Source organism: Ovis canadensis, chromosome 3, assembly GCF_042477335.2.
Source record: "Ovis canadensis isolate MfBH-ARS-UI-01 breed Bighorn chromosome 3, ARS-UI_OviCan_v2, whole genome shotgun sequence".
NCBI classification, from domain to species: Eukaryota; Metazoa; Chordata; class Mammalia; order Artiodactyla; family Bovidae; genus Ovis; species Ovis canadensis.
The window spans coordinates 211206786-211257778 of NC_091247.1; the positions used below are offsets into that span (position 1 = coordinate 211206786).

Below are 50993 nucleotides of genomic sequence, written 5' to 3' on the forward strand. Positions count from 1 at the left end.
ATCTTGTTTAGTCTCTAAGTTGTGCCTGACCCTTTGCAGCCCTATGGACAGTAGCTGCTCTGTCCATGGGAATTCCCAAGCAAGCTTACTGAATTGGGTTGCCATTTCCTCTGCCAGGAGGTCTTCCCAATCCAGGAATCAAATTTGCGTCTCCTACTTGGCAGGCAGATATTTTTTTTACCGCTGAGTGACCTGGAAATCGGCAGAACCCACTTATAAAATAAAATACATTGCATTTGTATTTATGTAGGGAAAGTTTCTTATGATATGATTAGACTAGGATGCATATCTTTATATGCGAGAAGAGATTTGATCCTTTGAAAATGTAGGAAGTCAACTACTATTCAAGTTTTCGGTCAGTTAGAATAGTGAATGAGTTCTTCTCAGGTAGCAGGCTTTGTTCTTATTCAGTTGCTCAGTTGTGTCTGACTCTTTGAGACCCCATGGTTTGAAGCACATCAGGCTTCCCTATCTTTCACTACCTCCTGGAGTTTGCTCAAACTCATGTCCATTGAATCAATGATGCCGTCCAACCAGCTCATCCTCTGTCACCTCCTTTTTCACTTGCCCTCAATCTTTCCCAGCATCAGGATCTTTTCCAATGAGTTGGGTCTTTGCATCAGGTGGTCAAAGTATTGGAGTTTCAGCTTCAGCATCAGTCCTTCCAATGAATATTCAGGGTTTATTTCCTTTAAGATTGACTGGTTTTATGTCCTTGCTGTCCAACGACTCTCAAGAGCCTTCTCCAACATCACAGTTCTAAAGCATTAATTCTTCAGCACTCAGCCTTCTTTATGGTCCAACTCTCACATCCATACATGACTACTGAAAAAACCACAGCTTTGACTATACTTGAGAATGTACATTTAGAAGGATGGTGAAAACATCTATTGCTCCAGAGTGAATTCAGGCCAGTGAAAATTCTGGTCTTCAGGGTAAGAGTTTTTGGGCTTTCCCTTTATATCAAGGTTTACATATCAGAACATGGTTTTCATATATACACTTACATATATATGTGCATGTGCAAATATTGTCTTTTTCAACAATACATGAAATATTCCTTAACTTCTACTTTTATAGTATTTTTATCTACCCCAGACATCATACTCCTTAAACATGTTTTCTGTTAAGAAGAGAGGTGCAAAATATCAACTTGGCTTCTGATCTCATAATCTAAATGGTCAAGAATGTCAACTTTTTCTTTTGTTCAATATTTAACTCTTTAATCATTTCTCACATGTACAAACTGACAACATGATGAGCATGCAAGTGCATAGATCGTTGTCTAATCTCTGCATCTTCTAAACAATGAGACTGCTGGCTCAAAGCAAATGTATGTTTTAAGATCTCTGAGAAGCATTATATTCACTCTTGGAAGGAGAGGTAGAATAACAACATCATATGCATTTAGAAAAACAGTTAAAAACTTTAGGTTCATCTGTTCAGTTCAGTTCAGTCACTCAGTCGTGTCCAACTCTTAGCGACCCCATGAACCACAGCATGCCAGGCCTCCCTGTCCATCACCAACTCCCGGAGTTCACCCAAACCCATGTCCATTGAGTCGGTGATGCCATCCAACCATCTCATCCTCTGTTGTCTGCCGGGAGCCAGTGTGAGGAACTCTGCCCACGGCAAAGGTCATGAGGAACGAGGCTTGGCATACACAAAGGCGTGATCAAGCCTCAGGAAACCCCCTGTTCCTGAGCATCTACCCCAAAACCAGAGTCTGTTTTATGCTCTCACCTACACCTCTGACTTTACGGAGGGCTCTCCCCCATAACCGTTTCTCTTGGAGAAGGAGTAAATGTGCAGCTCCAAGGCAATAAAAATTCTTGGGCGTGACAAGAGTGTTTCAGCTCACGGACTCCTCTGAAGGTTATCTAGCCCACCTGTATAGGTTCGTCTGGCCACATGTGATTGTTTACAGCCTCCCAATCTGAGAGGCATGAGATGTTTTAGACTTACTAAAGGCAAATTCTTTTGGGGAGTTAAAAATTATTGGTAAAGTGGGTTGGTTAGGAATTATATTGGTGAAGGGTTTTTCATTTGTTGTGTCAATAATTGCTGCTAATTCCCTGCTCTGGGTGGGACAAGGATGTCTCAGGTCAAACCTCTCTGCTGACAGACTAGTTTGTGTGACAGGATTATCCATATTCCTGCCACATGATTGTTTACTACCTCTCAACCATAAACAGCACAGAGAGTTTTGGAGTATTTTGAGAGTCTTAATTAGCATAGGGCCTTTTTCTTCTTGTTGAGTCAATGATTGCCGCCAGGCCTCCATATCCTTAGGCACCTGGGAATATATAAATCAATGTATTTGGAATATAGCAAAGGAAATATAGTAGTTTTTGATGTTAGCAATACTAGACTTTTTGAGTTAATGGATTTTCTATTTTGTAATAGATCACTGTACTTTGTTATAAATCACTGTGTCCTTGTTATGTAAAAATGTAACTTTATCACTATCTTAAGACTAAATAGATCTTAAGGGGAACATTGGTGAAAGGATTTTCATTTGGTGGGCTGATGTTTGCTGTTAAATCTCCATGTCCCCTACCCTTATAATGAATATAACTAACATATAGGAGAAATAAGTATTAACTTTTAAGCATATAGGAGAAATAAGTATTAACCTTTAAGACTAATCCGTTAGCCTTGGGTTAAATAAATTCCTTTCTTGATTGTAACTCACTACACCCTCACCCTATAGGAATGCAACTTTATTTGGAGGGTGGTTCCTGGTTTAAGAGAAAACACCCTTGGAAGAAATAAGTTTTTTGTTTATCAGAAAGAAAGGATCATAAAATGTCAGCAGGTCTCACTCATGGCCAGAAGATGATGAACCTTTTTTATACATTTATGTGAAGCACCTGATTTTGATAAAGGTCAGGACTGCTGACCCCCGCGTGACTCTGTATTCATCCCTAAGTGTAACAAGAGGTATATAAGCAAACCCAAAAATAAAGAAATCGAATCAGTTTCCGGAAAGACTGATTCCCCCATGTCGCTTCTTTCTTGCTCCCGTTTTTCTGGCTGAATTCCCATCTGGAGCATGGATGCTATTCCACATAATCCAAGTTATTCAGCCTCTTTTTCTCCACTAATCTTCCTACTACATTATCCATTTCTAATCTCTCTATATCTGTGATTAAATATGTATTTTTCCAAAGACGCCGACTCCGTCCCCACCTTCGAATCACCCTGGATCCACCGGGGCTGGACCCCGGCAGTCGTCCCCTTCTCCTCCTGGCCTCAATCTTTCCCAGCATCAAGGTCTTTTCAAATGAGTCAGCTCTTCACATCAGGTGGCCGAAGTGTTGGAGTTTCAGCTTCAACATCAGTCTTTCCAATGAGCACCTAGGACTGATCTTCTTTAGGATGGACTGGTTGGATCTCCTTGCAGTCCAAGGGACTCTCAAGAGTCTTCTCCAACACCACAGTTCAAAAACATCAATTCTTCAGCATTCAGCTTTCTTCATAGTCCAATTCTCCCATCCATACATGACCACTGGAAAAACCATAGCCTTGACTAGACAGACCTTTGTTGTCAAAGTAACGTCTCTGCTTTTGAATATGCCGTCTAGGTTGGCCATAACTTTTCTTCCAAGGAGTAAGCATCTTTTAATTTCATGGCTGCAATCATCATCTGCAGTGATTTTGGAGCCCAGAAAAATAAAGTCAGCCACTGTCTCCACTGTTTCCCCATCTATTTGCCATGAAATGATGGGACTGGATGCCATGATCTTAGTTTTCTGAATGTTGATCTTTTAGTAAATGAGACAAATGAGACCTAGAGACTTCCCAATTTACTTAATATTAAATAAAACACTAAAGTTCATACTACCTACATATTCCCTCCCCATCCCTGTCTCCACCCCAACTCCTGGTGGAGTTTCTCCCCTCTATCATGAAGAAAAATTTACTGTATTCATACCTTATTGCAGTGAGTTCTGAGTATTTCTTATTGGATCTGAACCATTCTGTTTTTTAAAAAGTTCAAACTCTATAGGTTAAAGCAATTTCCTTTTTCCTTGAGCCAATTTTCAGAACACTTTTCTAAATTTACTCCTTACAGTTCTTTTTATTTCTTCTTTTAAATTCTGTGGTAGATATCTTCTGTTCATTGCACAATGCTCCAATTTTTCTTGAAAGTAAATAAAAAGGAGGATGAGGTACAATATTTAGTGTAGTTCATTGTAGTTCTTTTCTTCTTGATTTTTGTTTTGATCCAGTAATATTTTGCTTTTAAATTCTCAGGAATCTGAAATCCACAAAAAAATCACGTAAAAATGGAATGAAAAATTTTGATTAGAATTAACTCACCGGTAGTTTTCTGGGAGTCAGCAATGGGTTATGTACTTCATGCAGTTCTAACAGAGTTCTCACAGGCACATGCTTTCTAAGAACTGATTATACATGCAGAAATAAATACATGTTTATTTGTATTTCCATAGGGTAGTGTTGAGTCTGGAGATCCAGATGTTTTCCCCTCTAGATGAAAAATAGAAGATTGTTTATATTTAAAACCCACATTTTTCTCTTAGTCATTTCTTCAATTTGGTGTTTCAGTGGAGGAAGTTAGAAAAAGTGAGATAAGAGGGATGTACAGAGGTGAGAATAGTGCAGTTATGAAATTCTCAGGGGAACAGTTCTGTTTTCTGACACCACTTCTTTTGCTTGATCTTTACAAAGATAGATCAGTCAACTCAGTCCCTGCATGCACAGGCCATCTAAGAGTGGCTTCTGCGAGTTCAAGGTGATAGGCACAGCACACTGGGTGACTGAACTGTGCTTTGCTCAACAATGTCTGAAGAAGTGACCTATGCAACTCTCAAATTTTCAAATCCTAAGACAAAGGAACCCCAGGAAAGCCACAGTCTCAAGAGAACAGGTAAGATTCTCCTCGAGGATCAAAAAGACCAGAGAAGAGGTTATCAGCTATACTGGTGGGTTCTCCTGTCTTCAATTCAAGGCTGTTAGTCCCTTCTGAGATTTAAATTCTGGAGAACTAGTCCATATATCAGTCACTATGCCAGAGCCTAGTTATGCCTATCTTATTTAGTTTGAAACATCATCATTGGGGCTTCCTGATGGCTCAATGGTAGAGAATCAGTCTGTCAGTGCAGGAGACTCAGGAGACATGGGTTTGATCTCTGCATTGGAAAAATCTCCTGGAGAAGGAAATGGCAACCCACTCCGCTGTTATTCCCTGGGAAATCCCAAGGACAGGAGAGCCTGCTGGGCTATAGTCCATGGGGTCGCATGAAAGTCAGACTTGGTTTAATGAATATACAACGACAACAACAAAGTTCATCATAGTATGTGAAGAAAGACTGTGGTCTAAACCTCTGGAAATTCAGATTGCTGTTGCCACCAAAATAACATTTCTTATATTTTTTAGACATTTTAGGATGACTTTACATACAGGCTATTAGAGGAAGAAAAAGACAGCAATAGTGTGAACATAGCTATCCAATATTTTTATTTAATTGCTATAAGATAAGAAATAGGTATATGCTATGAGTTTCATAGGATCATGGGACACCCAGGCAGTGATTATGCATTAAACATTTATTTATTTCTGAAAAAGAGTAAGACTGAAGGCTCCTTATCTCAGCACAATAAAAGTGCAGTCTTCTTTATCCAGAAATTTAATTCCCAGACAGTTAATAACAATGAAGCAGTAGGAAGATATTTTTTTGAAACATGAAAGTCATATTCAATGAAATTTCTTATTGCTATGAGATATTTTATATTTAAATAATGAAGTAAAAGCCCTCTATGTGAACAAATCTCTGAGTAGAGAGGCATCAGGTTAGTGGATCATGTGTTCGGGACTAGTTTCCCTCCAAAGAGTCATTTTCTCTGTCTCTATAACATCTGATGAAAGAACTGCATGTATTTGGGGAAAATACTCTGTCTTCATCATACAACAAACACCATAGACCGCTATGGTGGTATCTATAAAATTGGAGGTGCAATTTATGTTCTGCAGTGCTGTTCTAAGTAGCTTCAGTCGTGTCCGATTCTTTGCGACCCTATGGACTGTAGCGTGCCAGGCTCCTCTGTTCGTGGGATTTTCCAGGCAAGAGAACTGGAGAGGGTTGATATGCCCTCCTTCAAGAGGATCTTCCCAACCCAGGGATCGAACCCACTTCTCTTATGTCTCCTGCATTGGCAGGGGGGTGTTTTACCATTAATGCCACCTGGGAAGCCCTTATGTTCTGCTACATATTTTCTAATGTGTATTTCCTTATGTAACAATTTTATCCTTTTCTATATATCTGAGTAAACAGAGGATTAGGTGCTTGGATGGCCTCACTGACTCGATGGACATGAGTTTGAGTAAGCTCTAGGAGTTGGTGGTGGACAAGGAAGCCTGGCATGCTGCAGTCCATGGGGTCACAACTGAGTGACTGAACTGAACTGAAACTGTTTCAATTTTATTTTTATAAAAGGTCACATCATGTTTGTCTATTGGAAAAATCTATCATCAGAATCAGAATCAAGCCATGAACACAGGACTACCTGCATAATTAGAAGGCAAAAAAGATTTTAGAGAAAAGAATGATTTTCTAAAAATATTGCCACTGTTTATCTTTCCTGAAAAAGATAGCCATGAAACTCCTGACTTGGAGCTGGGCGGTGAAGCTGAAACTGGAGCAGGGAGCATCAAGGGCACAGCTGAGGCGACTGAGAGCAGAGCTATGAGAGGTGAGACCTACTGGAGCAAGGAGAAAAGTAAGAAGGACCTAGTGGGAGATGTTGCGGCAGAAAAAATAAAGATTTCCTTTGAAAATAAAAGATATTTTCTGTAGAGGTTGTGGAAGAAAGGGAACTCTACTAACTGTGGGTGGGAATGTAAATTGATGCAGCCACTATGGAAAATGGTATGGCAGCTCCTTAAAAACTAAAAATAGGGCTATCATATGATCCAGCAATCCCACTCCTGGACATATATCTGGAGAAAACCGTAATTCAAAAAGATACGTGTAACCCCAATGTTCATAGCAATATTTACAATAGTCAAGACATATTAGCAACCTAAATGTCTACTGAAAGATAAATAGATAAAGAAAATATGGTGTGTATATATATATATATATATATATATATATATATATATATATATAATGGAATACTACTAAGCCATAAAAAGAATAAAATATTGCCATTTGCAGCAAAATGGATGGACCTAGAGATTATAATACTAAGTGAAGGAAGTCAGACAAAGACATGCACCATATGATATCACCTATACGTGGATTCTGAAAATGATACAAAAGGAACTTAGCTACAAAACAGAAACAGACTCACAGCCATGGAAAACAAATTTATGGCTACCAAAGGAGAAAGGGAGGAAAGAATAAATTTGGAATTTAAGATTGACATATGTACACTACTATATATAAATAGGTAACCAATAAGAACCACTGTATAGCACAGGGAATTCTACTCAATATCTTGTAATAACTTACAATGGAAAAGAATCTTAATATCTGTATACATGCATATATACACGTGTGTATATATATATATATGAGAAGGCAATGGCACCCCACTCCAGTACTCTTGCCTGGAAATCCCATGGATGGAGGAGCCTGGAAGGCTGGAGTCCATGAGGTCGCTAAGAGTCGGACTTGACTGAGCGACTTCACTTTCACGCACTGGAGAAGGAAATGGCAACCCACTCCAGTGTTCTTGCCTGGAGAATCCCAGGGACAGAGAGCCTGGTGGGAGGCAGTCTATGGGGTCTCACAGAGTCCGACACTACTGAAGCGACTTAGCAGCAGCAGCAGCAGCAGCAGCAGCAGCAGCAGCAGCAGCAGCAGCAGCAGCAGCAGCAGCAGCAGCAGCAGCAGCAGCAGCAGCAGCATATATATACACACATATATATATAACCAGAAACTGACACAGCATTGTAAATCAACTATACTTCAACAAAAAATAAAATAAAATAAATTTTTTGAGAAAAGAAGGAAGACAAACCAAAGGTGATAAACTCATAACCTTTAATTATGGAGAATCAGCTTTTTAAAATTACTTTCTCCATCCATCCCCCCAAAGTATTCGTGTACTTTTCTGAATCTTTCCAACTTTTATAATATTAAACCTCATTGACTTTTCCCCTTCCATTTTTCATTTTATCCTTTATTATATTTCATGGATGATCTTAAATTATCTTTTTCCATTAAAAATGTATCTGGTATTATTTTATTTTCAATGAACTTCTGCTATGGTTTTCTAAAGGCTGTTTCTATGGCATTCTGTTCTTATATGTGGATGCAAAATTGTTTCTTACTTCTCTGATGGTTTTAATAATTGTACTTTCAAGTCAACATTATAATTTAAATACAAAATAATATGCCCACTTAAGCATATGGTTGACTGGACTTAAAAAATATATACCCATACAACCAACCAAAATTAATATTTACAATATTTCTGTCACCACAAGAAGACAACTTGTGTGCCTCGTCTTATCCTCACCACCAATCTTAGTTTTAGCCCCAGCTAATCAGAATGCTTTACTTTCTGTCATTCTAGACTATTCTGTTAAGTCTAGAGGTTTTATGGAGCAGCAGCATTGTAGTTGCTCAGTTGTGTCTAACTCTTTGTGACTCCACAGACTCTAGCCTGCCAGGCTCCTCTATCCATGGGGTTCTCCAGGCAGCAATACTGGAGTGGATTGCTATTTCTTTCTCCAGGGGATCTTCCCAACCCTGGGAATTGAACCTGGTCTCCCACATTGCAGGCAAATTCTTTACCATCTGAGCCACTGGAGAAGAGTTTTTATGTAAATAGTTTCAAATAATATGAAATGATTGACTGTGACTTCTTCTATGCCTGGCTTCTTTCAGTAAACATAATGTTTTTGAGATTCATCTGTGTGCTATGCATTGGCAGTGAATTTCTTTCCATGGCTAAACAATATTCCAGTGTGTGACTACACCATACCTTGTTAGCTCACTTATCTGTAGATGAACATTTCAGTTGCTTCCAGTTTGGAGCTAGTATGAATAAAGCTGATAGATATACAAGTCTTTGTAGAGACCTATTTTTATAAATTTTTGAAGGAAAACAACTAAGAGTAGAAGCCTGGGTTGGATGGCTTATGTTTACTATATAAGAAACTGACAAAATTGTTTTCTACATTTATATACTTCCATGCCTTATAAGGTCTTCCCTGGTGGCTCAAATGGTAAAGAATCTGCGTGAAAAGAGGGAGATCTGGGTTTGATCCCTAGGTCAGGAAGATCCCCTGGAGAAGGAAATGGCAACCCACTCCTATATTCTTGCCTGGAGAATTCCATGGACAGAGGAGCCTGGCGAGTCCATGGGATCACAGAGTCAGACGTGACTGAATGAGTAACACAGTCATATAAGAGAGTCTGTTTATTTACAGAGTTTTTGAACTGTTCTCATTGTATTATTTCTGCTTCCCCTAAATTCTTGTTTTCTGTGTTTTCTATTTCAGCCTTATATTGGCTGCTTTCTTCAAATATCAAATGATCCTTGGTTGTCTATACTCACTTAAGTGTGTGGTACTAAACTGATTTAATGAGAGCTTGTGTAGGTGAGATGGGCTTGCTAAATGGTAGCATTCATCAGTCAATTCAGTTCAGTTGCTCAGTCATGTGTAACTCTTTGTGACCCCATGGACTTCAGCATGCCATACTTCCCTGTACATCACCAACTCCTGGAGCTTGCTCAATCCTGTCCTTTGAGTCAGTGATAACATCCAACCATCTCATCCTCTGTCATCCCCTTCTCCTCCTGCCTTCAATTTCCCCCAGCATCAGGGTCTTTTTCAGAGTCAGTTCATCACATCAGGTGGCCAAAGTATTGGAGTTTCAGTATCAGTTCTTCCAATGAATATTCAGGACTGATTTCCTTAGGATTGACTGGTTAGATCTCCTTGCAGCGAGAGTCTTCTCCAACACCACAATTCAAGAGCATCAAATCTTAGGTGCTCAACTTTCTTTATAGTTCAAATCTCATATCCATATATGATAACTGGAAAAACCATAGCTTTGACTAGTTGGACCTTTGTTGGCAAAGTAATGTCTCTGCTTTTTAATATGCTGTCTAGGTGGTCATAGCTTTTCTTCGAAGGAGCAAGTGTCTTTTAATTTCATGGGTATGGTCGCCATCTGCGGTGGTTTTGGAGCCCAAGAAATAAAGTCTGTCACTGATTCCATTGTTTCCCCATTTATTTGCTATGAAGTGATGAACTGAAGTAGCATTCATGAACTGAAGCAATTTGCTGAGAAATCCAATTTTTGATATTTGAATTTTTCCCCCCTTCTTGAGCCAGTTGACTATTCTGGAGGTGAATAAATCTTCCAGCACTCCTCCCTGGGCATTCTTCTGTTATAATGGGTAAGAGAGAGTAACTGTTGTAAAAAGTGGAGAAAAATATATAGGAGGGAATACCTATATCTTATGTCAACTTTCGGGCATTTTTTTCAGTTTTCAACTCACCCATACCTCCACTTGGAAAGATAAAATACCAGGAGCCTTTGGGGTTCTTACGCGAGAGTCAGCTCACTTTTGTTTCCTCACTACTGACTTTGCTTCAGTTTCTAAGTGCCTACAAAGTTAGTAATAGCTTTTGTATCTGTTACCTACCTTCCCAAAGGCCATTTCTGTGGTTTCCTTTCTTTGTTATTATGAATCTATATGCCTTCTTTAACTACTTTCTATATTTTATTGGAGTTTTAAGAGAAAATCCAGGTAAAGGTATGGTGCATCTATAAATGTTCATTTCAGACTGATTTTAATTAGCACTTCAATCAGCTCAAATGTACTTTCATTCTGCCTTTCCCCCCCCCCCCCCCCCATTTCTTATTGGCAAATACATAAGCCCATGTAAGGAGCTACTGTTGGGGCTAGCAACCAGGCAGCAGATTGATGGTATGTACTCCAAACCCTTATGGGGTGCCAATGAAGAAGAGATTTGTGTACCATTGCTCTCATTAAGAGCCTGAAGATTCATAAATAAAAGGCTTAGATTCAGGTTTCTCTGGTGCCTAGGAAGGATTCAGTCTCTTGAGATTTATTAGACTCTGTAGAAAAAAGATGGTGCCAACTTCTTATGTGGTCCTGGGAGGACTTGCTTATCTTTCTGGCCTCTGAGGGTTAGTGTGGAAACTAAATAAGAATGCAGAAAAGGTCCTCTATAATCCTAAATCATAGAAAGCCTCAGACTTTGCATCTGAGAAGACAAAGGAACAGGTTTCTTCTTCTATGGGGTATAAAATGAAGGACTTGTTTTCTGGCATTCCATTGGCACTTAGTGAAAGAAACACCTGTGCATTCCATCACACATAGATTTGATGCCTCTCAAAGTACTCAAAGTGACTTCTTGGTGGCTCAGCCAGTAAAGCGTCTGCCTACAACGTGGGAGACCTGGGTTCGATCCCTGGGTGGGGAATATCCTCTGGAGAAGGAAATGGCAAACCACTTCAGTACTCTTGCCTGGAAAATCCCATGGATGGAGGAGCCTGGTAGGCTACAGTCTATGGAGTCACAAAGAGTCGGACACAACTGAGTGACTTCACACACACAAAGTACTCAAAATCTTGTTATCAAATCTTAAACGTCAGTAAAGCCAAGGGAAAACAAATAAAAGTTACTAAATTTATGGAACACAGAACCATAGGAAACCCAGAATGAGAGGAAAAGGAAAAACCCTACAAGCAGCTCCAAGTAAAACAGAATCCCTACAAGAGAAAGATAACCGAAATAACTTATGATGTTAAATTATCACACTAAAAATTTTCAATTTGAAAAAAACATGACTTTAATGGAAAGAATGATCATTAAGGCCCAGTTGCAGGTCCTAGAAGATCATACAGAAAAAATAAAATAAAGAGACATGAAAATCATGATGGACTTGGATAATAAAACCAAGTAATCTAAAATGTAAATAATAAGATTCCATAAACAACAAAAAGAATAGATAAAAGCAAGGAAGTAATTAAAGTAACCAGTTACTATTTAGTATTCAGTAGATATGGAAAGAAAATATCTGCAGTTCAGTTCAGTTCAGTTGCTCAGTTGTGTTCAACTCTTTGCAACCCCATGAATCACAGCACGCCAGGCCTCCCTGTCCATCACCAACTCCCGGAGTTCACTCAGACTCATGTCCATTGAGTCAGTGAAGCCATCCAACCATCTCATCCTCTGTCGTCCCCTTCTCCTCCTGCCCCCAATCCCTTCCAGCATCAGGGTTTTTTTCCAAAGAGTCAACTCTTCCCATGAGGTGGCCAAAGTATTGGAGCTTCAGCTTTAGCATCATTCTTTCCAATGAACACCCCAGACTTATCTCCTTTAGGAGGGACTGATTGGACCTCCTTGCAGTCCAAGAGACTTTCAAGAGTCTTCTCCAACACCACAGTTCAAAAGCATCAATTCTTTGGTGCTCAGCTTTTCTTATAGTCCAACTCTCACATCCATACATGACCACTGGAGAAACCATAGCCTTGACTAGATGGACCTTTGTTGGCAAAGTAATATCTCTGCTTTTGAATATGCTGTCTAGGTTGGTCATAACTTTTCTTCCCAGGAATAAGCATCTTTTAATTTCATGGTTGCAGTCACCATCTGCAGTGATTTTGGAGCCCCCCAAAATAAATTCTGACACTGTTTCCACTGTTTCCCCATCTATTTCCCATGAAGTGATGGGACCAGATGCCATGATCTTCGTTTTCTGAATGTTGAGCTTTAAGTCAACTTTTTCACTATCCTTTTTCACTTTCATCAAGAGGCTTTTTAGTTCCTCTTCACTTTCTGCCATAAGGGTGATGTCATCTGCATATCTGAGGTTATTGATATTTTTCTCGGCAATCTTGATTCCAGCTTGTGCTTCTTCCAGCCCAGCGTTTCTCATGATGTACTCTGCATAGAAGTTAAATAAGCAGGGTGACAATATACAGCCCTGATGTACTCCTTTTCCTATCTGGAACCAGTGTGTTGTTTCATGTCCATTTCTAACTGTTGCTTCCTGACCTGCATACAGGTTTCTCAAGAGGCAGGTCAGGTGGTATGGTATTCCCATTTCTCTCAGGATTTTCCACAGTTTATTGTGATCCACAGAGTCAAAGGCTTTGGCGTAGTCAAAAAAGCAGACATTGATGGTTTTTTTTTTTTTTTTTCCTGAAACTCTCTTGCTTTTTCCATGATCCAGCGGATGTTGGCAATTTGATCTCTGGTTCCTCTGCCTTTTCTAAAACCAACTTGAACATCTGGAACTTTATGGTTCACGTACTATTGAAGCCTGGCTTGGAGAATTTTGAGCATTACCTTACTAGCATGTGAGATGAGTGCAATTGTGTGGTAGTTTGAGCATTCTTTGGCATTGCCTTTCTTTGGGATTGGAATGAAAACTGACCTTTTCCAGTCCTGTGGCCACTGCTGAGATTTCCAAATTTGCTGGCATATTGAGTGCAACACTTTCACAGCATCATCTTCAGGATTTGAAACAGCTCAACTGGAATTCCATCACCTCCACTAGCTTTGTTTATAGTGATGCTTTCTAAGGCCCACTTGACTTCACATTCCAGGATGTCTGGCTCTAGGTGAGTGATCACACCATCGTGATTATCTGGGTTGTGAAGATATTTTTTGTACATTTCTTCTGTGTTTTCTTGCCACTTCTTAATATCTTCTGCTTCTGTTAGGTCCATACCATTTTTGTCCTTTATCAAGCCCATCTTTGCATGAAATGTTCCCTTGGTATCTCTAATTTTCTTGAGGAGATCTCTTGTCTTTCCCATTCTGTTGTTTTTCTCTATTTGTTTGCATTGATCGCTGAGGAAGGCTTTCTTATCTCTCCTTGCTATTCTTTGGAACTCTGCATTCAGATGCTTATATTTTTCCTTTTCTCCTTTGCTTTTCACTTCTCTTCTTCTCACAGCTATTTGTAAGGCCTCCCCAGACAGCCATTTTGCTTTTTTGCATTTCTTTTCCATGGGGATTGTCTTGATCCCTGTCTCCCGTACAATGTCACGAACCTCCATCCATAATTCATCAGGCACTCTATCTATCAGATCTAGTCCCTTAAATGTGTATTTCTCACTTCCACTATATAATCATAAAGGATTTGATTTAGGTCATACCTGAATGGTCTAGTGGTTTACCCCACTTTCTTCAATTTGAGTCTGAATTGGCAATAAGGAGTTCATGATCTGAGCCACAGTCAGCTCCTGGTCTTGTTTTTGTTGACTTATAGAGTTTCTTCATCTTTGGCTGCAATTCATTTAACCTAAAATCAAAAAAGATACAATTTATCCATTTTAGAAAAAATTTAAAAAACATCATATACTCCATTTGAGAAATACTCAAGAAAATTTTCAGTCCCATGATTAATTAAGGGGACATTTAGAGGCGTGCAAAAAAGCAATAGCTGATAATGGCATGACTATGAAAATTGCAACAATAAAAGTGCTAAACAATCTTTCAATGAAACAGATATATTGTAAGAGAAAGTTTATCATCCCCTAGAATCATTTTTAATAAACTCTCACCGTATAACCTAGAGTTAGGGAGAAAAGCAGTGAGGGAATGAAAGCATTATAAAAGTTTGGGTTGGAGAGTGGATTTTTCTACTAACATATTAAATAGATTACTTGGAAAAAATCAATCATAAGAGAAAGAATTAGCAATTATATTAAATAGCAGATTTCAAAACTATCCTGGACTCAGCCCAGAGCTCTGTGATGAACTAGATGGGGGCAAGGGGCTGGAAGGGAAGTTTAAGAGGGAGAGGATATATGTATACTCATAACTGATTCACGTTGTTGTATAGCAGAAACTATCACAACATTGTAAAGCAACTATATTCCAATTAAAAGAACACCCAGCAGCTGGTTAGCATTAATTACCTGGAGACAGGAAGGTAGATCAATGAGGAAAAGACTAAGAAGTTAGTGAGGAAAAACTGCTAAAATATAAGTGAGTGTTCATAAAATATCTAGAATATATCATACAATCACATTTATATAAAATTCTGTGTTTTTAGTGTCAGATGTGAATGTACAGGTGTATTTATGTCAGCCTAATATAAATGAGGTCTCATTGACTTTGCAAGCAATTTTTAAAATTAAACTTTAGAGTAAGTCTGATGCCACTATTTATAGAAGAGCAGGAGTTGGAGGGAGTTAAAGAAAGAGGAAGTAACATGAAATGCTTGACTTCTTGTCATTCTCCTCACAGGACACAGCGCTCCATCAAAGGTGTGGTACCCTATTGCTTGTGTTTCACTGTTGTTGAACCTGGTGATACTGGCTGGACTGGGAGCCCTGGGCTTGATGTGTAAGTGTTCACTTTTCTCTGAGGCTGTCCCTTACTTTTCTTAGGCATATTGCAAATGACTCCAAATCCTGAGACATACCCATATAAAACTCCCAGATAAACAGAGGAAAACAGGTTTTATTTCTGTGTGACCATGTAACACTAGTCATTCTTTTTAGGCTATTTCAATATCAGATTCCTTCAGTGCAACCAGTGCTGTAGAGAGTAATGTAAAGCCTATGTTTCTAAAAGTTATACAATTAATGCAACTGAAATCAGTATACTGATTTATACTCTGAGAGTTTTCATGAGGAGTCCACTTATTAGAAATAAATTCTTCATTTTCATGACATTTTTGAAGTATCTCTTCTCAAGCCTGGATGACATTGGGAAACATTTATTCCCTTTCCCTTTCCTCCTGCAAGAGTGGGTACAAAGGCATTCTAAGGAAACAGAGGATGATTATAGCAATTGTTTCTTTGTGTCCATTCTTCGTGATTGTTTCTCATTTAATTCTCATGAAACTTCTAAATCTTCTAAATCTCATAAAACTTCATAAGTCTTCTCATAAAGATTCTATTATGATTAAGGGCTGGCAAGAAAACTAGTATCAGTCATGTAGAAAAGACAGGTTTTGTTTAATAATCCACAAAATGGATATATATGTTTTTTGAATCTTCTGATATTCTTAGATACATGATTTCTGTAATTCTTATTTTTTTAATTCTGAGGCTAGTATTTACTAATTCTATATCCATAAAGTATGGTTATTTCTCTCCAAGAAACTTAAAGTTACAACATGTAGCCTCACCAATGTATTCTGGTGACTCTTGGTCTCAAAAGTGGGGTTTGCATTTTTAAAACCTAACTATTGAATTACAGTCTTTTATTTTGAAATCTCTGCATGACATAGACACTTTTTGTCCCATATTTTTAAACTTATTTGGGCATTTCCTTATATAAGAACTAGTACTCTGTTGAGTAACATCAAACATTATTTCAAATAAATGTTAATCTTAAAAGTATGTAAAGTTGATATTCTACTCTTATGTAGCTATCATTTTAAAATGTGCTTTCTATTAAATTTTTAAATAACTGCTGTGTTAGTAGTATAATTTATTGGAAGAGTCTATGTGAAAGTTATTAATCTCCTGATATGAATTATAGATTACTACAAGCTCATTTTTAACAGCAAGACAGTTTATGATGTACAACTGAACGTAACAGAACGTGTGGAAACAACCACATTACCCACAGATATGCCTACAACTGTCTCAGGTGAGCACATCATTTTAATATGTTAGAATACACACTAAAGTGTTGAATAACTTTACTTCTAAGTACTTTGAAGAGTTAAAGCAGAAGGAAAATCAAAGTGAAAGATCTTTCTGTTTCAGAGTTATCAGTAACATAGTTTTCCCCAGTTTTCTCCCTTCTTTTTCATTGTGTTCAAAGTCCTGAAATATTTACAAAATTAAAGAAAAAACATTAACATATGGTAAACATGTGTAGATTCTTCTGGTAAATAAGCATTTTCATCTTTATGTACTTAGTTTCTTTATATGGTGTTTTTTTTTTTTTCAAATGATTCGCCTTCTCTCTCCTTAGACTAGGTTTTCTTAAATCCCTTCTTTCTTCCTTCTTTAGCACTGACATTTAAACATTTTAATGGAGTTTAGCTGTGATGGTGTTTAGCTGGGTATATGGAAGATAAATATTCTGTGTTCTCATATGTCTGAAATAAGTCTTTAACTTAGCTAGCTATAAATTTTGTGGCTAAAAATTCACATCTTAGACAATATTGTGGGAATTACTTCATTGTCTCTGGAAAACAATGTTGTTAATAAGTCTGTCTCCAGTATAATTTTCATTTTATAAAAATGACCCAACTTTAGCTGCTGGGTTCCTGACATTTAGGGTTTTTCTTGGGTATGAGTGTTTTGGAAGAACTAATGCTGATGCTCCAATACTTTGACCACCTGATGCGAAGAGCTGACTCATTGGAAAAGATTCTTTTGCTGGGAAAGATTGGAGGCAAAAGGAGGAAAGGGCTGCAGAGGATGAGCTGGTTAGATAAAATCACCAACTCAGTGGACATGAGTTTGAAAAAACTCCAGGAGATAGTGAAGGACAAGAGAGCCTGGTGTGCTACAGTCTTCTCAATCTGAAAGTTTAGGGCCTTCAAATTTAGGGAATATATGTGCTATTCCTTATAGTTTATTTTTCATTTCTCTTCATTTCCTCTGTTCTTTCCATGACTTCTCTCTTTTGGATGTTCAGATTTACAGATTATCATCTTTTCTTTGTATTTTCTGTTTATTTTAGCATTAGATTCTGGAAGATTTCTTAAATTTTACTTTTTAATCTATTGATTATTTTTTGGCTATCATATTTTTGAATGATTTTTAAGAGGTTTTTTTTTTTTTTTTGTAGCATCCTATTCTTACCTTATGTATATACTATCTTTTGGAGATATCTTAGTAAATTGATTACAGATACATTTTAAAATATCAGTCTTTTTTTTTTTTTTTTTTGAAGGAGGAGGCAGTTTTTCCTTTTCTTTTCCTTTAAGCATGAGAATTCTCTTTCATGTGCTGCTGCTGCCGCTGCTAAATCACTTCAGTTGTGTCCGACTCTGTGCAACCCCATAGATGGCAGCCCACAAGTCTCCCCAGTCCCTGGGATTCTCCAGGCAAGAATACTGGAGTGGGTTGCCATTTCCTTCTCCAATGCATGGAAGTGAAAGGTGAAAAGTGAAAGCGAAGGCACTCAGTCGTGTCTGATTCCTAGCAACCCCATGGACTGCAGCCTACCAGGCTCCTCGGTCCATGGGATTTTCCAGGCAAGAGTACCGGAATGGGGTGCCATCACCTTCTCCTTTCATGTCCTGGTGCTTCTATATACCCTAGGATTTTTGCTTCTCTGTTGATACTCAAGAAAGGAAGTGATGGCTAGTGTGGATTGCCTCTATTGTTATTTTAAAGAGGATAAAAAATAAAGAAGATAGTTTTTCCATTAGATCTCTCTAGAAGTGAGAACTCTATCTGAATACTTTTTTTTTTTTTGCCCTCTACTTTAGTTCTTAAAATTTTTGTTGTAATATAATTGTTTTACAATGTTTTAGTTTCTGCTGTACAACAAAGTGAATCAGCTATATTTATACATATATTTTAAGAGTGGAAGACCAGGGAGGAGTGATGAACAGGCAACTTTCCTGTTGAAATTAAATTGGATATAAAGTATGGTGTCAACAATGATAGTAGAAACCAAGGCCTTGCCAGATAGCTCACTCAATATTTTTAGAGATTAACTATATCCTTTCCTCTCCTGAAAATTGCATAAATGTCACTGATTTTCTTCCTCTCTCTCTTAACTTCTTATCTTCTTTCATCAAAAAGATGCACTGTGCACCATATGTCAAGCACCTGGGAAACCTAGAGAATATAATTTTTTTTTGGTATAACAGTTACAACAATTTCTCATCTTGAGTATGACAGGAGAAGCAGAGAAGTAAACAGAAAAATTATAATTCAGTGTAATAAGTGTACATAAACATGAACACATAGCTCAAGAAACCATACAGCTGGAGGAAACAGGTCAGACTGAATGGGGTACAATATTTAATGCAGGGATTGGATGCATGTTTCCATAAAAGTAATGAGATAGCAAGGCATTCTCAAGAAAAATTCAAGATTTTCAAGATAAATAGATGACAGGAAACTAAGTGGATTAAGAGTTAAAACTGGAGTGCCATGAGGGTTCCTATAAATAATGGGAAGAACTTGGGTTCAACCTGAAATCTATTTGAATCATTTAGAGAAGAGTCTTATAGAAATATCACTGAAAACATTGAGGTGGTAAGTATCAGAATAGATACGGACTAAGGTCTTGCTTTTTTAAAATTTTTTTGCAGCAAACAAAACATTCTGAAGTTTTTTCTGAGTGCTTTGAATAATCCCTTCATTATTTTTTCCCTCTATAGCCATGATTTTTCTTTAATCTTCAGATTGCTCCAGATCCAAATCTGTTTCATCTCAGGCTGTGTTCTTTTCCTTCTCTCATATTTTAAGCAATCATCTCTTTCAAAATATAACTCCTGTTAATCATTGGAATGTATAATACAAATATTTAGAAATTCTGATGTATATGCTAATTTGTACTATATCTGTGCATACCTGTCATGCATATGTGTGTATGTATCATATCTTTATAGACTTTCCTTATTCAGACCTGCGACCTCACTTATGTTCAGAGATATGGATACAGTATGGAAGTAACTGCTATAACTTTTCTACCAAAATAATTTGCAATATGTGCAACAGCGACTGTGAGAAGAATCACTCCTCCCTGATGAATATGGATGGTGTGAAAAATAGGAATAGAACCAAGGTTTGTGGTATGATCTGTGGTATGTCTGCAGCTATTTCTTGGTATTGTTAAAGTACAGGCAAGGAGAGTTTGGGTAAGAACATTAATTCTTGGCTGTTCCTGATAAATGGCTTTCATGCCCTTCACTTTTGCTCTCTGCATCTGAGTGGAGACATTGGAAAATTCCTATATCACAGGTTCAGAAAGCAAGGATCTACAGTGATTAGAGTTGCTGGTTCATATGGTAAACTATGGAAGTCTATTTCTTTGTTATTTCTTGTTACCCGTGATTTCTGTTTTTTTTATTTTTTTATTTTTTATAGAGTCAGGAAGGAGTGGGTAATTATTTATTTCCAATTGTGAGGTATATTTTAAATAATCACTGCTACAGATTAAATTACAGGATTCTCTTCCCCCTTAGAATTGTTGTCCACTGATAAAAAGTCATTCTCTGGACTATAAGCCACTTGGTACAATCATGTAAATTATCTAGCTTATCCTCACATATTACTTGATCTTACTTAAGTTAAAATACAGAAAAATCAGATCAAGTTATGCTCATGATTATTTTTCTGTTGTTGTTTTTCTTAATATTTGACTGTAGCAAAAATACCAAACTCCCAACTCCCTACTATCCAGAACAATCTACTTGTTCGTTTTCTTATAACACACAGCAAGCCCCAATCCAAAAGATTTTGTCCTCAGCATTAACCTGAATGTGGTCAAATGTCTCAGTGACTTTTGCCCTTTCTGGTTTTGCTACCTGGATTATTATTCTGTCTCTTTTGAACCTGATTAATCCAACTCAGGTTTCGAGTATGTGGCTCATTATAGGCATATAGTAAATAGTTTTTGTCACTACTCTTAATGCATTATTTAAACTTTTTGAGGTTTTTCACTGTTAACTGCATTATTCTTGAAACTCTTTCTTTGTTAGTTCCCATGGCATCATGCCTTCTAGCTGATGTTTTACTTAACCTCCAAACAGGCTCTATACATTATTCCTAAATTTAAGATTCAAAAACTGAAATTCATAGAGAATAAATAAATTTCTTAAGGTCACATGAGCAATAAGAAGCAGAAAGTAAGCTAAAAACCTAGTCTGCTTATCTCCAAAGACTGAAGTATGTCTAAAAACAATTAGTTGACAATTTAAAGATGACTCTGACAGGGGTATTTTTCATGCAATAGGTAATTTGGGTGAAATATTGATAACATTTCACACAAGTACTTCTTAAGTGTTTACTAAGGTCTGCAATGTGGACTGAATGCTGGTAATATGAGTGATACATGTAATAAAGCTTTTAAACTAAGGTTGATTGAAATAATAAATCAAAAATTATGCAAATCATTATCTAACTGCAATTATGACGCTGCATTTATAAAAAATGAAAAGCATAGCTTTCAAACTGGAAGAAAAGAATAGATGTGTGCCATTAATGGCTTCCTTACTGAGTGATTTTGAGGTCTTTTCAGTAATTACCTTATCTCACTGCTACTCACTTCTTGTCAGAGATCATTCTTCCGAGCTGGTTTTTCCTTAAAGAAGGAAGTTTCAAAGTTTTGGGCTTCCAGAGACTTTCACTTTTAGGGTTACCTTGGTTACACTCCTGTCATCCAATTAAAAAAATTTTTTTAATTGTGGTAAAATATGCATAACATTTGGAGAAGAAATGGTAACTTACTCCAGTATTCTTGCCTGGGGCATCCCATGGACAGACGAGACTGGAGGGCTACAGTCCATGGAGCCACAAAGAATTGGACACAACTTAACAACTAAACAACAATAAATAACATTAAATCTCCTGGCTTAACCAATTTTAAGTGTACAGTACATTCCCAACGCTATGCCACCAATCTCTGGAGCTCTTTTCATGTTGCAAAACTGAAACACCGTACTCACTAAAGAACTCCTCGATTTCTCCTTCCTCTGCCTCCTGGCAAGCCTGATTCCACTCTTTATTTCTGTGAATTTGACTAGGGTAATAGTCAATAAATGAATTTTACATTTAACTTTACATTCAAATAAATCATATCATATTTGTTTTCCTGTGACTGCTTATTTCACTTACCATAATGTCCTCAAGGCTCATCCATGTTGTAGTATATGTCAGACCTCAAAGAGGATAGTTAGAGACCAGCTGAAATCTGAATGAGGAAGAAGCATGAAAACAAAGCTTAAACTCCAGATTTCCTCTTAAGAATCTTGGAAGTTAATGCAAGATAAAATAACTTTTATATCTCAAGAGAAAACTCATGATGCCAGGGAAAGTTTTAAAGATACTGTGACTTAGCTCAGCATAGGGCCCAGTGAGGAGGGAAAAATTAAAAGAGTAGGATAGACAACGGTTGGGTGAAAATTGTATAAATCTTAATTATGTTGACTTGGTTCATGGTACTTTTCAGGTCTACTATATCCTTCTACTTTTCTATATATTCATTCTATTAATTTTTGAGAGTTTGATATTGAAACTTCCACTGAAAATCTTCATTTACTTAAAAAATTGTATTTTTTTCAATTTCCAAAATTTTTCAGGATTCTTTTTTAAAAATTAATTGGAGAATAATTACTTAACAATATTTTGATGTTTTTTGCCATACGTCAGTGTGAATCAGCCACAGGTATACATGTGTCCTCCCCATCCTGAATCCCGATCCCTCCTCCCTCCCCACACTATCCCTCTGGGTTGTCCCAGAGCACTGGCTTTGGGTGTCCTGCTTCATGCATCAGAGTCACAATGGTTATCTATTTTACATATGGTAATGTACATTTTTTAAAAAGTAATAATTGTAATATATAGTGGAACCAAGGGCTTCCCTGGTAGCTCAGTTGGTAAAGAATCTGCCTGCCAGTGCAGCAGATGCAAGAGACATGGGTTCTCTCCTTGGGTGGGGAAGATCCCCTCAAGGAGGAAATGATAACCCACTCCAGTATTCTTGTCTGGGAAATCCCACAGACAGAGGAGCCTGGAGGGCTGCAGTCCATGAGCTTGTAAAGGGTCCAACACAATTGAGCGCACATATATGCGCACACATAGTGGAACCATATATAACTTTGTTCTATATTTTCCAAGTCTCATGTGAATGTGTTATCATACTTTCATAACTTAAAAAAGAGAGAGAGGGAAAAAAAAGTACATAAAGACAGGTAATGGAAAAGAATTGGGAGGTCTCATGGGAAAGGTTGAATGAATGTGATTCTGTTCTATGGTGAATACAGAAAATTAGAACCTCTGCAGATGTCTACATGATGGGTTACATGATGACTTGTTTTCACCTATCACCTGCTAACTGTTAAGAGTGTAGTAGTGGTGTTAAATAGAACACTTGAGAAGAATAGAGAAGGTCTTCAAATCCCACTGAGGGTAAGGGGACAATGAACAAAGGAGCAGTAACATGAATGTTGAATGGAATTTTGATGACATGAACTTATTTCTGTTGCACTTGAATTAGCTCCAAGTCATTCAAAGTAACTGATGTTTCCTTTGTTTATAGATGTTCATTAGATGTCATCCAGTACATATCTTCCAGACGCTTCTGAATTCTGTTTCCAACAACACAAATCAGACAGCAAGGAATGTTTCAGATATTTCCATTTTGACTTGTGAGTTAACCTCTTTCTTCCTTTTTTGTCAATAATAAAGGAATATCTGGTGTGCTAATTTTGTTGATGTTTCTCTGACAGTCACCCTCCATACATGGTCAAAGATGTACAAAGGGAAGGAAGGATATCCTGGAAGCTTTTCTCTGTAACTTAGGCAATTCTTTTTTTGCAAAAAAAAAAAAAAAAAAAATCTATTCTATACAGAAATTCCTTGGAATTGAGAGCACTGGAGGAAGAAATTCAGAAGTGTTGCTACACTTCCCTGCCTTTATTTCACATGACTGTGTCATGCTTTCCTAGGACCCTAAGGAATGGAGACAAGGTATAAGGACAAAGTCAATTCAGGGTCAGGGATATTATCCAGTGTAATAAAAAATAAATTATCTCCTTGGAGCCAAGAAATTCTGCTTTGTTTCTAGTACTTCACATTGTTAAAGTAAATAATATGAGCTTATATACTTTACTAAAGGAAGGTTATAACAATATTTTAAGTGAACTATAATCCAGATGACTATTTGATTTATTGGTCATACGATTGGTTTATTGACCATATGATTTTGAGACTGAAATGAGGCACTATTGATAATTATACCGAGATAACTCAATAGTGTCCTGGGAAGACCAAGGTTACTCAATGAACTCTTGGGTAAAATTGGTAACAGACACATATATCCCCTCTTTTTTTGGATTCTGTTCCCATTTAGTTCTTCACCAAGCACTGAGTAGAGATCCAAGTGCTATATAGTAGGTTCTCATTAATAATTTATTTTATACATAGTATAAGGGATTGAATAATCAATGCCAATATCCAAATACAGTAGTAATTAACACATCATTGTAAAGCAATTATGCTATGCTAAGTCGCTTCAGTTATATCTGACTCTATGATCCTATGGACTGTAGCTCACCAGCCTCCTTAGTCCATGGGATTTCCCAGGCAAGAATACTGGAGTGGGCTGCCATTCCCCTCTCCAGGGATCTTTCCAACCCAGGGATCAAACCCTTATGTCTTCTGCATTGGCAAGCAGGTTCTTTATCACTAGCGCCCCCTGGGAAGCCCTGTGGAACAATTGTACTTCAATAAAAAATAATTTAAAAAATTCTAACAGATGATAGTAAAAAATAAAAAGTGGTAATAGATAGACCAGAGGTAGTTTTGAGTCCAAGAAAGTTGAGGGCATTAGAGAATTCTAACAATAGTATAAAGAATCACCAGAGCTATTGTCACTTTCTTCTCTCTTAACTAAAATGATTTAACAAGAAAAGAATAAGTTTTGGAAATAAGAGTTTATATTTATGAGGTAATTGTTTTTCAAGATAAAGCACAGGACTCATTTTTATTTATCTTTTTGTTCCAGGTTTGGTACCTCCAGAAGTATTTCAAGTGCCAAAACAGTGAAGCATGCAATGTCCAATGGAAATTTAACAATTGGAAATCTAATGACTCTAGTAGTTATTATACCTGTGAAAACAAAGTAGATGTACCAAATTCTCAACCTTATGTAAATGCAAGCACTTATAATAGCTTAGGATATAGAAATGACTGTGTAAGCTGAAACTATGCAAAAACAATCTTAGAAACAAGTGGAGTAAATTTGATTGATTTGTGACCTTTAAAACCTTTTGTAAAAACATTAAAAATCAGCTTCAGTTGATTATAATTATACAGGAAAAGTTTTTTTTTAATAAAATTGATATTATCTTGTCCAAATTTAATTTGAAATATTAGAAACGTTGAGAATTAAAGTGGTTTATTTTGTTTATCAAGAGTAGTATAAACAGGGCTACAACTTCTTTCAATACACTTTATTATGCAGATGGAATATCTTTTCTATACTGAAGAAATTGTTACACTCCTTTCTAAGTTGGGATAAGCTTTTATTGTTATATCCTTTCTGTGCTCAAAGACATGAAATATTTCCAACAGTTCCTTTAATTGTGAAGTTTTTTTGTGTTTTGTTTTGTTTTGTTTTGCTCGCATCACTTCCTTTAGAGAGTGTCAGCATCATTTTCTTCATGCAACTACATTTGTTAATGAACTTTCTTCACTAAGTTCCTCTGACTGCATATTGAGACTCTCTAAAATGATGGTAGAGTCAATATTCCCAAAGTGAGGGATTTCTTTCATAACTGTATTTAGATTATTATTTGTACAATTTGGTAAAATTTCCTGTCATGCTATAAACATGTTATTCACTTCTTCTGACAGGATATTTGAGTATTTTCAGCTAGATGCTTTATGTCAGATTTCTGAAACTCAGCTAGAGAGTTTTTGATTGCATTATAATTATATTATCAATAGTCTGTCCAAATGTCCATCAAACATGAAAGATCTTAAAAGATGAGATAATTCCTTGACCCTTTGACTGGATTAATGATGCTACATTTAATGATAGACAGCAAATTTTCACAAGTTCACTCAAGCTCCTAAGAGAATTAGCATGACCTAGAGCATTATCTGAGTAGAAGTGCTCTAAAAACTAAATTATTTTGCTGACAGTATCTCAACAACATGGAAACAAGGAGAAAAAGGAACAGTATGCATTACTCTCTATATCTGAACTGAATAAGAGATACTCAATGACCAACTCCGGAGAAATTTTTATTTTTAAAGTGACAAGATTGAGTATCTGTTGTTTACATAGCAGCAAAGTTTGTACTTCATGTGATTACTCAGAGTTAATACACTCTGGTAAATGAAAACTGAATCCTGTAGGTGGGATTCTATAAAAATCCTGTAGGTGAGATTCTGCAAAAATCTCTGAAATTTGCACTTGTGAGAATTATGTAAAATAATTTCTGATAGCTTTCAAAGTTCAACTAATAAAACAAGCATCTGAGGTGTGCTCCATTTTATGATAATATCATTCCTTTTCTCCAGATTACTACATATATTCATCAACAGGAAATCTGTGAAGGATTCTCAAGACAACAAAACTGATACTTAAGGAATATGTAATCTAGTACTAATCCTCTCTTTTATGTTAAAATATCCTTGGTGGTGGTGGGTTAGTCACTAAGTCATGTTCGACTCTTGTGACCCCACGAACTATAGCCTGACAGGCTCCTCTGTCCATGGGATTTCTCAGGCAAGAATCCTGGAGTGGGTTGCCATTTCCTTCTCAAGAGGATCGTCCTGATCCAGGGATTGAAACAGGATCTCCTGCATACAGGCAGAATCTTTACCGACTGAAGTACAAGGGACACCCTAGACTAAAATATCCTTAGTCATTCATTAAAACTAAGAAGTAATCAGGCCAAAACATGAGAAAACAGGAGCTCAGAGAACTAATTTAATCATTATTTCTATTTTTTTCTGAGAAGATTCTTGCATTTTCACACAGATTTGAACTTTTATTTAGACAGATCCTGGGACCTGGAGGTCTTCCTTGATGGTCCAGTCAATAAAGAGTCTGCCTGCAACCTGGGAGACCCAAGTTAAATTCCTGGGTTGGGAAGATCCCCTGGAAGAGGAAATGGCAACCCACCCCAGTTCTCTTGCTAGAGAATCCCATCAACAGAGGAGCCTAGTGGGCTACAGTCCATGGGGTCTCAGAGAGTCAGACATGACTGAGAGACTAACATTATACTGGGCCTTGGAGAAATGGAAGTTAGGACAAAGTCATCTCCATACTATGAGCTCAGTTCAGTTTAGTCGCTCAGTGGTGTCTTTCTTTTTGTGACCCCATGGACTGCAGCATCAGGTTTTCCTATCCATCACCAACTCCTGGAGCTTGCTCAAAGTCTTGTCCATCTCTAGCCGGTGATGTCATCCAGCCATTTCATCCTCTGTCATCCCCTTCTCCTCTGGCCTACAGTATTTCTCAACATCAGGGTCTTTTCCAATGAGTCAGCTCTTCTCAACAGGTGGCCAAAGTATTGGAATTTCAGCTTCAGCATCAGTGCTTCCAATGAATATTCAGGACTGATTTCCTTTAGGATTGACTGGTTTGATCTCCTTGCAGTTCAAGGGACTCTCAAGTGTCTTCTCCAGCACCACAGTTCAAAAGCATCAATTCTTCAGTGCTCAGATTTCTTTAATGGTCCAAATCTTATATCCATACATGACTACTGGAAAAACCATAGCTCTGACTAGACTGACCTTTGTTGGCAAAGTAATGTTTCTGCTTTTTAATATGCTATTTAGGTTGGTCATAGCTTTTCTTCCAAGGAGCAAGTGTCTTTTAATTTCAGGGCTGCAGTAACCATCTGCAGTGATTTTGGAGCCCAAGAAAAAAAGTTTGTCACTGTTTGCATTGTTTCCCCATCTAATTGCCATGAAGTGACGGGACCAGATGCCATGATCTTTGTTCTTTTGAATGTTGAGTTTTAAGCCAACTCTCTTACTCTTTCACTTTCATCAAGAGCCTCTTCAGTTGCTCTTCACTTTCTTCCATAAAGGTGTTGTCATCTGCGTGTCTCAGGTTACTGATATTACTCCCAGCAATCTTGATTCTAACTTGTGATTCATCCAACCTGGCATTTCACATAATGTACTCTGCATATAAGTTAAATAAGCAGGGTGACAATATACATCCTTGACGTACTCCTTTCCCAATTTGGAACCAGTCTGTTGTTTCCTGTCCAGTTCTAATTGTTGTTTCTTGACCTACACACAGATTTCCCAGGAGGTAGTTAAGGTGGTCTGGTATTCCCATCTCTTGAGAATTGTCCATAGTTTGTTGTGATCTACACAAAGACTTTGGTGTAATCAATAAAGCAGGAGTAGATGCTTTTCTGGAATTCTCTTACTTTTTCGATGATCCAACAGATGTTGGCAATTTGATCTCTGGTTCCTCTCCCTTTTCTAAATCCATGATCTCTGGTTCCTCTGGCTTTTCTAAATACTATGAGATAGGGACTCAAATAATTCTACCTTCACTGTAAGATTGAACCAAAAGGAAACAAACCCTTTGAAAATCTTGGAGCCCAGGTTGTGATCATCTGTGTTCTCAAGAAATTTCAACCTTTATTCAGGGATTAACGGCTCAAAATTTGCAAAGTCCTGGATCCAGAGGGAAGTAACATGTGACTGTTTTCTGGAGAAGGGGAACTTCATTCCAGAATACAGAGACCACAGTCATAGTGACATATTCAATTTCAAAAAAGAGACCCACAGAGAGGTTCCAAAGAGAAAAACAAGTACAAACATTAAAAATGGAATTTTGATGCCAGTGGCTAAACACTTTTATTTCTTGAATTTCCTTCTGCCCTCATTTTTCCAGTGGTCATGTATGGATGTGAGAGTTGGACTGTGAAGAAAGCTGAGCGCTGAAGAATTGATGCTTTTGAACTGTGGTGTTGGAGAAGACTCTTGAGAGTCCCTTGGACTGCAAGGAGATCCAACCAGTCCATCCTGAAGGAGATCAAGCCTGGGTGTTCATTGGAAGGACTGATGCTGAAGCTGAAACTCCAATACTTTGGCCACCTCATGCGAAGAGCTGACTCATTGGAAAAGACCCTGATGCTGGGAGGGATTGGGGGCAGGAGGAAAAGGGGATGACAGAGGATGAGATGGCTGAATGGCATCACTGACTCGAAGGACATGAGTTTGGGTAAACTCCGAGAGTTGGTGATGGACAGGGAGGCCTGGAGTGCTGCGATTCATGGGGCCACAAAGAATCGGACACAACTGAGTGACTGAACTGAACTGAACTGATTCCTTAATTAAATTATTTTTAATGTCATTTCTAACTCATTTAGGTTCTGGAATTTTCATTTGACTCCTGAATTATTTCTATGCTGTGGAAATTCTTTACACTGTTCTCTCTACTTGAACACACTGATCATTTTTATTTTAAATTTCTTATCTGATATCATCAGTATCTGAAGTATCAATAGGTCAGTTTTTATTACCTGACTTGTCCATTAATGTTTTGTCATTTAGTCTATTTTTTTTAGGATGCTTCACAATTTTTTATTAAATGCCAGCCATGTACATAAGAGAACTGGGTTCAACCCCTGGGTTGGGAAGACCCCCTGGAGGAGGGCATAGCAACCCACTCCAGAATCCCATGGACAGAGGAGCCTAGGGGGTTACAGTCCACAACAAAGAACAGGACACAACTGAAGTGACTTAGCACATGCACAGGTAAATAAAAACAGTATAGATTATGAATGATAATGATGTTTTTCTACAAAAAGAGGTGTTTGTTTGTTTGCTTTCTAGCAGGCATGTAGAATATAAAAAGTCCCTTGAGTTTGCCTTCTCAATTGTTTTACAAATTCTGTTCAACTTGGATAATAATTTTTGGTAGGACGTTTTATGTGATACAAGCCACAGTTTTGTGGTCAGAACAGGGAGATCTCCCTTCTTTGATTACACAACACCTACCGAGCACATACATATTTAAAAGCTAATGGTCAAACAATGCATTCCCAACAGAACATTTATTGGGAAACAGTATCACACATATAGGAAGCATAGCAGTTGCTTAGCTCTCCTCTCCTTTTTCCCGATATGGGGTTATGCCTATGCACAGTAAGTAGGCAGGTCTGCATGTCAGATTCCAGAAAGGAGATTCTGATGCTGCAAGTGGGTTTTAGGTGCCTGACTAGGAACTTAGCACTTCCTTGCTAGTGTGTTCAAGGGCTGAATTCTAGGTGGTTTGGTCACACCACTATCGCATGGGAAAGCCTCACTTCTCCCACATTCTGCTGCCTAAGCATTTAACCACAGAAACCACCAGACCCCATCCTCATGTCTGTAACTGCAGGATGTGTTAAAACCTATTACCTGAACTGTGACACAACGAATCAAACGGTTGTCTTAAGCACTGCAGCCAGGTTATTTTGGAGAGTTACAGGACCTACCCTGAAGCTTCAGTTCAGTTCAGTTCAGTCGCTCAGTGGTGTCTGACTCTTTGCAACCCCATGAATCGCAGCACTCCAGACCTCCCTGTTCATCACCAACTCCATTGAGTCAGTGATGCCATCCAACCATCTCATCCTCTGTCATCCCCTTTTCCTCCTGCCCCCAAACCCTCCCAGCATCAGAGTCTTTTCCAATGAGTCAACTCTTCGCATGAGGTGGCCAAAGTACTAGAGTTTCAGCTTTAGCATCATTCCTTCCAAAGAATACCCAGGGCTGATTTCCTTTAGAATGGACTGGCTGGATCTCCTTGCAGTCCAAGGGACTCTCAAGAATCTTCTTCAACATCTCAGTTCAAAAGCATCAGTTCTTCAGCACTCAGCTTTCTTCACAGTCCAACTTTCACAACCATGCATGACCACTGGAAAAACCATAGCCTTGACTAGACGGATCTTTGTTGGCAAAGTAATGTCTCTGCTTTGTCAGTATCCATTAATTCCTTCAGGTCTTGACAGCAAGCTTGATGGCAAGTGGCGGAAGTTTATCCCACTGCAACTGAGCAAACACGTCAACATGTAAGGGCTGCAAGGCTGGGTCCCTGGAACAGAGCCCCTGGAAAGGAAGAAACAGTGACACTCTGAGGACAGGGTGGGAAGTCAGCCACTTCTGCTTTTACAACTAAATAGAGCTGCATCATCACAAATTCATAACTTTGCTTAAACCTATCAGAGCTCTGAGGTTATAGGGTAGTCATCTAAGCTGAAATCTGAAAAAGACAGGTACTTTCAAAGAAAGATAGGACATGCAATCTTTTCACCTGGGGAAAATACTCAATTCATAGAAGCTGTTATAAAGAATTCAGCCAAAATGTTTAACAAGTTGCTAAAGGCAGACTGTGGTTTTGCTTGAGTGCACAGACACCCTGAGAACTGGGGATACAAAGGTAAATCACAGATCCCTGAAGGTACTTTACAAACTGCACCAGATGCTGTAAGTTTGAAAGCAGGTCACAACATATTGGCAAATTTCCCTTATGTTTCAGGTCTGGGGAGATGAAGAACAGTCACTGTTGAAAAGACACAAAGCCTGAAATTTCTCCCCTAGGGAACAAGAGCCTTAAGCCAGTGAAGGCAAAATAGCAAGCTCTCCTTCTCAGGCTCAAGAGAAGCTCGTTACAGCTGAAAATGACAGAGAGGGGAACAGCCTGGTGGTGTTAACCATGACTGCTAGAATTTCTCTGCTAAATGAACCTCCAGATATCCACAGTGGTGATTTGCTTGACAGGTCTCCTGTTTCAATTCTCTTGTTCCTTCCTCTCACTTTCAAAATAAACTGCCTGCACTAGAGTTCTCCACATCTGCTTATCAGCACTTCATGTCCTCTTTTTCTACTTCCGCTTTCTCTAGTTTCTTTCCACCTTGAAAGAAACAGCAATCTGTCTTCTGTTTGTTCCCTGCTCCTTTCCTGTTCTCAGTCCTTGGGCTGCATCACAACCTAACGTTCACGGAGAAATATAAACAGATAATCAAGGAAAACCCCCAACCAAGCCCTGGAACACCTAACAATTTAAAAGATTTAAAAAATGTTGTGATCTAAGTGAGTTGTCAGGTAAAATACATCTTGTATTTTGAATTAACTGAATAAGATACCTGAATATTTTATTCAGTTAAATTGTAAATTTAGCTTAAAAATAATATGTTTTTCAAGTAAGTATGCCTTATGCAATATTTCTATTTATTTTAATATGTATTGTTGACCTGAAATTCAAATTCAAGTGGAAAATCTAGGTTTTAATTTGCTAAATCTGGTCAGTCTGCACATAACTGCATTGGAAAGGGTCAGCTAGAAAAATGAAGACAAATTTGTATAGGCAGAAAATTTTATTTTAAACGGAAGAAAGCTGTTTCCTGACCACCCGACCCCACCCCTCCAGCCACATATCTGTCATTGTATCTATTTGTAATATTCATTACAAACCTCATGTTTTAACCTTTTCTTCTTTGTATATGAAACTTTTAAACACTCCTTCTGAAGTGCGTGTATGCGTGTCACTTCAGTCCTGTCCGATTCTTTATGACCCCATGGGCTGTAAGCCCACCATGTAAAATTGTCTCAGATTTGAGATTTTGGGGGGACTATATAAAGAAGCCAAAACTGGATCACAGTGGCTTTTCCTGGCTCTGCCTTGAGTAGTTACCCGGTGAGAGGTAAGGAGCCAATCAGATGTGAAATTCTCAGAGTTGTCACTGTGCTCCAGCCAATCCCAGGCTGCTGATCCACCGCCCCTGCAGGTAGGGTACCGGTTGGTAATTGCCTGACAGCCGTTACTACCCAGGTTCATGAAAACGTAAAAGAAAAGGACACGTGATATGCGCTAGCCAAGGGGGCATCTGCCTGAAGTCCAGTCCCGAGATTGAGTGGAGGATGCTCGATTTCTGCACTGTTTCCAGCTGAATCTTTCTTCCTCCCGCTTCCCAGAGAAAACTGGCTTCTTGCTTTCCTGCAGTGAGGATCAGATATAATTATCAGTTCATCCCCAGGATTATTCCACCCGCTATGACTGTCAAAGAGCCTTCTCCAAGAGTGTCTGAGATGGAGAGTGAAAGGATTGAGAATAGGAAGGTTGTGGAGCAGAGGATCAAAAGGCCAGGTAAGAGGGAAGACAGAAGTTGTCCTCGGATACAGGAACTGAGCATCCTTTCTTGATCCAACCTTGCATTCTCAGAATTTTGGTTTATATCATATGTAATCTGACCCTTAAGTAGAAACAATCTTCTTTACGAAGAAAGCAAAGACGTCAGAGAAATTGTGGATCTACCCTTCTCCACCAGATTAACCCCCATCTCTTGGAAAAGGCAGTATTTCATTAAAAAGCACCAGGAGAAACTTGTTTTTCTTGTCTGGAGTCCAGATAGAAGATTGAGTAACATAATTCTCAGAAATGGCACCAAAAAGTAGAGCCAAAGCACTTTTGAGACTACTGTTGCTGCAAATTAGATATTCGTGCCTTTCCTCATTTTCCTAAGTGTTAATTACTGGGTTGTGAACTATAGCATGTAGAGACGATAGAGGGGAAAAATTATTTGGGCCTTTTGTTTCTTTACTGGTTCGCTTTTCTTTACAAGATAAACAGTGACATGTTTTCCACAGGTATAGTAACAAAGAAAATGCTAATCATGTCAAGTATGATTTGTGGAGGTATTGCCTTTCTTCTTTGGGCAGTGTTAGGATTTCCTCAAAAATGTGAGTAAGCAATTGCTGCTAAAAACATATTGATTGTATTAATATTGATTTGGTTATACCAGTGACTAGCTTTTCCTTCCCCTTCACTGAACAACTGGACTCAGAAAATATTCTCCCTACCAGAGCCATCTAGTTTTTCTTCAAAATTAGTTACTCTGCTTTGTCTTCTAGAATGAACATTCTTTTAATAAATATCTCTTGAACTTCAGGCATATGATGATACCAAAATGAAAAAAAAAAAAAGTAGATTTTTCTGCCCTGGAAGGAATTCATTATTAATTGAAGAAAAAAGCATGTAAACATGAAAAGAAAAAGGTGTCAGTTGCTCTGTCGTGTCTGACTCTTACAATCCCATGGACTGTAGCTGCCCAGGTTCCTCTATCCATGGGATTTTCTAAGGAAGAATACTGGAGTGGGTTGCCATTTCCTTCTCCAGGGGATCTTCCTGACCCAGGGATTGAACCTGGTTCTCCTGCATGGGCAGGCAGATTCTTTACTGCCTGAGCCATGATAAAATAACTACTAAGTAGAAGCACATTCAGTTTGAAGCAGAAGAAGAGATTATAAGTCTACCTCTAGTAGTTGGGCTTCCCTGATAGCTCAGTTGGTAAAGAATCCTCCTGCAATGCAGGAGACCCCAGTTCAATTCCTGGGTCAGGAAGATCTGCTGGAGAAGGGATAGACTGCCCACTCCAGCCTAGAGAATTCCATTGACTCTATAGTCCACGGGGTTGCAAAGAGTCAGACACTACTGAGTGATTTTCACTTCACTTCGCTAGTAGTCAAGTGAGACTTTGTGATGGGAGGAGTGTTTGTGCTGAATCAGGAGATCAAGTAGGCATTTATCAGTGAGCTTGCCTTTGAGGAGAAAAAATACATGAGCATCAGAGAATCATACCAGGTGCAATTAGGATAGTTAAAAATAAATGGGTTGGGGTCTAGCAATTATATTACATTCCCCTAGTGCATCCTAAAGGAGATCAGTCCTGGGTGTTCATTGGAAGGACTAATGCTGAAGCTGAAACTCCAGTACTTTGGCCACCTCATACGAAGAGTTGACTCATTGGAAAAGACCCTGATGCTGGGAGGGATTGGGGGAAGGAGGAGAAGGGGATGACAGGGGATGAGATGGCTGGATGGCATCACCGACTCGATGGACATGAGTTTGAGTGATCTCCAGGAGTTGGTGATGGACAGGGAGGCTTGGCGTGCTGCAATTCATGGGGAAGCAAAGAGTCGGACACAACTGAGCTACTGAACTGAACTGAGTGCATTAATTCTCTTACTTCCATAGATGATTATTTTATGCTTTATCCTTTCTCTCCAAACCTTTACGGAGTTTTTCCAAATCTTCACTGTCAAGTCTATATATTTGCTTCCAATCTTACAGTTTAGTTCAGTTCAGTCGCTCAGTCATATCTGACTCTTTATGACCCCATGGACTGCAGCATGCCAGGCCTCCCTGTCCATCACCAGCTCCTAGAGCTTACTCAAACTTGTGTCCATCGAGTCAGTGATGCCATCCAACCGTCTCATCTTCTGTCGTCCCCTTCTCTTCCCACCTTCAATCTTCCCCAGCATCAGGGTCTTTTTCAAGGAGTCAGTTCTTGACATCAGGTGGCCAAAACATTGGAGCTTCAGCTTCAGCATCAGTCCTTCAAATGAATATTCAGGACTGATTCCTTTAGGATTGACTGTTTGGAGCTCCTTGCAATCCAAGGGACTCTCAAGAGTCTTCTCCAACACCACAGTTCAAAAGCATCAATTCTTCAGTGCTCAGCCTTCTTTATGGCCCAACTCTCACATCCATATGTGACCACTGGAAAAACTATAGCTTTGACTAGACAGAACTTTGCTGGCAAAGTAATATCTCTGCTTTTTAATATGCTGTCTAGGTTGGTCATAGCTTTTCTTCCAAGGAGCAAGTGTCTTTTAATTTCCCCTTTACTTTGATTCATTTTATGACAAACTAGTATAGTTTACTCGCAGAAGGCAATGGCACCCCACTCCAGTACTCCTGCCTGGAAAATCTCATGGATGGAGGAGCCTGAAAGGCTGCAGTCCATGGGGTCACTGAGGGTCAGACACGACTGAGCAACTTCACTTTCACTTTTCACTTTCATGCATTGGAGAAGGAAATGGCAACCCACTCCAGTATTCTTGCCTGGAGAATCCCAGGGACAGGGAAGCCTGGTGGGCTGCTGTCTATTGGGTTGCACAGAGTAGGACATGACTGAAGTGACTTAGCAGCAGTAGCAGCAGCAGTATAGTTTACTAGACATGTAAGTCCCATTAAGGAGAAGGATATTTGTATCTTATTTATAGAGTTGTACTTCTAAAGCTACAAAAGTTTATCTGGCACATGGTGGAAGCTCAAATGATAATTGTTGAATGAATGAACAAATTAGTGAGTGAATCAGAAAACATGGCTTTCTGGTGACCCAAGTTCTGAGCCAAATACTTGATTTTTGAACAAGATGTTTATTTGAACTTGACATTTTAAAATCATTTTGAAATTAATATTGGTGACCTGAGTTTTTCCACTTGACTTTTATACCAGGACTCATATGTATAGTCCCACAGTGCTGGTTTATTACACAGTTTGAGGGTCTTCAAATTCAGAGTATTGAGTGTGAGCCAGTCATTTCTTTCAGCTGGGGTTAGAGGTGTCCTTTTTATTAAACCTAGTTTCTCTGAAGGTTGTTTCACTTTCATGAGTAATTTTATCTACCTAGTGCCAGTAAGTTGGAGAGTAAAAAATGGATGTTCGTTAGATTTCAACATTTTTTCCTCTCCATTGTTTTGAGTTTAAGGGTAAAGGAACAATTTTAATGAGAGGTGCTGTTTTTGAAAGACAATCTAGTCTCACTTAATTCAGCAATAGGGAGCCAAGTCTCTGAGATTAACAACAGGGAGAAATACCTTATTTATCATGAGATATGTCCCAGCCATCACAGTAAATTACAGGGAAGAAAACTGGTAAATAAAGAAAATACCAGTAGTATGAAAAAAAAATGGGAGGAAAGATGTCTAAAGAAGATTGAGTTTCTGAAAGTTTGTTTATTATTACCATTTTAAAGTATGCATAGATCTGCATTCTTCAGTGATGATTTGTTTTATGCTCTGTTCTTGACCTTTAACTTTCCTGAATTATGTCAGTTAAATCATTTGAATTGAACATGGAAATAACATATTTTCTCAGTCTGAAACATATGAGAATCTTTTACAGTGAAGATGAAACTCTTTTATTTTCTTGCAATTTCTTCATTTTCCCCCCTCAATTACTGTGTTAATTTTAGCTAAAAATCCAGTGATCTTCAACAACAAGACATGCTCTGAGGATTCAATTATATGTCCACAAAGCTGGAACCGAATCAATAATAATTGTTTCTTTCAATCTGAACGTGAAAAAACTTGGATGGATGGCCAGACAAAATGCACGGCTCACTCTGGATCTCTGGCCATATTCAACTCCAAGAATGAAGTGGTTAGATGTCTCCTTCACAGTATATATTCCATTTAATTTACTGAGTAGCTACTCTGTAACAGGTATACTTCAAGGGTGTGATAGATCAGTCAATGAGACAGTCAAAGATCTTTGTCTTTATAGAGGTTAAATCACATAGGAAGAGACAAGGAATAAAAAATAATCATAATAAACATAAATTATATAGTATGTTGCAAGTTAGTAACTTTTATGCAAAAAATTGTAAGTTGAGAGGATTTTATGAGTGTTTTCAGTGGGTAAACTGCAAGTAAGATAATCAACTCAGTGATAACACTTGAGGAAAATTTAATGTACATAGGGGAGTTAGTTGGTCAAGGGAATATCTGGGAGACAAACTTCCCAGAAAAGGAAATAGCGAGAATATGAATCTTAAGATAAGACTTGCCTGGAAAATTCAATGAACAGAAAAGAAGCAGCCAGTCAATGTACCCAACATGAGAATGTGAGTGAGGGATAGGGATCATCTAGGTCTTGTAGGCTTTTTTAAACTAGAATTAGGAGATATTGCAGAAAATGAAAAATAAAGAGTATGACGTAATTTGACTTAAGTTTTAAAACAGTCATTTTCTTTTAAATGTAATGTGCCCATGAATTACAAATATAAAAGCAGAGTGTATGTTATTAGGCTGTTGCAATAACTCTAGCAAGAGGGTAGTGGGCTCAAAATGACCATAGCATTGGAGGTAATAAGAATGAAGAAACTAGGAGAGCACTCTGTATTTTGTGAAAGGAATCTCTGATGCCCTATCTGGGACCCTCTTGCTATTGGATTGGACTGAAAATGGACAGCACAAGCAAACTCTGGATATGGACAAATGGAGATGTATTCAGCAACTGGTAAGCATTAATAGCATGTATTTGTTCATAAATGTGTTAAGGATGGTAAGAACTCTGAATCTATAATTGTTCTTGTTTGTTTAGTTGTGCCTGACTCTTTTGCAACCCCATGGACTGCAGCCTGCCAGGCTCCTCTGCCCATGGGATTTCCCAGGCAAGAATATTGGAGGGGGTCACCATTTCCTTCTCCAGGGGATCTTTCCAAACCAGGGATCAAACCTGGATTTCCTGCATTACAGACAGATTCTTTACTGCTGAGTCACCAGGGAAGCAGAAATCTATGATTAGCCACCTCCATATTTTCCTCCACACCATCTCCCAAAAAGGACCCTCAACAAATTAAATGCCAAAGAGAAGCTTCAGACAAATATATGGTCTTGGGTGAAGGTCAGATACCAATATTTATTTCTACACATTGAGATGGACTATACCACTTGTGAGCCACAAAGATTTCTTTTATTCTAGATGAAATGAAAATCCAACATGTAAGAACCTTGTCTTATTCTCAGGGCTTTGCCTTTGGTTTGTTTGTTTACTATTGCTTTGAATTCTCATGGGCATGGGAATCTTAGAATGATCACTCAAACCTACACTTACTACACCCACTGGTGGCCTGAAATGGAAGAAAATTAAGTGTTAAAGGCAAAATGTTTGCTTCCATTGACCATTGAAAATCTAGACTTTCTCTGTGTTCCTAAGCTTGAAGAACTGATTGTATCTGTAGGCTTCACTTCTGTTCTTGAAATATTTAAGATTTTCTCCAACTTCATGGAGGAGAAAGGAATTGGAAGGATACTGATTTCCCCATAGAGAGGGGGCACTAGCTACAATTTACTGAGCACCTATTAAAGACAGATGCTGTCTCAATCCAGTGGCATTTGGTGCTAGACATGATAGAATGTGTATGACGTAACAGAGAAACAGGAGTTGCTAAATTTAGAGAAATTTCTGTCATCACTGTGTTTATATCCAATTTGGGGTGAAAATACACATGCAATGATTTGAGCCCAATAATATAGCCAATCATTATGTTTCCAACTTTGAAAAATATATGACAAAGTATAACATAAACTTTCTGACTACCAAACTTAACAATTATGGAATTTTCTTGAGAGAAGATATCGTGTATTATATATAGCTCCACTTAGGAAAAAAAGATGAGAGAGAAGTAAAACTAAGTTGGTTAAAATTGGTGCAATAGTTTTCTAAGGCTACTGTAATAAATACCACAGACTTGGTGGCTTAAATAATAGTTGTGGAGACTAGAAGTCTCAGATAAAGGTTTGGCAGGGTTGATTTCTTCTGAGGCCTCTCTCCTGGGCCATCTTCTCCTCTGTGTCTTCGCATGGTCTTCTTCCCTGTGCACTTGCCTATCTGTGCCCAGATTTCTTCTTATGAGATCAGCCATACTGGAGTAGGGCCCCCTATAAAGACCCCTTTTTAACTTAACCAACATTTTAAAACACTTCATCTCCTAAGATAATTGCATTCTGAGCTATGAGCAGTGAGGTCCTCAATATATAAATTTGAAGAAGGGGGTACATAATTCAGCCTATGACAATTATTGAGCTCTCAACACCAAAGAATGCATAAGAAAAGAAATCGCATACATTATGGAAACAGGCAGATAAAAATTTCAAGTTACACTAGAAGCTAGGAAGTGACACCAGTGTCACAAAGTAACTCCCCAATTGCTGAAAGCATTTTAATTAACAGAAATTATATACCAGGAATCATCATAACTCTCCATTCTATTTTGAACTCTCAACTTCCTTTCTTTATATATGACCCAAAATAGGTATTTAGTAAACCCTTTCAAGATATTTTATTTATAATTATTTATGTGTGTCATAACCTATCCAGCAAGAAACACCCACTTAACCATGACAGTAGTTGAAAGAGTAGATGAGTGAACATCTATTTCAGCCTTAAGATTGTCCAATTTTTTTTTAACAAGTGAAGGGTGGTAAATTTAATGTCAGTTATAATGTCTCCCTTTATATAATCTTTAAATGGCAAAAGAAATTTATTTGATCATTTTTATTCTGAAGTATATTGCTTCTCAAGTAGCTCAGTGGTAAAGAATCCACTTACCAGTGCAGGAAACACAGTAGACATGGGGTTGATCCCTGGATAGGGAAGATCCCCTGGAGAAGGAAATGAAAACCCACCCGAGTATTCCTGCCTGGAAAATCCATGGACAGGGTAGCCTGGCAGGCCTACAGTCCATGGAATTACAGAGACCATGACTTGGTGACTGAAAATGCACAATTCTGAAGTATAAAAGGAAGAATTCCATCCTTTATGAAATAATTTATAGTGTTTCAGTTCAGTTCTGTTCAGTCACTCAGTTGTGTTTGACTCTTTGTGACCCCATGAACTGCAGCACGCCAGGCCTCCCTGTCCATCACCAACTCCCAGAGTCCACCCAAACCCGTGTCCATCGAGTTGGTGATGCCATCCAACCATCTCATCCTCTGTCATCCCCTTCTGCTCCTGCCCTCAATCTTTCCCAGCATCAGAGTCTTTTCAAATGAGTCAGCTCTTCACATGAGGTGGCCAAACTATTGGAGTCTGAGCTTCAACATCAGTCCTTCCAATGAACACCCAGGACTGATCTCCTTTAGGATGGACTGGTTGGATCTCCTTGCAGTCCAAGGGACTTTCAAGAGTCTTCTCCAACACCACAGTCAAAAGCATCAATTCTTTGGCGCTTAGCTTTCTTTATAGTCCAACTCTCACATCCATACATGACAACTGGAAAAACCATAACCTTGACTAGATGGACCTTTGTTATAGTGTTGACTACCCTCATAACAAGCTGGAATCAAGATTGCCAGGAGAAATATCAATAACCTCAGATATGCAGATGACACCACCCTTATGGCAGAAAGTGAAGAGGAACTAAAAAGACTCTTGATGAAAGTGAAAGAGGAGAGTGAAAAAGTTGGCTTTAAGTTCAACATTCAGAAAACTAAGATCATGGCATCTGGTCCCAGCATTTCATGGGAAATAGATGGGGGAACAGTGGAAACAGTGTCAGAGTTTATTTTTCTGGGCTCCAAAATCACTGCAGATGGTGATTGCAGCCATGAAATTAAAAGACGCTTACTCCTTGGAAGAAAAGTTATGACCAACCTAGATAGCATATTCAAAAGCAGAGACATTACTTTGCCAACAAAGGTCCATCTAGTCAAGGCTATGGTTTTTCCAGTAGTCATGTATGGATGTGAGAGTTGGATGTGAAGAAAGCTAAGCACCGAAGAATTGATGCTTTCGAACTGTGGTGTTGGAGAAGACTCTTGAGAGTCCCTTGGACTGCAGGGAGATCCAACCAGTCCATTCTGACGGAGATCAGTTCTGGGTGTTCTTTGGTAAGAATGATGCTAAAGCTGAAACTCCAGTCCTCTGGCCACCTCATGCGAAGAGTTGACTCATTGGAAAAGACTCTGATGCTGGAAGGGATTGGGGGCAGGAGGAAAAGGGGACGACAGATGATAAGATGGCTGGATGGCATCACCGACTCGATGGACATGAGTTTGCGTGAACTCTGGAAGTTGGTGATGGACGGGGAGGCCTGGCATGCTGTGATTCATGGGGTCACAAAGAGTCAGACACGACTGAGCGACTGAACTGAACTGAACCCTCATAACCCTTTCTTCTCACCATCACAGGTAAAGTTTGGAGGTAAAAATTGGATAAGAAAAGAAATGTGGCTTATTTCACTTCTTCTATTCCTTCCACATCCCACGTGTTGAAACATAGTCACCAGAGTTTGCACTGCATATTTTAGGTTATGCTTTACTGTTTCTCATGAAGTTCAGTCAATGAAGAGTGCATCTTTTTGTTTTGTTCTAGGTTCAGTATTGACGGAAGTGGAGAATGTGCCTGCATGTTTCAGAAGGGCATAAGCAGTGGCAATTGTAGTGATGCAAAAAAGTACACATGCAGCAGAAAAGGGTTTTGTCCTTAGATAAAGAGTTTTTCCCATACAGAAAATAAAGTGATTAAAGAAAAACGTATCTTTTTATACTTTATAAATTCATGTTGTTGCATGTTGTTCTTTCCATCAGACATACTTTTTTTTAATAATTTTTTTCCTTTATTTTAATTTACAATACTGTATTGGTTTTGCCATACATTGACATGAATCAACCACGGGTATACATGCGTTCCCAAACATGAACCCCCCCCCCCCAACTCCCTCCCCATAACGTCTCTCTGGGTCATCACCGTGCACCAGCCGCAAGCATGCTGTATCCTGCATCGGACATAGACTGGCGATTCGATTCTTACATGATAGTATACATGTTACAATGCCATTCTCCCACATCATCCCACCCTCTCCCTCTCCCTCTGAGTCCAAAAGTCCGTTATACACATATGTGTCTTTTTTCCTGTCTTGCATACAGGGTTTTCATTGCCATCTTTCTAAATTCCATATATATGTGTTAGTATACTGTATTGGTGTTTTTCTTTCTGGCTTACTTCGCTCTGTATAATCGGCTCCAGTTTCATCCATCTCATCAGAACTGATTCAAATGTATTCTTTTTAATGGCTGAGTAATACTCCATTGTGTATATGTACCACAGCTTTTTATCCATTCATCTGTTGATGGACATCTAGGTTGTTTCCATGTCCTGGCTATTATAAACAGTGCTGCGATGAACATTGGGGTACATGTATCTCTTTCAATTCTGGTTTCCTCGGTGTGTATGCCCAGCAGTGGGATTGCTGGGTCAAAGGGTAGTTCTATTTGCAATTTTTTAAGGAATCGCCATACTGTTCTCCAAAGTGGCTGTACTAGTTTGCATTCCCACCAACAGTGTAGGAGGGTTCCCTTTTCTCCACACCCTCTCCAGCATTTATTGCTTGCAGATTTTTGGATCGCAGACATTCTGACTGGTGTGAAGTGATACCTCATTGTGATTTTGATTTGCATTTCTCTAATAATGAGTGATGTTGAGCATCTTTTCATGTGTTTGTTAACCATCCGTATGTCTTCTTTGGAGAAATGTCTATTTAGTTCTTTGGCCCATTTTTTGATTGAGTCATTTATTTTTCTGGAATTGAGCTGCAGAAGTTGCTTGTATATTTTTGAGATTAGTTGTTTGTCAGTTGCTTCATTTGCTATTATTTTCTCCCATTCAGAAGGCTGTCTTTTCACTTTGCTTATATTTTCCTTTGTTGTGCAGAAGCTTTTAATTTTAATTAGATCCTATTTGTTTATTTTTGCTTTTATTTCCAGTATATTCTGGAAAGTGGATCATACAGGATCCTGCTGTGATTTATGTCGGAGAGTGTTTTGCCTATGTTCTGTTCTAGGAGTTTTATAGTTTCTGGTCTTACATTTAGATCTTTAATCCATTTTGAGTTTATTTTTGTGTATGGTGTTAGAAAGTGATCTAGTTTCATTCTTTTACAAGTGGTTGACCAGTTTTCCCAGCCCCACTTGTTAAAGAGATTGTCTTTACCCCATTGTATATTCTTGCCTCCTTTGTCAAAGATAAGCTGTCCATATGTGTTTGGATTTATCTCTGGGCTTTCTATTTTGTCCCATTGATCTATATTTCTGTCTTTGTGCCAGTACCATACTGTCTTGATGACTGTGGCTTTGTAGTAGAGCCTGAAGTCAGGCAAGTTGATTCCTCCAGTTCCATTCTTCTTTCTCAAGATTTCTTTGGCTATTCGAGGTTTTTTGTATTTCCATACAAATCTTGAAATTATTTGTTCTAGTTCTGTGAAAAATATCCTGGTAGCTTAATAGGGATTGCATTGAATTTGTAAATTGCTTTGGGTAATATACTCATTTTCACTATGTTGATTCTTCCAATCCATGAACATGGTATATTTCTCCATCTATTAGTGTCCTCTTTGATTTCTTTCACCAGTGTTTTATAGTTTTCTATGTATAGGTCTTTAGTTTCTTTAGGTAGATATATTCCTAAGCATTTTATTCTTTTCGTTGCAATGGTGAATGGAATTGTTTCCTTAATTTCTTTTTCTACTTTCTCATTATTAGTGTATAGGAATGCAAGGGATTTCTGTGTGTTGATTTTATATCTTGCAACTTTACTATATTCATTGATGAGCTCTAGTAATTTTCTGGTGGAGTCTTTAGGGTTTTCTATGTAGAAGATCATGTCATCTGCAAACAGTGAAAGTTTTACTTCTTCTTTTCCAATTTGGATTCCTTTTATTTCTTTTTCTGCTCTGATTGCTGTGGCCAAAACTTCCAGAACTATGTTGAATAGTAGCGGTGAAAGTGGGCACCCTTGTCTTGTTCCTGACTTTATGGGAAATGCTTTCAATTTTTCACCATCGAGGATAATGTTTGCTGTGGGTTTGTCATATATAGCTTTTATTATGTTGAGGTATGTTCTTTCTATTCCTGCTTTCTGGAGAGTTTTTTATCATAAATGGATGTTGAATTTTGTCAAAGGCCTTCTCTGCATCTATTGAGATAATCATATGGCTTTTATTTTTCAATTTGTTAATGTGATGAATTCCATTGATTGATTTGCAGATATTGAAGAATCCTTGCATCCCTGGGATAAAGCCCACTTGGTCATGGTGTATGATCTTTTTAATGTGTTGTTGGATTCTGATTGCTAGAATTTTGTTGAGGATTTTTGCATCTATGTTCATCAGTGATATTGGCCTGTAGTTTTCTTTTATTGTAGTATCTTTGTCAGGTTTTGGTATTAGGGTGATAGTGGCCTCATAGAATGAGTTTGGAAGTTTACCTTCCTCTGCAATTTTCTGAAAGAGTTTGAGGAGGATAGGTGTTAGCTCTTCTCGAAATTTTTGGTAAAATTCAGCTGTGAAGCCGTCTGGACCTGGGCTTTTATTTGCTGGAAGATTTCTGATTACAGTTTCAATTTCCGTGCTTGTGATGGGTCTGTTAAGATTTTCTATTTCTTCCTGGTTCAGTTTTGGAAAATTGTACTTTTCTAAGAATTTGTCCATTTCTTCCACGTTATCCATTTTATTGGCATACAACTGCTGATAATAGTCTCTTATGATCCTTTGTATTTCTGTGTTGTCTGTTGTAATCTCTCCATTTTCATTTCTAATTTTATTGATTTGATTTTTCTCTCTTTGCTTCTTGATGAGTCTGGCTAATGGTTTGTCAATTTTATTTATCCTTTCAAAGAACCAGCTTTTGGCTTTGTTGATTTTTGCTATGGTCTCTTTTGTTTCTTTTGCATTTATTTCTGCCCTAATTTTTAAGATTTCTTTCCTTCTACTAACTCTGGGGTTCTCCAATTCTTCCTTTTCTAGTAGACATACTTCTTTTTTTTTTTAAGTTCACTGATGAAATATTCAATCATTCTCATCTTCATTTAAATATTTATCTGAGAAGACAAGAGTCAAGGTGGTGGATTAGTAGAGTGTGGAGTTTGCTTCTCCCCACAAATGCATCAAGAGTAGAACTACAGGGACTACCCTGGTAGTCCAGTGACTAAGACTTTGCACTCCCAATTCAGTGGGTCCAGGTTCAGTACCTGGTCAGGAAACTGGACCCCACATGCAGCCAAATATATATATATTTAAAGCAGTACATTTATAAATGGAGTAATTTTCGAAGAGCAACTGTTGAACACTATTAGAGGAATTTGGACACCTAAAAAGACAAGAAAAAGTCCTCACACAACTGGGTTGGACAAAAGAAAGGCAGAAAAAGAAGAGGAAACAGGAAGGGACCAGGACCCCATGGAATATTTGAAAAGAGGAAATCAACTTGTAATCTACACATGAACCACCTCTGAAATGTCCAGTTCAACACATTTTATTAAATTTTATTAGATGATGTCACATTTTTGGTGGAAATATAAATTGGTATAATCTCTTTGGAAAGCAATGTAGCCAGATCCATCATAATTTACATGCATAGTCTTTGACTCCACTTACAAGATTTAGTCCTCTGGATACACCTGAAGATGTATCTAAAGATAAATGTAAATGGATTTGTACTTAGAAGACTGAGAAACAACCATAGTATCTAAAGGAGCAAACTAGATTTGTTTTACCCATACAGAATACCTTATATTCATATAATTCTTAAAAACGAGTTATATGAAAATCTTTTAAGATTTATTGTTAAAAAAGAAGGTGCAGAATAATATACATTATATGTTAATATTTGTACAAAAATATAAACACCCGTATGTGAACATATGTGTATAAATATATGTGTGTGTGTTAATCTCTCATTGTGTCCAACTCTCTGAACTCCATGGACTATAGCCTTCCAGGCTCCTCTGTCCATGGGATTTTCCAGGCAAGAATACTGGAGTCGGTTGCCATTCCTTTCTTCAGGGGACCTTCCTGATCCAGGAATTTAATCCAGGTCTCCTGCACTGCAGGCAGATTCTTTATTGTCTGAACCACCAGGGAACGTCGTGTGTGTGTGTGTGTGTGTGTGTGTGTGTGTGTGTGTGTGTGTGTACGACATCTGAGTATATATATCTTCCTCTGACATTTACTGAGTCTGAGGCCAGAGAACAAACTGTGGTTCACATATCCTATGTTTAAATATGCACATTTATAATTCAAGCTCTATGCTCTATCCTCCTATCTGAACAAAAATAACTTCAGAACCACATAATTGAAAAATATGTAAAAAGAGCATAGGAGTGATGAGCGTGTGATTTCTAACATTTTCTTAGATTAAACAGAAACTCAAGATATACTTCTCACAGAGAACAAAAAATAGACATTAAATGTGCTATTTAAATTTTACAAGTGACCACTGAATACACACACATACAAAAGTATGTGTGTGTGTGTGTTTAGATAAGAATCAAATAAGACGAAGTAGGGCTGCTATTTTCCTCAGGATTTTTATTGATAATCCTCAGTTATCAACAAGAAATTTAAAAGATAGTATCTATAAAAATAATATAAGTATATTTTTGATAGTTTCTTTTGGAACCACCAGAAAAACCACAAATAGTAATATAACTTCATCCTTTTATTTCTTAGTAAGAAGATTTATTTTAAACACCTTTTATTTCATTAACAAACATTTTGAAAAAAAAATTTTTAACTTTATTTTACTTTACAGTACTGTATTGGTTTTGCCATACATCAACATGAATCCGCCACGGGTGTACATGAGTTCCCAATCCTGAACCCCCCTCCCACCTCCCTCTCCATATCATCTCTCTGGGTCATCCCAGTGCACCAGCCCCAAGCAACCTGTGTCCTGCATCGAACCTAGACTGACGATTCGTTTCTTATATGATATTATACACGTTTCAATGCCGTTCTCCCAAATCATCCCACCCTCTCCCTCTCCCACAGAGTCCAAAAGACTGTTCTATACATCTGTGTCTCTTTTGCTGTCTCGCATACAAGGTTATCATTTCCATTTTTCTAAATTCCATATATATGTGTTAGTATACTGTATTGGTGTTTTTCTTTCTGGCTTACTTCACTCTGTATAATCGGCTTCAGTTTCATCCACCTCATTAGAACTGATTGAAGGCAAAACAAAACATCAGTCTTTTAGATACCTTATAAGTAAACAGCAGTCTTTCTGTTGGTGCATTTTGTATTGCAAAAGGTTGGAAGTTGCCATTCCAACATAAGCCAACCCAGAGAGTATGGCATGGGATTATTCACTAATAATAAAGTACAAAGCAGAAACCCTCAAGGTCAACCAGAAGACCGCAAAATAGGCTGCTGCTGCTAAGTCACTTCAGTTGTATCCGACTCTGTGCGACCCCATAGATGGCAGCCAACCAGGCTTCCCTGTCCCTGGGATTCTCCAGGCAAGAATACTGGAGTGGGTTGCCATTTCCTTCTCCAATGTGTGAAAGTGAAAAGTGAAAGGGAAGTCACTCAGTCATGTCCGACTCTTTGCGACCCCATGGACTGCAGCCCACCAGGCTCCTCTGTCCATGGAATTTTCCAGGCAAGAGCACTGGAGTAGGGTGCCATTGCCTTCTAAATATATTTAAATTCTCTAGCAGATAGAAGATAAAGAAAACTACATGTGTGAAATATTGAAGAAAAATAATGTAGCTCTAAAGAAGCTTGGATTTAGGTGTGGAATCAATGCTCACTGAGAATCTGTAATGTAGAAAACAGCCTCACCATCTTTGTTTCTGGATATCCCATGACCATACTCCCCAGGTGGAAAAGTAGAGTCACTAGTTTAATGTCACCCCAGAAACTGAAGTGGGTCAAATAATTTGTATTTTTAAAGTATGACCAGGTAATCACAGCATTCTGACAAGTTACCAGGCCCTAGCAGTATTGATACATATGAGTATTTTGTTGCCTCTGTCAGGTTTAAGGAAAACAACAATGGTGATTGCAAGGCAAAATGTGGGGTGCTTTAATACAAGTCCTCAACCACCAGGATCTAATGCCCTGTGATGTGAAGTGGAGCTGATGTAGTAACAATAGGCATAAAAGTACACAATACATGTAATGTTCTTGAATCATCTCGAAACCAATCCCAGCCCTCCACCCCCATTCATGAAAAAATTGTCTTCCAGGAAACCTGTCCCTGTTGCCATGTAAGTAAGACTGTGAGGGACACATAAGGGGAATTCAGTAAAGTTGCTCAGTCGTGTCCGACTCTTTGTGACCCCATGAACCAAGCACTGCAGGCCTCCCTGTCCATCACCAACTCCTGGAGTCCACCCAAACCCATGTCCATTGAGTCTGTGATGCCATCCAACTATCTCATCCTCTGTTGTCCCCTTCTCCTCCTGCCCTCAATCTTTCCCAGCATCAGGGTCTTTTCAAATGAGTCAGCTCTTCGCATCAGGTGGCCAAAGTATTGAAGTTTCAGCTTCAGCATCAGTCCTTCCAATGAACACCCAGGCCTGATCTCCTTCAGGATGGACTGGTTGGATCTCCTTACAGTCCAAGGGACTCTCCAATGCCACAGTTCAAAAACATCAATACTTCAGCGCTCAGCTTTCTTTATATTTGAACTCTCACATCCATACATGACTACTGGAAAAACCAGAGCCTTGACTAGATGGACTTTTGTTGACAAAGTAATGTCTCTGTTGTTTAATATGCTGTCCAGGTTGGTCATAACTTTCCTTCCAAGGAGTAAGCGTCTTTTAATTTCATGGCTGCAATCATCATCTGCAGTGATTTTGGAGCCCAGAAAAATAGAGTCAGCCAATGTTTCTGCTATTTCCCCATCTATTTGCCATGAAGTGATGGGACCAGATGGTGATTGCAGCCATGAAATTAAAAGACGCTTACTCCTTGGAAGAAAAGTTATGAGCAACCTAGATAGCATATTCAAAAGCAGAGACATTACTTTGCCAACTAAGGTCTGTCTAGTCAAGGCTATGGTTTTTCCTGTGGTCATGTATGGATGTGAGAGTTGGACTGTGAAGAAGGCTGAGTGCCGAAGAATTGATGCTTTTGAACTGTGGTGTTGGAGAAGACTCTTGAGTCTCTTGGACTGCAAGGAGATCCAACCAGTCCATCTTAAAGGAGATCAGCCCTGGGATTTCTTTGGAAGGAATGATGCTAATGCTGAAACTCCAGTCCTTTGGCCACCTCATGCGAAGGGTTGACTCACTGGAAAAGACTCTGATGCTGGGAGGGATTAGGGGCAGGAGGAGAAGGGGATGACAGAGGATGGGATGGCTGGATGGCATCACTGACTTGTTGGATGTGAGTCTGAGTGAATTCTGGGAGTTGGTGATGGACAGGGAGGCCTGGCGTGCTGCGATTCATGGGGTCGCAAAGAGTCGGACACAACTGAGCAACTGAACTGAACTGAACTGAACTGATGGGACCAGATGCCATGATCTTGGTTATCCGAATGTTGAGCTTTAAGCCAACTTTTTCACTCTTCTTTTTCACCTTTATCAAGAGGCTCTTTAGTTCTTCATTTTCTGCCATAAGGGTGGTGTCATGTGCATATCTGAGGTTACTGATATTTCTTCCAGCAATCTTGATTCCAGCTTGTGCTTCTTCCAGCTCAGCGTTTCTCATGATGTACTCTGCGTATAAGTTAAATAAGCAGGGTGACAATATACAGCCTTGACGTACTCCTTTTCCTATTTGGGACCAGTCTGTTGTTCCATGTCCAGTGCTAACTGTTGCTTCCTGACCTGCATACAGCTTTCTCAAGAGGCAGGTCAGGTGGTCTGGTATTCCCAGTTCTTTCAGAATTTTCCACAGTTTATTGTGATCCACACAGTCAAAGGCTTTGACACAGTGCATAAAACAGAAATAGATGTTTTTTTAGACTTTTCTTGCTTTTTTGATGATCCAGTGGATGTTGGCAATTTGATCTCTGGTTCCTATACTTTTTCTGAAATCAGTTTGAACATCTGGAAGTTCATGGTTCACATATTGCTGAAGCCTGCTAGGAGAATTTTAAGCATCTCTTTACTAGTGTGTGAGATGAGTGCAACTGTGTGGTAGTTTGAGCATTCTTTGGCATTTCCTTTCTTTGGAATTGGAATGAAAACCGACCGTTTCCAGTCCTGTGGCCACTGTTGAGTTTTCCAAGTTTACTGGCATATTGAGTGCAACACTTCACAGCATCATCTTTTAGTGTTATCACAGGCTTATATGCCCATTGTGCCGCCAGTGTACTTTGGTGAAGTCATGAGTTTAAATTGGGAAAGACATGTTTTTCTACAGGAGCAGTGAAAGAACACCCAATGAAAAGAGTTCATGTAACTTTCCAGAAGTCAAAAAAAAAAAAATAGCAATTGTAAACCCAAAATTAGAATCAGGTCGATCCAATTCCATAAGTGGCTCCTTCCAAAAGTTCACCAGACATGGACCAACCACAATGAAGGTACCCAAGCTTCTAGCAATATTGAGCAAAACTTAGGGGATGGTCATTGGTCCTTGTATATAAGCTTCTCAATTCCACAGAAATGAACAGAGTGCTGGCTCTACACAGCAAACAAAAGGTATGCACAGATTTTGGTTGTCATAATTGCATGTATTTCAATACATTAAAACCCAGAGAGTAATGCTGACTAACAATGAAAGTGAATCAGTGATCTAATGAAGGACATAAAGATGTAACATTCTTTAAACATAATATAGCTTCATACATAAAATTATTCACAAAGAATAGCTTTATTTTAGCTCATATAAATGCTGAGATTCATAAGCAGATTCCAAAGTAACACAAAATATACCAGAATATATGTGTACAGATAGATAAGAGAGATAGAAATATGTTTGACATAAATGCCAGGCATGAAAATTCTGAGCATTGTCCCTATAATGTCTCATCTGATCATTGTATCATTTTTACAAGATTAGTACAATTTTCCTCTCAATTTTACAAAATGGACAACTGAGCAAG

The 50993-nt window shown here is 38.4% G+C and overlaps 2 protein-coding genes across 5 annotated transcripts; both read left to right on the plus strand.

Annotated features, from left to right (window-relative positions):
- The first annotated feature begins 4695 nt into the window (after positions 1–4695).
- On the plus strand, positions 4696–25208 carry LOC138437817 (C-type lectin domain family 12 member B-like). Of its 3 annotated transcripts, none has more exons than XM_069585747.1 (7): positions 4696–4894; positions 6616–6744; positions 15223–15321; positions 16468–16578; positions 19514–19689; positions 23164–23272; positions 24631–25208. In XM_069585747.1, the coding sequence occupies exons 1-7, from the start codon at positions 4807–4809 to the stop codon at positions 24669–24671; spliced, it is 753 nt and encodes a 250-aa protein (XP_069441848.1). In that variant the 5' UTR covers positions 4696–4806; the 3' UTR covers positions 24672–25208. The 3 variants fall into 3 exon arrangements, with proteins under 3 accessions (XP_069441848.1, XP_069441849.1, XP_069441850.1); XM_069585748.1 differs by having other exon boundaries at positions 6616–6717; XM_069585749.1 differs by lacking the exon at positions 6616–6744.
- A 7208-nt stretch (positions 25209–32416) lies between these two features.
- LOC138438333 (C-type lectin domain family 2 member F-like) lies at positions 32417–41693 on the plus strand. Of its 2 annotated transcripts, XM_069586499.1 has the most exons (5): positions 32417–32733; positions 33234–33326; positions 36626–36813; positions 37565–37671; positions 41530–41693. In XM_069586499.1, the coding sequence occupies exons 1-5, from the start codon at positions 32640–32642 to the stop codon at positions 41642–41644; spliced, it is 597 nt and encodes a 198-aa protein (XP_069442600.1). In that variant the 5' UTR covers positions 32417–32639; the 3' UTR covers positions 41645–41693. The 2 variants fall into 2 exon arrangements, 1 of the variants encoding a protein (XP_069442600.1); XR_011256293.1 differs by lacking the exons at positions 33234–33326; positions 36626–36813 and having other exon boundaries at positions 32460–32733.
- Positions 41694–50993: the final 9300 nt, after the last annotated feature.

Bases quoted from the DNA above. Each gene is read 5' to 3' on its own strand.
- LOC138437817 (XM_069585747.1), top strand. From the start codon at position 4,807: ATGTCTGAAGAAGTGACCTATGCAACTCTCAAATTTTCAAATCCTAAG. The intron at 4,895-6,615 runs GTAAGATTCTCC...TTCCTGAAAAAG, and splicing joins CCACAGTCTCAAGAGAACAG to ATAGCCATGAAACTCCTGAC. The intron at 16,579-19,513 runs GTGAGCACATCA...ATATCTTTATAG, and splicing joins TATGCCTACAACTGTCTCAG to ACTTTCCTTATTCAGACCTG.
- LOC138438333 (XM_069586499.1), top strand. From the start codon at position 32,640: ATGACTGTCAAAGAGCCTTCTCCAAGAGTGTCTGAGATGGAGAGTGAA. The intron at 32,734-33,233 runs GTAAGAGGGAAG...TGTTTTCCACAG, and splicing joins GCAGAGGATCAAAAGGCCAG to GTATAGTAACAAAGAAAATG. The intron at 36,814-37,564 runs GTTAGATGTCTC...ATTTTGTGAAAG, and splicing joins TCAACTCCAAGAATGAAGTG to GAATCTCTGATGCCCTATCT.